At 47.5% G+C, this 72,089-nt stretch overlaps 1 long non-coding RNA gene across 1 annotated transcript; it reads left to right on the top strand.

The window, feature by feature from the left end:
- Positions 1-53,798: 53,798 nt before the first annotated feature.
- Positions 53,799-59,854, top strand: LOC121137152. The gene is made up of 2 exons (XR_005874385.1): positions 53,799-56,665; positions 58,674-59,854. It is a non-coding gene; the product is annotated as an uncharacterized LOC121137152 (long non-coding RNA).
- The last annotated feature ends 12,235 nt before the right edge of the window (positions 59,855-72,089 follow it).

Genomic DNA, 72,089 nt, shown 5'->3' with positions numbered 1-72,089 from the left:
CAGCTTCGGGACCCTCCAGCTGGGGGGGTCAATGCCAAACTCTTGGTGACAATATCCAGTCAGCCTTCCCTCCTTGATTCATGCAACAGCTGCTTTCTGAATACACACTGGGTGCGGACAGATGTTCCTGTCCCCAAGGAGCTCCAGTTTTAACGGATGGAGGCTGGAGGCCCATGGCCAGTAAATTCATGTGCAGATAGTATATTATGGGATGTAAGATGAGTTCCACTAGCCAAAGAGGTGAAGAATGTGGGCAGAGGGTTAGCTAAGGCTTTCATGGTAGGTTTGGGGGGGGGAGGGGATAGAGGGAGAATCAGAGGGAAGAAGAGAAGAGGAGAGGGGGGAGGGAGGGAGGGAGGGATTTCCTGCAAAAAGACAGTAAAATGAGCTGGAGAGTAATGGGAGAGAATGCTCTATGCAGAGAAACCTCTCCCCAAGGGACACAAGTCAAAGGAGCTGGATGCTCCCAGCAGCGGGAGGAGCAGTCTGGTGGGACCTGCAGCATCAGGTGTGCTGTCAGGAGTAGGCAGTACCCTTGCTGTCCGAGCAAAGGCGGGTGCAACCTTTTTTTGCATTTGTAAATTTGCAACACCTTTCTCCCACTTCAAACCATAGCTCTGTGCGCTATGTTAGGACACAGATGCAGGAGCCAGGGCAGGAGCAGAGGCCCGGGAACAGATGACAGGCAGTGTGTGGGGCAGCGGCGACTGTGACCGGCCCTGGTGAGAGGAGGGTGGAGGCGGTATCTGGATGTGCTTGGCATTTTCATTTCAGTGCTGAAGAGGGAACCCAGGCGTGGTGACTCTTGACTGTCAGTGTGGCAGGAGCAAGTCTCACCTAAGACACAAACCTCTTGACACATCCCCCATAGACTTTCAGTATCAAGCTGCCCTTTGGAAGGGCAAGCTGGCAGGATGTCCTCCTAGGATGTGGGAAAGGGAGAGAGGGTGAAGAACTTTTGGCCACCATGAGAAACAGGAAGTGTGGAGCTGTGTTGACAGGAGTGTCTGGACGTGCAGCGAGCACACTTTTGAATGGGGAGAGTCCACTCTGTCACGTTTGCAGCAGTCACTCTTGACAAATGGGATGATCTGGCAAAGCTGGCCCACCGTCTGCCTGGTTCTCATCAGTGGAACTTGCAGCTCATGTTGAGGTGGCAGGTGTGCTTCAGTTTCCTCAGAGAGAGCACCTGTCTGGCTCCAAGGACTGTGGGTAGGAAGCTAAGGGACCGTAAAGAGCAGCACATGGTTCTCAGACCAGGGTGCTGGTGGAAACTGCAGGCTCCTTCAAATAGCCTTGGATTCATCCTGAGGCCCGTGAGGGGAAGGGAGGGAGGTGTGGTTAAATCCTGGATTCTGTCATTCTTACAAGTTCCCAGGTGCCACTGCTACAGATGGCCCAAGAACCACACGTGACACACTCTGAAAGGGACACTCCTCAAGTGGTTGTAGTTCTCCATGACCAAGGAAGGCCATGTATATATTTTTCCCCCCTTCAGTACTGGGGATTGGCTCTAAGGCTTCCAGAGTCCTTGCCCACTTCAGTACTGGGGATTGACTCTAAGAATCCCTGGCAAGCTTAAGCTTGAAAGCATTGAATTTATGCCAAACCTTCTTTGTTTTTTATATTTACTTCTTTTACATGTGTGTGTGGGGGAGTGTGTGTGGGGGCATGTGCACAGGACTGCACACTTGTGTGTGGGGGGGCATGTACATACGACTGCACATGTGTGTGTGTGGGGCATGTGCACAGGACTGCACACTTGTGTGTGTGTGGGCATGTGCATACGACTGCACACGTGTGTGTGTGGGGCATGTGCACAGGACTGCACACTTGTGTGTGTGTGTGTGGCATGTGCACAGGACTGCACACGTGTGTGTGGGGAAGGGGGCATGTGCACAGGACTGCACACTTGGAGAGGTCAGAGGGTGACTTTTGGGGAGGTCACTTCTCTCCTTCTACCACGTGGAACCTGGGGACCATCCTCAGGTTGTCAGGCTTGACGGCAGGCACCTTTACTGCTGAGCTGTCTCACTAGCCTTGCTTTTTATTTTGACAGAGGGTCTCAGTAAATCACCCAGGCAGGCCCCCAAACTGCAATTCTCCTGTTTCACTGTTGTCAATCTACCCAAATAGCTGGCATGACAGGCCTGCATTTTGATCAGGATGGGGGAGCAGGAGGGGACTTCGGGGTTCCTAGGCCTTCAGGAAGACTGTTTGGCAGACACTGGCTGTCGTCGGTCAAGGTCATCAGCAGTTGGTGTCCAGTGCCCAGCAGAGAAGCGGGGAGGCTGTCTCTGGTAGCCCCTCCAAGGGAAAGAACTAATTACCTGCAGCCAGTTAAACGGTTTGCACAGGATTTCTTATTTATTTCAATTAAGCTCTGGGCTCATTACGCAGCCCCAGAGCTCCCTGCTTCCCCGGGAGGAGCAAAATCTCATTTCCATATGTCTCTCCAGCTTGCAGAGTCCCAGGGAGCAGCAGCGACCCCAGCAGAAGCTGGAGGAGAGAAGGGGGCCTTCTCCTCCTCTTCACACAGCCCCAGGTAAAGGCTGGGAACATTGACCGTGAGGAGCTTGTTTTCTCTCTTCCCTGACCAACAAAGTCTTTCTCTGTACATCTGGTTTGCATTTTCCTCTAGAATTCTGCCAGGAACAATCATGGAAACAATGCAGCCCCGCATGGCTGGAGTTATCCATGGCTCTGGAATTCTCCAGCTGTCCCGTAGGGCCTCATGTTAAGATGTAAGGAATTCCTTCAAGTGAAGTCACCAGGCTGTGAAAACACTCCAGGCATTGCTGCTGGGCCCTCAAGGGCACCATCTCACTTGCAGAGGTGTGCGGCAGGCCATGGTTCCCTGGGCTGCTTGGTCCAGTCTTAAATGCCACCATTCCCTCATTTCTATAGCAAAGATGGGCATCTTGGGTTGGGGATGGAGCAGCATAAACAGCTAGCACCATCACAAAGCTCACCCAATTAAGACAGGGTAGCTGGTGATGCTGCTGTAGGGCTCTGCTGCTCTCTGTCTGTGGGCAAGGATCTGCTACATCTTCATCCGCCGCAGAGACACAGTCCTGCTCAGGATGGTGTGTGTCCTTTGGGCAATACTGAGAAGGTCTCCTCACTGTGCAAGAGATAAGTTTCCCAGTCCCTCACTTGGATGGCATGTCATGCCAAAGAACTTGCTTGGAGTGGGGAGCAAGAGGGAGAAGCTGATAAGCTGGATTGGATGAAATGACGTGCAGGCTGTAAGGGCAGGATGGGGTGTGAAGGGATGAGTGGTGGGGGTGGCTGTCTGTGCTGTTTTTAGACGGCTGACTATCTGCACCTGGAGCGGACTCTGTGGACCGTGTTCTAGGGTAGAGGTTGGTGCTGATGGTGAAGGGAAGGGGTGTGTTGAGCACTGTTGACTGAGTAGGGTTTCTGTAGATAATGAACACACAGACATCATTTTATAACGTACATTCTTCATCCTCTGGTTCTGGAGCCTGGATGATGGGTTTGGCAGGACTGACTGAACCCTCAAGGCTTCCCTCGAGCCCTCTCAGGGAAGAGGCAGCTGGTGGCTTGCTGGCCACATCTGACATACTGTGACCTCTGTTGATTCACTTCCATCTCTCCCCTTCACACTCCCACGATATTGTCCCCATGTCTATGTCTGCATGGCCTCTTTTTATTCCATCTGTGTTGGAGAATGGCTCCCATAAGCTCATATGTTAGAATGCTTGGTCGCTAGTTAGTGGAATTGTTTGGGAAGGATTAGGAGGTGTGTCAGGAAGGTGGATTTGGAGGTTTCAAGAACCCATGCCAGGCCCAATCTTGTTCTCTGTGCCTCTCTGCCTGCTAATCAGGATGTCAGCTGTTAGCTACTTTTCTATCACCATTCCTGTCTGTCCCGATACTCCTGCCATAATGGTCATGGACTCGCCCTCTGAAACTGTGAGCAAGCCTCCAATTAAATGCCTTCCTTTATAAGTTGCCTTGGTTAGAATAGTTAAATAAGGCACCATCCAAACAGAACCTCAGCATTTTATGGGGGGGGGATGTTCTGAACCTACAACAAAGCCAGAGAGAGAGAAAGAGAGAGAGAGAGAGAGAGAGAGAGAGAGAGAGAGAGAGAGAGAGAGAGAGAGAGAGAGAGAGAGAGAGAGAAGTGGCTCACTCTGAGGTATCTGGAGCCAGAGGTGGGATGAACCCAAGAGGTATTCTGAAGCTGAGTTCAGCAGGATCAAAAGATTGTTTGGATGTTGGGAGTGAACGTTCAGGACATTTGATCGCACTGTTGCTCTGAGACTGTTAATAAAGTTAACCTTGAATCAGGGGGCAGAGGCAGCCATGAGCTGACTGAAATTAACCATAGAGAAGCCAGGAATAAGGATAGAGAGATGCACAGGAAAGAGAAGGGAGAGACTTGGATTTGTCCATGCTGGTTGCCCTTCTGTTGTTTTTTTGATCTATCAGATGAAGGAGATGAGTTACATGTCTCAAACTTTCTCACAGATCACCTGCAGATCTGTGGGTGTCAGAATGTGGGTGTCTTCCTAAGAAGTGGGGATTTGGGGACTGACCATTCCGAGGGCTCTTTCCTCACGGCTTGGATTCCTATCCTTATAAAAGCCTCCTGTGAGCATGTGCCTTTTGCAACATGTGGCGGCCACTTAGGTGAAGCAGAGTGTAACTCTTACCAGAATCCACTCATACTTCTGTCTGAGATTTGCTGGCTTCCAGAACGAGGGGCAAGAAACATCTGTGTTTATAAATTATCCAGTCAAAGGCGTTTTGTTTCAGTGGCAGAGCTTATTAAGACAGGAGTCTTGGTAAGCAATTACATGGTTTAGTGGGTCTGGGACCAGGCTGGGGAGTTTGTACCTCAGTTCCTAACCCATACAAGCCTGCTATTGGGCCAGGTGTGTCTGAGGAGTGACCAGGTCATAGAGGCCTTCTGTCTAGCAGGGTGGGCAGAGGTGTCACTCAAGATATTGCAGCTGTCTATCCCAAACCAAGATGGGCTGTGTGTGTGAAATACACACCCAGAGTGTGACAGTAGGAAAACAAATGGATTAATTTTTACTACTATTTTGAATTACACTGGGGCCAAATAAAACACACAGTTAAAAAATTCATCTATTCATTTAAGTCTTTTGAATGTGGCTACAGCAAGAAAATATAAAATTATACACGTGGCTCACATTACAGTTCAAATAACAATCTCTCAGACAGTGTTGGCTTCGTGTTAGTTTCTGGAGCCTTTATGTCAATACTTTCTCATTCTGGAAGCTTCTTGACCACTCCAGCTGAAGATAGTTTCCACAGGAATTTCATTTTTACAAATTAGTTTCATGTCACTTGAGGCTGCTTTGCTGTGTAGACATCTGGGTTTGCATCTGTCCACAGCTAGATTCCAAAATTGCTGACCTCCCACATTCCCTGACCAGAAGCCTGTTAGTCCCACAGGGCAGGCACCTTGACTAGAGTGACAATGTGAATTCTGGAGGCCTGAGAAGTCACCAAGGAGACTTGGGAAGGTTGCTGAACAGGGGCCAGAGTGAATAGTGGTGGCTCTTAGCTTAACAGAGTTAGGAATCTCAGACACTATGAAAACCCTGCTCCTCAACTGGAGAAGGGAAGCTGAACATCCCGTGGCCTCTGAAGGAGGGACTGCCTCTGAGGGAGGGACTGCCACAGGCCTCCACCCCGAGTTTCTTCCTCTTCAGCGCATGGTTCATTGTGTTAAAAGATCCCAAAACTGACAGTTTTTTTGTCTCTTGTTTCTCCCTTGCTCAGAGCTCTGAGGGCAGCATGCTGTTCCCCAAAGGTGTTCCAAGCCACTGTGCCTCAGCTGTATCCAGTGTCTCCCTTCTTCCTTGCAGCAGGTGGGTGTGGGGTCTGAGCTAGCCCGCTCCTCACAGGGGGTGTGCTGGAGCAGCAGCCTGGAACTCAGCTCAGGGTTGCGCTGGCTGTCACTGCTGGCTGTCACATCCCCTGTCCCCTGACATATCCCCTGACGGGCAAACCTGGAAAGGTGAGTTTGGCTTCAAAGCCGGTGGGTCTGCTAGAGCGGACTCAGGTGTAAGGTTTGGTGTGCCAGTCCCGTGAGAGGAGGGGGTGAAGTCAGGGTGCCATGAGGATCTCACAGATCTTCAGTGTCTGTCAGCCGTTGGGAACAGGGAGTGAGTATCACCCAGTAAGCAGTGTTGGTGATACAGCCTGGCCTTAACAGCCATACCTTGCTGGGTGACCACGTGTGACATGCCCTGAGAGGCATGACTTGCAGTCAGGCCTTTTCCAGCAAGGCTGACCCGAGGAAGGAGCTGAGAGCGAGGGCCAGTGTGGACCCTGCTCACTATACTTCCTTGAGACACAGGCACAGACGCTAAGGCTGAGGCTTACCGGGGAGGACCTCTAGTAGGAGGTGACTCTGAAGCACGATGAAGCAGGGGGACATTACTGCAGGGCGATGTGGACCCAGTCCCAGGGGAGACCTCTTCCCAGGCCACTCCACTGAGGGGCATACCCACCCACCCCACACTCACCTGCATCCTCCGGGGCTTCTGTTCTGCAGCAGAGATGTTTAGGAAGGTGAGGAGACCCAGTCAAGGCCTCTGGAACATCCAAGGTGAGGTTCTGTGGTAGCCCTGAGGGGATCCAGCTCTGAGGCTGAGGAAATGGTGTTTGTCCCTCAGCGGCTTCAGCCTTCACCTTCCCGCTGTCCTCAGTGCCTGAGGTGGTTATCTTTGTAGAGTGGGCCAGGGCAGAGAGCCAACAGCGTGGACAGGGGCAGGCATGTGGCTCCTCTGCCTGTGTCACCCTCTTAGAAACCTGCACCCTGGCTAGTGTTTTGACATCTGGGGGTGACTGAACCTCAATGATGGGCATCGAGTCTGTTTGCTTTGCATCTCTTCTTGTTCAATTTGTTACTATGAAGAATTCTGAAGAGCTGGGCCCAGTGGTTTAAGCTTGTCAAACCTGCTACTTAGGAGGCTGAGGCAGGAGGATGGGAAATTAAGGCCAACCTGGGCAACTTAGAGCCTATGAGAATAAAAAGAGTAAAAAGAGGGCAGGGGATATACCTCAGTGGTAGAATGCTCACCTAGTGTGTGCACATCCTGGATTCAGTCTCCAATATCATAAAAAGTAAAGCAAAACAAGGAAGAAAAATGAAAATTCCCAAGAAAAGCAAAGAGGAAGGGACAAAGGAGTAGCCTCTTCCTCCTGTTGCAGTGAGTTTATCTCTTTTTAGGATGCTCACTATAGAGGTTCTATTCCCTCTAAACCCTGTCACTCTGTGGTATCAGTACTCAGCCTCAGTGCCTGCACTTTAAAGAGGAACAGACTGAGACCTGGCAAGAAAGATGAGCTTCCCACCACTGAGCAGCCAGAAGACAGCGGAGGTGGGATCTGAACATGGATTTACCTGGTCACCCAGCCAGGCATCCACATAGCAGCAATGAAGCAGGAAGTGAGGAGGGGTGAGGGAGGTTGGAGAACAATGAGGGGCATCGCTCAGAGTCACAGGTTACCAGCATTTGTTCTACTTTCCTGACCAAGAGCTACCTCACCTCATCTAGAGATGCTAAGGCCATGGAGGGCCATGTTAGTCTGCGGCTGAGACTGAATTCCTTGTGGCCATGTTGCTGGTCAGAAAGACGAGAGTCCTGAGTCTGGCAGACACACATCTGCTCCCGGGTCTCGGAGACTTTCACCCTTGAGAGAGATGCGGGCCTTAGGCCCGCCTCAGCCCTCGGTTTGCCTGGAGAGGTAGCACAGTCAGTCATGTTTGTGACAGAAGTGCTAGAGGCCACACAAACGACCCTAGGAAGAGTAGAGATTGCATATTCCTCTCACTGTGCCTCCCTTCCTCCCCCTTTCCCTTCCTTTCTTTCTAGACAGGTCTTGTGTAGCCCACATTGGTTTGGAATTTGGTATTTAGCCAAGGATGACCTTGAACTTCTGATCCTCCTGTCTCCACCAAGTGCTTAAATTATAGGTATATGCAACCACACCTCTGTGTGTGTGTGTGTGTGTGTGTGTGTGTGTGTGTGTGTGTGTAAAAGCCAGAGGTCAACACTGAATGTCTTCCTCAATCACTCATCTATCTTTTTTTTTTTTTTTGAGTCAGGGTGTCTCACTGAACCTGGGACTTGATGATTTAGCTAGGCTGCCTGGCTAGGAAGGCCCAGAGATCTGCCCATGTCCTCCTTCAGCTCCTTAGCCCTGGGATTACAAATGCATGCCAACATGCCCAGTTTTTTCTATAAGTGCTGGGGACCTGAACTCAGCCCTCATTCTTGCATAGGGAACACTTGACTGAGCCATCTCTTCGGGCCTGATGTTTAGCAGGAATGTCTTAAGTAATTTCATGTCACACTGTGATATTCCTTTTACTTGTTTTGGACTACCGTGTCTTGCCAGGGTCCCCCGGGTCTTCTGATCTTACCTTCCAGCCCACAAAATCCAACCTGAGTTCACACTGCATTCCTCTGACAGTTCCACTGCTGTGTCTCAGAGAAGGTTTGGAGGCATCAACATGTGGGATGCCTTGTTTGGCTCTTCGCAGTAGATGGGGCTTGGACCAGAGAGACCCGACTGTGTTCTGGGCTGCTCCCACTAGAAGCCTGCTGGACACTTTGCCGGCCCCCAGTGCTGACCTGCCTATTCTCCTTGTGCAGGGCCAGGGAGTGAAGGGCTGAGGCTGGAGGAAAGCTTGACCTGCTCTACGGTGCCTCATGTATGCAAAGTAGCCGCAGGCAATGGGAAAAATGACCAGGCTCATGGATGTGTCCAGAAACCCAAGTTTACAGAGCAGGTGGTCAGCAGGCTGGGCTGCCAAAGATTATATTTGCTCAATCTGGTAGCTGAGATGAATGCGATTTGATTGGTCATAATTGGTAAACTTCTAATCCAGCAAGTTCTAGGGTACTGTTTTTGTTTTTGTTTTTCACTTTATACGTAGTCCTTAATTCCTCAAAAAATTCAGAGAAGATCTATTCGCATTTGACAAATGAGAACATGCTGAGGATCAAGAGAGGAAGTAGCCTGTCTATTGCTATAGCGATGGAAAGCAAGGGGCTGATTTGAATCCAGGTCTATAGCCTTAAGCCATGGCTTGTGCCCCAGAGGCTCTCATATAGGGGCCAGTGCTCCCAGGAACCTAAAGAAACTGAGGCACAGGGGCTGGAGGAATGGCTCAGCACTTGCTGCTCTAGAAGAAGGCTTGGACTTGATTCTCAGCACCCACATGATGGCCCGCAGTCACTTGCTGCTTTAGTCCTAGGGAACCGTGCTGACTTCAGCCTCCTCAGGTTTCTGCATGCATGCAGTAGTGTGAACTCGTTCACGTGGATAGACAAACATGCAGTGAAGGATAAATAAATCTAAATAAACAAACAAACAAACCCCCAAACAGGCACAATGGCAGGGCTCTCCCTGCTTGTCCCCCCAGGCTTCCACCTCTGCAACCTTCTGCTTTAAATCTCATTTTACCCGAAGAGCAGGAAGTAAGGTATGGAGTCATGATCATGGCATGCTTGGGTTGATGTGACCCCCATCCTGGGGACGACTCTGAGCTTTGATGGCTTTTCTTGAGCATCTGGCAGTAGCTACTCATTTCCCATCCAGGACTCTAGTGACCTAACCTGGCCTGGTCTAGTACATCTGATGTGGCACTATGAAGCAAGGGCAGTAGATCTCACCTGGCTGGATGGGATGTGGGAAGTCGTTTGGCAATGCCTGAAGACATCTTTGGTGGTTTCTTAGTTAGGATCTCTGGTGCACTGAAGAGACACCGTAGCCACGGCAACTCTTATAAAGGAATGCTTTCATTTGGGCTGGCTTACAGTTCGGAGATTTAGCTCGTTGCCACCAAGGTAGGAAAGCAGTGGCATGCAGACAGATGTGCTGCTGGAGAGGTAGCTGAGAGTTCTACATCTGGATTGGCAGACAGCAGGAAGGGAGAGTGCCACACTGGGCCTGGCTTGAGTATCTGAGACCTCAAATCCCTCCAGTGATCTACTTCCTTCAACAATGCTTTATCTACTCCAACAAGGCCACACCTCTTAATAGTGCCACTCCCTCTGAGTCTATGAGAACTATTTCTCTCAAACCACAACAGGTGGTGTCTCAGTTGTGTTGGGGAGTTCTGGAATCACATGGTCACATTCTATACAAGGCACAGGAGTGGCTCCCCACAGCAGGGAATAAACTCATAGAAATGTAGGGTGCAAATGTTCTGTTAGTCTGTCTATGTTCTAATAGCAAACCCCTGAGCCCAGGTTGTTTATAAATAAACATACTGCTTGTTCTGGGGGTGTCTACATTCAGACCAAGGCTCTGGAGGCTTCAGAGTTGGACAAGGGTGAGTCTTTGCTTCCAATGGCATATTGACTGCTTCTTCCTCTGGAGGGGTTAAATGTGGGCTCTCAGAGGATAGAAGGCATGGATTTTTTTTCTCCTCAGCTATTTATTTTTTGTGTGCATACATGTATATGCAGGTGTGTGTGTGTATGTGCGTGTGTGTGCACGTGTGTGCGTGTGTGCGTGTGTGTGTGTGTGTGTGTGTGTGTGTGTGTGTAGGTGTGTGTGTGTGTGTAGGTGCTAGAGGTCCACCTCAGATCCCTTAGGTGTGTCCACTGAGTTTGAAACAGATTCTCTGCCTGGTCTGGAGTTCTCTTAGTGGGTTGGGCTGTCTGGCTAGTGAGCCCTGGATATCTGTATGTCTCTACCTCCCCAGAACTGGCCTTAAAAGTGCCAGCCACCAAACTTTTTAAAAAACAAACAAACAAAAAACAAGCATCTGGGTGTAGTGGCTCATACCTTTAGTCCCAGCACTCAGGAGGCAGAGAAGGACAGATCTCTGTGATTTTGAAACCAGCCTGGTCAGCGGGGGTAAGTTCCAGGATAGCCAGAGATACATAGTGAGACCTTGCCACAAAACAGAACAAGAAACATCAAACAGAACAGGTAGGTTCTGAGTATTGAACTGAAGTCTTCTGCTTGCAAAGCAAGCACTCCACCAATTAAGCTGTCTGCCCAATCCCTAGCTTGTTCCTCCCTGACTCAATCACTTCTGAAAGGCTTCTCCTCCTAAGGTCATCACTCTGATGAGTCTGTTTAAACACAGCAGCTCGGGACACACATGTATACAGATGAGCTACCCTGTTGGCTCTACATTCTTACTGTCCTATCTCTCCCGATTTGTTTTGAAGCTGGGAGGCAGGGATTGATTAGGGAAAGTTCCTTGGTGCAGGGACCTCTTGGCTGTTCCTTCTGATCCCTTTCCTTCCCCCCCACAAGACCTTACTCCTATTTACCAGGCTCACCAGCCAATCAGGGCTTAAGCAGGAAGATGACAGATATTTAAATATTTGCAATAGAAGAAGTTGAATGTAGGGACAAGGGTGTTGTCTACAGCCAATCTTAGCTTCCATGGAGGAGGCAGGACTGCAGGATCCCAGGAACCAGGCTCACTTGGAAAGTGGGGTCATATGGGCTCTCGGTGGGACCTGGGCCATGGAGAATGGCTGCAGAGTGGACTAGAGGCATGAGGCTCGGTCCTCTTTGTACTCCAGTTCCCTGGCAGAGTCCTAGCTGGACACAAACAGCTGGAAGGCAGGAACCTGGAGATACAACCTGCAAAGGAGATCCCCTAGATCTGCAAAGCTGGGAGGGGAGCTGTGGCTATGAGAACAGTGAGCCCTGGGCTGTTCCTCTTTCTCCTCTTGCTAGGAGGAGGACATGCAGGGGACTCTGGCAGTGCAGAGGGACCCTGAGGTGCCCCCAGGGATTCCTGGGAGAGGAGACTTAGGTAAAGAACAAGGGTTCTTAAGGTTCTTATAGCGGCCATGATGGGTGAATCTTTTATATGACTCTGTTTAGGAGGAGCCTAGAATTGTAACTAGCATCAGTTCTTTTGTTGTTGTTGTTGTGCTATACATTTCCCCCTACTCCCCTTCCCTCCTCTCCTCTCCCCTTCCACCTTCGCCCCTTCCCTCCATTTTCCCAATTTACTCAGGAGATCTTGTCTTTTTCCCCTTCCTAGGTGGATCGATGTATGTCTCTGTTAGGGTCCTCTTTGTTACCTATGTTCTTTGGGGTTGTGGCTGATTGTCCTTTGCTTTATGTCTATTCACTTATGAGTGATTACATACTGTGTTTGTCTTTCTGTGTCTGGGTTACCTCAGTCAGGATGGTGCTTTCTAGTTCCGTCCATTTGCCTGCAGATTTCAAGATGTCATTGTTTTTCTTTTTTTTACTACGGAGTAGTACTCCATTTTGTAAATGGACCACATTTTCCTTATTTGTTCTTCGGTTGAGGAGCATCTAGGTTGCTTCCAGGTTCTGGCTATTATGAACAATGCTGTTATGAACATAGTGTAGCATCAATTCTTATGACAGCTTTCAACAGAGAGTGAAGTAGCAGATTGACTCTGTTGGAATCCTTGGGGACTGGCCGTCATTCCAATTCAAGGTCTGTAGCCATAGCTATAGAGTCAGACACTCTGGGGAAGAAGGGAGAAGGAGATGGGAAATCAGCAGTGTTTTAGAATTGATTCTTGAAAGGCCTTATTATGGGCTAGATCTATCTCCCCCACCAAATCCATATGTTGAACCCCCCTTAGCATGTTGTTTGATACAGGGCTTAGCTATGTAACTTTGGCTGGTGTGGAACTTGCTATGCTGACCAGGCTGGCTGGAAAGGTACCACAATCTTTTTCTGCTTCCTGAGTGCTGGGTTATAGATGTGCACCACCAAGCCTGACTATACCTGCTTCTTGGGACATTAGCTTTTATTTCCCTCTAGCAGTTTCTGTCCATCCTCTTATATGTTTCCCAGCACTGTTTGTTGAATCTATTTTTTTGTTCATTGCATGTTTTCATTATTGTTGCTTGAGGCAACACAAGGTCTCATATAGCCCAGGTGGTCTTGATTTCACTATGGAACTGAGGCTGGCCTTGAACTCCTGATCCTCCCGCCTCTTCCTCTTACACGCTGGGATTATAGGGCTGCCCTACCATGCCCGTTTTTTCATGTGGTGCTGGAGACTGAACACAGGACTTCATGTGCACTTGGCAAGCATCCTATGAACTGAACCACACCTCCAGGCCTGGAGTCTAAATTTTTAACAAAATCCATCAGTGGCTTTTTGCCCTCAGTAGCTGGAGATCCAGGCTTGGAAGACCTGCTCTCCTGTCAGGACTTTTCCTGTGTGGAGTTCCTGCATTAAAAAACTTCCTCATTACCATTCTGTTTCTAACAGTTTTCCTTCAAGTGTGGGAGGCTGTCCCATGGGTGTGTTGAATTGATAAACCAGAGTCTTTAAGGAAAGAGGAACATCAACTGTTGTGTTTGCCTTTCCGTGTGTGTGTGTGTGTGTGTGTGTTAGGGAGGGGATCATGTGTATTAGTCTGCTTCCTGTTACCAGTTCCAGACTGCAGGCTTTGTAAGTTATAAGGGAGGCTTTTTTGAGTTCATGGTTCTGGAGGTAAGAGAACAAGGGTGTGCATTGATGGTGACCTTTTAAAAATAATTATTTTAAGAATTTATTACTCTTTTCCAATTTCATAAGTGAATATAAGGTATTTTTGTCATCCCCTGCCACCCCCCACTAACCTGTCTTCATATTCTCCCTCTCCCACTCAACCCCTTCTCCTCCTCAAGAAGTCTTCCGCTGCTTTTATGTCTCTGGTTGTGTTTTGCTTTTCATGCCCCAGTGCACTTAATTAGGGTTGCCTGTGTGAGCATGGTTGGAGTGTTAACCGGAGCATGAACAACTCACGAGTGGCTACACCACTGAAGAAAGTGACACCCCCGTCCCCAGCAACCACTAACCCCCTCATAGATCCTCAGGGAGGGGTGGCTCAGGAGCTCCTCTGCCATCCATGATGGAATGGGGACAGGCCTCGCCTTGTGTAGGCAGGAGTTCTGAAGGTAACTGCAGCTGTTGTGAATTCATCGGAGCAACCGTGTCGTGTCCAGAAGGCAGAGTGGACGGCACTCCTCCCCATCCTCCAGCTCTTGCTTGCTCTGGACCTCGAAGGGAATGATGTACATGTTCTCATTTAGGGCTGAGAACTTAGCAGTCGCAGATTTTCTGTTCCTTGACCAGTTCAGAGTCTGTACGTGAATCGCAAAGAGGATCTTCCTAGACCTTCTGGCAGCATTCTGCAGTGGTCCAGGTCCAGGGTATCACAGATACAGAGAACATAGACACCATCCCCATCATGGACCCCTCTTCCTTATCTTAAATGCATCATCATCCAATTACTAGGGCCCTGTGCTAATGACCCTATCCAGTCCTAGCCCCCCCCCACTTCTAAACATTATAGCTGAATTGAGTTTCTGCCTTCTAAGGCTAGGTGTGGTGGTGCATGGCTTTAATTGCCCTGCACTCAAGAGGCAGAGATTGGCAGATCTTTGTGAGTTCAAGGCCAGCCTGGTCTACACAGCAAGTTCAAGGACAACCAGGGCAATATAGAGACCCTGTCTCAAAAAAAAAGTTTCTACTCTCCAAATACCTCACATTGGAGGAGGAATTTCATCACGTAAGGCCTCCAGGGTACACTCAGATGATATCTAAGCTCTCCCAAGAAGGTCGTTTCCCTGGTCAAGACATTGTAACTGGCTACCATGACTAAAGTATTCCCTTGTTTCTTGTTTTGAAACAGAGCCTCTCACTATGTAGCCCAGGCTGGCCTCAAATTAGACATCTTCCTCTTTCTCCTGAGTGCTGGGATTACAGGTGTGCACCACCACACCCAGCTTTGAAGTGTACTTGTTCCATTGGCTAAGGCTGTCTCTGAGCTCTGAGAATGATTGTCCAGTGCTCATGGCTACCAGACATTTTAGATGGGCAACAGCGCTTTCAGAAGCTCTCCAAGGTGGGCATCACTTCCATTCTATAGATGAGGGAGCAGAGACAAAGCTGAGAGATGGTTTGCTCAAGTAACAATAACCCTGGGTGCGGTGTGAGCTTTCAACTGGAGGCTCAAATAAATTCTCTTTTCTTGCTACTCTTCCAAAGGGAATATAAGTCAAATTAATATTTAAGCACCCAGCCGGCTTCTACTTCTGGTATAGCCACGTGAAGGCTTCTGCTGACCTGCCCTCAGTCAGACCCATGGGAAATGTTAAAAGCGGCTCTCCAGAAATGCTAAGGGCACAGCAAATGAAGAAACATTTGTTGAAGAAAATTTAGTCAGTAAGAAAAGCAAGAGTAGCCGGGCGTTGGTGGCGCACGCCTTTAATCCCAGCACTTGGGAGGCAGAGACAGGCGGATCACTGTGAGTTCGAGACCAGCCTGGTCTACCGAGTGAGTTCCAGGACAGGCTCCAAAACAATACAGAGAAACCCTGTCTCGAAAAAACAAAAAACAAAAAACAACAACAACAAAAAAAGCAAGAGTAGGTCTGTGACATTTGAACCAAGACAACCCACCCCACCCTACCCCACCTCACCCTACCCTACCCTACCCACTCTACCCCACCCTACCCACCCCACCCTGCCCCACCCTACCCACCCCACCCTACCCACTCTACCCTACCCTACCCACTCTACCCCACCCTACCCACCTTACCCCACTCCACCCCACCCTACCCCACCCTACCCACCCCACCCCACCCCACCCCCTGCTTATATGCTTTTCTTCTCGCAGCTCAGCACAGTAGTAGTAACTCCACCCCAGACAGATGTAGCCAAGAACACAAGGTCTCTCTCCTCCGACTCCTGGCCAGAGATGCTGTGCCTGGAAGGACAGTGTGTCAGTATTTCCCACCCTCTGCCAGCTGCCTACTGCCTCTGATGCTGGGTTTAGGGGTGGGGGTGAGGCTAAGCTGGAGGCTCCTCCATGGCTCCACTCTTGGCTAGGTGGCTTTCTGGGAGTGCAGCAGTGTGGCTTGTATTGTGGGAATGCCTCCAGTTACCTTTGGTCTCAACCCCAGCAACAGCCCTGATTCTAATGCTTCTGAAAGAGAAGAATTCAGACGGGACATGGGAGTAGGGCAGTTAAGAAGTTAATTAGAGCAAGCAAGGAAGCTCTTTAGACAGAGAATGCAGATCTGAGCAGTCTTGGCTCCTAATGCAGGTGTTGGCCTTATATCTTTTCTCTCTCTGTTACTTATGTCTTCTCCAGGAGGGCACTTCAAGGAGAAGGGTGTGCTTTTCTTGGAAGCTCATTTAATGCAGAATTGAGACTAATTAGATGTAAAGATGCAAGAATACAAATAGGGTCTCTACATTCTGTTTTGGGAGCTCTGAGCTGGCTTGGCTTCAGTTATCTTCCCCCCCCCCCCCCCATCCTTACATCTTAACTACAGGTAATCACCACTGTTATCTTTACAACCTATTCTGGGGCCCTGAGCTGGTCTAGCTGCAGAGACCACCACTACCCTTTGTTCTTTATGTCCTGTTTTGGAAGACCTGTTGATCAGTCTCCACCAGGAACTAACCTCCTGCCTAGCACTGAGACCCAGCATTCTAGGACCAGCTTATGGACAGGGCTTCTCTGCTGAGAAAGGAAAGATAACTCCAGGCTTCTGCCCCTCAGCCTGCTGCTAAGGTGGGAAGGCATGTGTATGTTCATCCCTGTTTCTGCAGCCAGAGTCAGTACAGCAATTTTCCTGGGGAGAAGTAGGTTACAGAGCGCAAGGTTCTGTCTTTAAAAAAGATCTTGATTTCAGGTGAAACTAAGAAAGGTGAAGACTGAGCCCGAGAATTCTCCCTAAATATGATAAATTGTAGTAAAAGACAATAGGTTAGAGGCACTGGCTACACTGTAGACTAGATGGTTTTCTAGAATGAGTCAGGAAAATAGGGAGTAGGACAGAAAAAACAACAAACCTTCAAATGCTGCTTCCAGTCACCATTGCTACAAAGGAAACGAAATTTGGAGCAGTCTGTGGAGTAATTTAAGCCCCATTGGTGAATATAGTACAGCAGTTAGTGGAGCTTGCAGCTCGTTATGGTCAAGAAAGAGCATCTGCCAAGCCCTGTGTCATGGATAGTGATGGACAATGCTGCATAGGCTGTGATCTTTGGGGAATCTAGTTACAAATTTTTCACACTGTTCGAAAAAAAATGGACTCCACTGAAAGAAGTCCAGTTAGTCACTGAACAAAGAGAAAAATACAAAAAGAAACAGAATGCAGAACCCATGAGTCAGGGTGAGTAAAAGGTCCTAAGAATGTCCTGAGAGTCAACCAGGTGCCAGTTCAACACAGACTTCATATTAGAATACATATACATACATATATATATATATATATGTTCATTCATTCAAGGGATTTAAGGAAACTATGATTTTTAAATCAGAGTGATATGGGAACAATATTGTGTCCAATAGATTGCCAGTAGAAATACAAATTCCAGATAAAAAGAAAAAAATTGAATTTCGGAATTTGCAAGTATATTGCTTAATGGGAAGTTCTGGAAGAGGGACTAAATTGACCAGAAGAAAGAAGGTGAGATCTCAAAGAGAACTTGTACAGACACTGAAGTCCAAGATGTTTAGGAAAGGATTGGGAAGAGTGACTAGAGCCTGAGGGAAATGTAGGACATTGCTCAGTATACCAACATACTCACAACCAGAGTATCAACAGAACAGGAAAGGGAAGAAGCAGAGATACTCAGGCGTTCAGAGAAATGATGTCTGAGAGCCTTGATTTACACACGCCTAAAGGTAAGCAAACTTTAAATAGTATAAATACAAGAGACCCCTACACACACACACACACACACACACACACACAGCGAAATGCTGAATGCTGGAACCAAGAAAATCTTGAAAGAAGCAAGAAAAACTTGATTCAATCAGCTACAAGGGAGCACAGTAAGGCTAACATGATTTTGTTCATCAGAAGCAATGGAAGATCCACTCAACAAGTTAAACAAATGGGTAAAACATTCTTATAGGTAGGTTATTTACTGGGCCGGAGAGATGGCAAGCAGTTAAGAGTGCTTGCTGATATTTTAGACAGCTAGAGTTTGGTTCCTAGCATCCATGTCAGACAGCTCACAGCACCTTTAACTGTAGCTCCAAGGGGCTTATGCCCTCTTATGGACTCCATGGGTACCTGCATACACATGTGCATACCCACATATGTGAAAAATAATATAAATCTTTTAAAAAATCCTGTATCAAAGTTATCCCTTAAAAACAAAGGCAAAATAAAGGCATCTTCAAATAGACAAAAATTGAATGTTTTGCTAACACGTCTACTTGATAACAAACACTAAAGGAAGTCATTCTGTTTAACCTGTTAGTTTGAATCTATGTTTTGTGCAAATCTAAGTATATGATTACAAAAAACAATATGAATGCACACTGCTCTTTTCCTAAGTGATTTAAAGAGCATTCGCACAGGGTGAAGTATGCAGAGTTTGGGTATACAGCGTGTTCAAATGTGGAACATCCATCACTAACTGTGAAAAGGACAGGCTGCAGAAAGGTACCCTGAACTAAGGAAATAACTTTTGATGGTCATTTGAGTCCACAGGGACAAACAGCAGGAAGTAGCAATAATAACAGGAAGGCAGATGTAACACAAGGCACAGATAGTACATGCTTTCCTTCCCTCCCCTTCTTTAAGGGGCATACAATTATAAAAAGCAATAACAACGTGCTGCTGGGTTTATAACATTTATGGATATAACATGTACAAAATAAGCCCTCAAATGGAATCGAGGTGTGTGAGTAATACTTCTGTGTCTCAATGGAATTAAGTTGATAGGAGTCTGAAGCCAGTTCTGATGAGTTAAGATGTATACAGTAAGCCCCAGGCAACCACTAAGGAAATAACTCAAAATATACAGTGGAAAAATATTAAAGAAATGAAAATGCACCCTATATCTATTTAGAGATTTATTGCAAGGACTTGGCTTATACAGTTGTGGGGGCTGGCAAGGTCTTGGTCACATCCTGTGGGGTGGGGTGTAGGGAGGACCGACTGCAACTTCCTAGCCAAAGCTGGCATGAGGTCTACAAAGTGGGATTTCTTGTTCCCATGAAGTCCTCAGTGTGCCTTCTACTGCCTTTCAGCTGATTGGATGAGGCCCACCAAGCCGATAGAAGACGATACCCTTTGCTTATAGTCAAATGATTGTGGTTCTTAATCACAGTTATAAAATGTAACAGCTGAAAGAATGTTTAATGACTGATTAAAAGGGATGTCCTCGTTAAGCTGTCACTTAAAACTGACAACCACACGGCCCCCATACACTCTTCCCTGTGCCTCCAGCTTAGCTTTAGGTCTAGTTTTTGGAGGTACTTAGATGACCCCCACCCCCTGTTCTTTGACTCAGCAGAGTCTGCAGGACCCTAACCCAAAATGGGAAAGTTCATATAGAGTGCAGACAATTCCCGAGTCAGCCCACGTTCCTGCCTACTGTGGATTCTTCGATTTTCTTGTCCAGAGCCTTACACATTTGGAGATGGTGTCCGCTCTCTCCTGGACGGTGCTTGCTCATGCAAGGCCAACTTTGACACATTATTTTGGCTGCCACAGCCCCCTGGATCCATAAGCCAGTGTTTTCTGTCATCACCTTTGCTAAGCGTCCCAGGATCCAAATAAATACAGAGTCCCCTGAGTGGTATTACAGCTGTCTTAAGGTATTCACAGAGAGATTCCTGTTTTTAACATTTTCCCCCTATTTCCCCTGAGCCCAACACGGAATATTTTTTACTACAAAGCCTGACTCAGGATAGAAAACCAGCAGATAAACATTGCCATATGTTTTAAACCCTCACAGGAGTATGTGTGTGTGCGTGAGACTGATACCACTTTATAAGTTCCATTCGAGGACCTCTTATCTTTTGGAGCTATTAGAAACAGAAGAGGGCATTTGGACTGGGGGCTGCCCTTCCTATTCCTTTAAAGACTTTTATAATTTCTATTGGAAAAGGCACAGCTGGGATCTGGAGAACCAAAGACGAACATGCAGGCCAGAGGCCAGAAAAACATAGTTATATTTATTTACAATAGCAAGCACGGACAGTCTTTATCACTGCAGCATGCTGGGTACCTGCTAAGCGCTTTGCAGGCTGAATCTCAAAACCACACTGTGGCAGTGGTATCATCTTTCTTATCCTAGCTTCGGGAGGAAGAAACAGAGGTACCGACAGCCCAGATGTCTTGGGGACAGCCTCAGAGGTGTGAGCGGTGAAGCTGAGGTTTGACCTTGTGCTTGTCAATTTCTAGAGCTCATGTGTATGGTTTCTGGCTGCACCAGGGATGTGGTATGTGACAAGTTTCTGATACTACCCATAGCACTGCTTTGAACCATTCATAATTTCCTCCTCATGGAGCTGCTGTCCTTGAATGCACTGGCTATGATGTGGCTTTGAAAGTCATCGCTTGTGCCTAAGCTCTAGTGGAAGAGAAAGATTCTGAGGGAATGGTGAAGATGACAACCTGCTCCCATAGGAAAATGCCCTTTCTGTTTCCTGATCCCTTGCAACATGTTGTCACAGAAAAGTAACCCCAGTAGCAGGGAAACCACATCACTTAAATGATTAATTTTCTTCGTATTAACTTAAAATGAGCCCGTTTAGAGGACTACTTTTTCCTTGAAAGCATTGCTCATTACGCTATCATTCTAAGTAATTAAATCAGAATAAATGGCTCTGTGAAGCTATTTTAATGTAACATCTAATTATATCTGACCCAGACTCTGAACTGTAATCATTAAGCACATGAACTGTGTAATGTTCTGCACATTCCTTAATAATTTATGTCTCAGGGTTCAGCTGCTTGGAGCTGCCACCATCTTCCAAGACACCTGTTCTCTGCCCAAGGCTGCAGAGGTAGCCTATCTGTCCTCTGATGTCCCAACTGTGCAGGGTTCCTGCGTAACACACTTCACACAAGACAAGCACATCAGGGCAGATGATAATTGGTCATTCTTGTTGTCTTAAATAGAGCTCACCAATGTCTGGGAGTGCTCAGCTCCCAGTGGAGGACAGACTGTGTTTGCTTCTATTTTTGAGGCACATTAATTATCTTGACAAGGAGCTAGCACCTCGGTGGGATGAATGGCTTTTACATGCTTCTGGCAGTTGGTGGTTTGGGGGCTTGAAGGACAGTGGCCCTGCTGGGGGAGGGAAACTCACTATTGGCTGGCTCAGTCTTAGCTCTCAAGGTGTCTAGACCATAGAGTGTCACTCCTGGAAGGGCTCCCTTGCAGTTTGCATTCTGAGGCATCTAATTTGGCCATGGAAAGTGTTCTTGGCTGGGGCTCAAGAATAGACCTCTCCAAAACCAGGAAGGATGTTTCAACCAAATGTGGAAAGATATGGCAGTAGGACAGGTTTTGTTTTTGGATTTGTGATCAAGGAATGAGAGAAAATCATAGCTGTTGCTAAAATTAGTTTCTAGTTTGGACCTTTTTATTTTCCATCTTCTTCCATAAGTATCACTTTTGCGTGATGATTCTTTTAAACATACAAATATGTCAGACTTTGGGAAATAATGATGCTTATTCCTAGGGAAGAGAAGAAAAGAAAAGGTTTAGATTTCCCAATGAAAGTACCCAAAATTTAAGAGAGAGAGAGAGAGAGAGAGAGAGAGAGAGAGAGAGAGAGAGAGAGAGAGAGAGAGAGAGGACAGATTTTGGGAGGAGATTCTTACCTTCCACCTTGTTGAGGCAGGCCTCTCTGGTTTCTGCCTATGAACTAATCCAGTCCAGTTGAGCCACCAGCTTCTGGCTGATTCTCCTGTCTCCACAGCCTCTGCCTCCCACCTTGCCCTAGGAGAGCTGGGAGGTCAGATGTTTACTACCACATCCAGTCTTTTTTGATGGGTTCTGGGGATCGGACTCAGCTCCCCAAGCTTGCATGGAAAGTGCTTTCAGCCCGCTGCACCATCTCCCCTACTCTGAAGATTTTTCCAAGATGGCGGGCGTAAGCGTGATTCTAGCTTTCTTGTCCTGTTGTTTGATGTAAAGGTCCGCCCTCCAACCTCGTCCATGAACCTGCTGTGCACTGCCCAGATGCTGGGTTAACTTGCTTGGCTAGTACACTTCTGTGAATATCATTTGCTCAATGCACAAGGGCTAATATCTTCAGTTACTGGTCACTGTCCTCACCCTGCTAGCCGCGTCTCTTAATACACTATTACTAAGCAAAGAGCGGGACATAGTGACCCATATCTGTAATCCCAGCACTCGGGAGGTAGAGGCAGGCAAATCTCTGTGGTCTACAGGTCAGGCAGGACTATATAATAAGACCTTGTCTCAAGGAGGGCAGGGTGGCTCAATGGTTAAGAACACTGACTGCTGTTTCAGAGAACTCAGGTTCAGTTCTAGAACCCACAGGGTAGCTTACAACTAAAATTCTAGTTCCAGGAAATCCACAGGCACCAGACATGCAATTTGTACATAGACATATAAGCAGGCAAAGCACCCATAGACATGAAATAAAATCTGGAAATTTCTGATTCCCTAAGTACTCCTGGGCCCCAGGGTTTTATAGCAGACTAGGGCTGAGAAACTATTGTTATGGCAATAAATCTCAATGTTATCTTTTCAGTCACTGGAGTCATGAATTTTATGCATTATCTCATTTAATAGATAGAAAACCTAAAGTTCAGAGAAGTTAAGTGACCTACCAAAGAACACACAGCAAATGTACTATATATCAACTGAATATTCTTTTGGACCTAAACAGTGCTATTATAACATTTGCTTTCTAGGATAGATATGTGAAATGTGAATCACAGAGGAGAGATCGATTCATCGACAGCCATTATTTGGACTTGATCTGGTGTCCTTTCCCATGTGTCATAAGAGTTGGCTCAGCCAGCACTCAGAGCCAGTGGTGAGGGAGTGATTACTGGCACCACCATGGCTGTGTGTCTTTGCTTATTGAGCCTCACACCTGAGGCAGTGGATAGTACCCCTTCCCTGTGCCCCTTTATGAATGAGGAAGGAGCCAGGACACCCACTGTCTCCCAGCCCAGGACTCTGGGAAGTGAGCGAGAGCCTTTCCTGCCTCAGCCAGAAAGCCGTTTTTAGCTCCAGAAATGTGTGTATTTCAATGGGCACGTTGTCTCCGTATCTCCCTAAATAATACAAACTCAGCTGTGGAGCTCTCCATGTCTGTTTTCCGTGTAATTTCTGTGTCATGCAATCAAGACTGCTGCCTGAGAGACTCCAGCAGATGAATTACTCTCTGCTCTACTTCTGCAAAAAATTAGACTCTTTGATGTGAAAATTACACATACTCAGAGATATGCTAATGCATAAACGACTTGAGCCATATGGGAGGGGACACTGGCTGGTAGATACACAGGCACTGGCGTCACTGGCACCTGCTGGGGGCTGCGGGTTCCTAAGTGTGGAAGAGCAATTCGAGTCTTACCACTTCAGAGACTTTCAGTTTGCAAGCCCTTGATTTCTTCAACCTGGTGGGTGTGAGTCTAATGCAAGATACGACCACTGGGAAATACAGTGTGCTGGGCCAGGTGAGTAGAGAAGAGGGGAGTTCTCGGAATACTGGGGACCTTCCATTTGCTCCTCCATGCTCTCATCTAACACCTATTTCTGGGACATTAGGCATTTGATGCACAGCAGAGCATGAAACTGATGCGGAGTTTGCCCACTTGGGGTTTCCAGGGCATAAGATGATGCCTGTTGGTGAAGAACAGGAAGAGTCCTTGATCGGGAAGGTTGCTTGTGATAAAGATGAGAGGTAAGGGCCACATGGCATCTTCAGGGAGGGGTCAGAGGTGCAGAGCTCAGGTTCCACTCCTTACACTTGGCAAATCTGAACAGGCCCCCCACCACCATCTTTGGGGATTCCTAGGGTTGCCATCCATGGATACTCACTGAAGGCATCTGAGGCCTGAGTACACCAAGATCGCCAATCAGAGTCCTGAGTCTGGGGTAGGTGCCTGCAGCAAGCGACTGACTTAGGGTTTTCCAGCTGGACATCTAGGGTGGGTACTGGGTCTTGACTTGTCCCCAGCCTCTCACTCAGTGGAAGCCAGGGGTGAATTGCCCAGATCACCTGGGAGACATTTGCCAAGGTGGGAAGAGAAGGAGAATGGACAGAGAGGAGAATACAGTTCTAGGGAGGGGCAGGCTCTGTTTCTTCTTTCTGTGTTTGTTTTTGCACATGTATGTTCACATGTGCATTTGTGTCTGTGTGTGCATGTGCTTGTGGAGGCCAGAGGTCAGCTATGGGCTGTTACTCTTCATGAGTAACCATAGTTGTCGGCAGCATCTCTCCTTTCCTGGTATTTGCTACACAGGCTAGGCTGACTGGTCAGCAAGGCTGCCTCTGTCTTCCCAACCCTGGGATTACAATCATGTACCACCATGTTGGGCTTTTCAGCTTGGGCTCCAGGGGTTGAATTTAGGTCTTCATGCTTGCATGGCAATTTCTTTTTCTTTTCTTTTTTTTTCTGTCCCTCTGGAAAGCTGGCCTCCTATGTGTTTCTGGTGAAATGTGGGCACTTCACAACTGCAGCCTTAGACTCTCCAGCCTGTTGGGAGATCTTCAGTGTCAGTGTCTATTTATTTATTTATTTATTTATTTATTTATTTATTTATTTTTAAGTTTAAATTTAGATTAGAAACAAGGTTGCTTCACAAGTCAGTTCCAGGTCCCTCTCCGTTTCCCTCCCCTCCTCCCGTGCCCTCCCCCCACCCCATCCCCAATATCCCCTCATTTCCCAGGGAGGGTGAGGCCCTCCTTGGGAGTGTCCACAGTCTGTCATTTCATCCAGGGCTGGGCCCAGACCCTCCCGCAAGAGTTCTGGGTGAGAGTACATCTCACATTGTTGGATGAGAGTCCAAAGACCATGTGTTATACTCAGGATGAATACTGATCTACTGCCCAAGGCTCAATAGATTATCTAGGCCTCCTCACTGATACCCCCACTCAGGGGGTCTTGATCAGTCCCCTGATGGATTCCCAGGCATCAGCCTGGGATTCAAGAGTTAACCCTTGTCAGGTCAGCTGTTTCTGGGGGTTAAACCAGCCCAGTCTTAATCCCTTTGGTCATCAGTCCTCCCTCTCTGTTACTGGCTTTCTTGAGTTCAGCTCAGTGCTTAGCCATGGGAGTCTGTCTCTTCTTCCATCAGCCACTGAATGAAGGTTCTATTTCCCATACTCTCTGGCCATGGGATTGTAGGCTGGCACTCACCAGATCTATATCTAAAATCCACATATGAGAGAGTACATGCCATGTTTCTCTTTTTGTGACTGTGTTACCTCACTCAGGATGGTTTCTTCTAGTGTCATCCATTTGCCTGCAAATCTCAGGATTCCATTGTTTTTTTTTTTTCTGCTGAATAGTACTCCATTGTGTAAATGTACCACATTTTCTTCATCCACTCTTCAGTTGAGGGGCATCTAGGTTGCTTCCAAGTTCTGGCTATTAAAAATAATGCTGCTATGAACATAGTGGAACAGACATCCTTGTATGAATGGGCATCTTTTGGATATATGCCTAAGAGTGGAGTTGCTGGGTCTTGTGGTAGGTTTATTCCCATTTTTCTGAGAAATCTCCATACTGATTTCCAGAGTGGCTGAACAAGTTGGCACTCCCTCCAGCAATGGAGGAGTGTTCCCCTTTTTACCACATCCTCTCCAGCATAAATTGTCATTGGTGTTTTTGATTTTAGCCATTCTGACAGGAGTGAGATGGTATCTCAGAGTTGTTTTGATTTGCATTTCCCGGATGGCTAAGGATGTTGAGCACTTTCTCAAGTGCCTCTCAGCCATTTTAGACTCCTCTATTGAAAATTCTCTATTTAGTTCTGCAGCCCACTTTTTAATTGGATCCTTTGGTGTTTTGGAGACTTGCTTCTTGAGTTCTTTGTAAATTTTGGAGATCAGCCCTCTGTCAGATGTGGGGTTAGTGAATACCTTTTCCCAATCTGTGGGCTGGCATGGCAATTTCTTTGCTGATCAAGCTATCTCACCAGTCCTTGCCACATTTTAATGTTGAAAACTTGCAAGAAAAAGACAAAGAATGCCCTTGTACTCTGCATCCTGACTTCCCAAATGGTAACTTTTTATCCCAGAACTTGCTGTCTATCCTAGCCTCATTCCATATACGCATTTTTTCCATAGGTGGATGTATTCACATGTGTGCACACCATATTAGTTACTTTTCTATGGCAACTTTTGGGAGGAAGGGTCCATTTGGGCTTAGATTTCAGAAGGTTAGGATCCATAATGGTGGGGAGACAGCAGGTGGCAGACACGTGGCTGAAGCTGGGGACCTGAGATCTCACTTCCCAAACCTCAGGCACAAACCAGAGAGCGAGCTGGGAATGGCATGTTTTGAGACAGAGTCTCTCGTTGACCTGGTGCTCGCAAACTGAGATACGTGCTCTGGCTGACCTGTGGGCCCCGGGATCCGCCCGTCTCCACCTCCCCAGCTTGGGGATTGCAAGCATGCAGCACTTAACTGGCCTTCTCTCCCAGACTCTGTGGCTTAGCCTCAGGTCCTCGCTCTTGCACAGCAAGCACTTTACTGACTGAGCCCTCTCCACAGCCCCTCAATGTTTTTCAAAACAAATGTAATTTATGGACATCCATGAATATCCATGACATTTCAACTTAGTTCTCAGAGAAATAGCAACTCTCAGTATGGTTTCTGGTCTTGAAGTGAGTCCTCACCACCATTGCTGCCTCTCTTTAACTGAGAGCTATGCTAGTGGGATGGATTCTTGAACTCTTATGGAGACAGAAGAGGTATTCAACAGACAAGTAAGGTCTGTTGAATAATCACTATGTGTTTTCTCAACCCCAGAGCCTTCCCTAGGGTGGAAGTGTTTTATTCAAGACTGATCTTGTCCCCAAAGGATTTCTGGCAATGTCTGGAGACATTTTTTTTGGTGATCATATCTGGGTCAGGGAGGGACTGTCACAGGCATCTGGCAGACAAGTCAGGGACACTGCTTACAACACACAAGACAGCCCACAGCCAAGAATTATCCAGTCCCAAATGTGAGCAGTGTCCAAGTGGCAGGACAGAAGCATAAAGCTCATACCCAGGAATGGACAGATGTCACAGGAAGATGTAGCAGCTCGTGGCTCGACCCTGGGGTTTATAGTACATCTAAATATAATAAAGGCCCAAGAACATCAGTTCTCAGCCTATGGGTGGCAATCACTTTAAGGATGAACAGTCTTTTCATAGGGAGTTCCTAAGACTATCAGGAAACAGATATTTACATTACAATTCACAACAGTAGCAAAATTACAGTTAGGAAATAGCAATGAAAATAATGTTATGGTTGGGGGTTGCCAAGCTTGAGGAGAACTGAGTTAAAGGGTGGCAGCATTAGGAAGGCTGAGACTCACTGATCTTGAAGGTCTGCAGTGAAACAGTGAAAATGAGTAGTTGCATGCCGTTTTGGTTTTTGCTTGTTTTTGTTTTCCCTGGATGGACATGGCTATTCTTGGGGGAACCACTGACATAGAAGGAGCCATGAATCTGCCTTCCATGGACATCGGCCAATATGACCGATGGCAGTGACAATCAGGGGTCCCAAGTCTGAATTCTTTAAGGGTAAGTCCAGCAGGCTGGCTGTCTTCAAGGCTACAAACACCAGCACAGATCCCTCACCTTCTCAGTTAGCTCACTGACAAGTAAATACCAGTGACTGGTGGTATAACTGGTACCTCGTTTCATAAGTCAGGGGGTCATCTACTATAAGGTTAAACCCACAGAGACATGTGCCACTCTGCATGTGTGATTAGACATGTGCCACTCTGCATATGTGGTTCCTTTTTTTTTTTTTTTTTTTTTGATGATTTAGTGGTAATTGCCAACCTGACAGAATCTCGAATCTTCTGAGAGAGGAGCCCCTGGCTGTGCCTCCAGGGGGTTATTTTGATTATGTTAACTGATGAGAGAAGGCCCATCTTAATTGTGGGTGGGACCATTCCCTGGACTTGGGATCTCGGGCTGTGTAAATGGAGAGAGTGAACTGTGCCCAGGGATCTAACCTCTCTGTCTCTCTATTATGGATGGCCTTACCTGCAGCAGTAGACTGTAGCCATCAACTACAAACTCCCTTAAACCTCTCACTTTCATGGGGGCGGTGCCTTAGTCAACTGGATTTTCCCCCCATGCCTCATGCTGCAAAACTCAGGCTGGGGAATGAGTGAGTCCCTAGAGGAAGAGTGTGCCTGCTCACCAGCACATCTACTTCTTAGCTGACAAGGTGGTAGGAGCTTGCTAGAATGAACTCTCCCTTAAGTTGCTTTTGTTGGAGCATTCTGTCATACCAGCGAGGAAAGAAATGAAGACAATTTTCTTTCACATTTGTGCTTTAGCTCTAGGCTCTGTCTAGTGGGATTTAAAATAGGAGCCTAGAAGCTTCACTGGATCCTCCAGTGGCAGCCAGTCTCTATCTAGATTGTTCTCTGCACACTTTCCACACTGTGACAGAGGCTCCTGGCTGCTGCCCATGGCCCACTCTCCCCTCCCTAGCAGAACCACAAGTTTATCTGAACTAGCAGTACATCTAACAAAAAGACAACAAACGTCCCTGCTTGACTTAGAGCCAGACCTGTGTGTGACTGCAGACACGTAGGACTTTTGAGAAGACTGTGAATAATGTTGGTACATGTAGAAGGTTCCCACTTACTTTTCTTCCCTATATCTATTGGAATGTGCCTGGAATATACATGTGATACCTTGGGCTCCTGCAGCCATCTTGGGCCATAAGGTGATGGGGAAAATAGAAAACACTCTCTCTGTGTTAGTGGAGCAAAAAGAGGAACCTGTGTATCCAGAGACACCGTGACTCTATCATGCCACCATTAGACTACTCGCTTCTAGAGTTTTCTTTTATATGTCTAAGAAAGAGGTTCCAACTTGTTTAAACTGTAATTTGAGATGTGTGTAACATTTCAGTTTTTAGTAAATATACTTAGTGGTTTTCTAAACTTGGCATTTAGTGTGTACATGTATGGCGTGCACATATGATTTTTTGCATGGAGCTATCTTCCCCATTAGAAGCATGTGTTAACTGTGATTTCATGTTTTCATGGGCAGCATTTGGCCTGTGCAGAGGGAATGAGTTCTTTAGAGAATGGCCCATGTTTTATTCTGCTTATTGCCTATATCTCCAGCTCAACAGTGCTCCATTGTTTTGTGCATGCCTAGCATGCCCCCTCCCTGAATCAGGCATAAAGGACATAGTGACCTTCTTACCCAAGCATTCAATTGGGCTCCTTTGCTTTCTGGCTGGTTGACAGCATCCAGGACCCACCTAACTAGGCAGAGGGAGCCTTGAGCTTCATCAGTGCAGAGGGACAGAAGCCAACTCCTTAGTTTATACTGAAGCTGAGAGAGCTCTGGAGTGCTGTCAGAAAGGATCATGCAGGAGGAAGGTGTGACAGGCCCCCAGACCATAGCTGACGCCATGATGGAAGTACCATTCAGGTCTTAGAATTCAGCATGTAGACAGGTACATGCCAAAACGAGACCTAAGGCCTAACCCATCAAAGCCCCTAAATGTGCTGACCTTGCTTTTTGGCTTCTGTAATTCTACTTCTGAGTAGCTGTTCTTGATAACCAAGGTGTGTCAGCCCAAGATGTGTTGTTGTGCTTAAAAGCTCACCCTGAGTATACTTGGGTCTTAAACACCCAGTACAGTTGCTGACCGGCTAATAACAAGGACTTTCTATTGGCTTGAACCCATGACCAAGTGGTTTTTCTGTGGTGGATACCTTACATTTCTGGAGACCCACAAAGATTCCCAGGGGCCTCTTGTCTCGAGACACTGGGACTCTTGGAGTCCTTTGGAGTGGGGAAGATGTTCCAGTGCTTTAGGACTCTGCCACAGCAAAAGGGAACACAATTGGACGTCACCTGGCCTATCACCTCCAGAGATAAGTCTGGCTAAGGCACCTTCTATTTAGGACACAGAGGAGAGGCCCAGTGTGGCTATGGATCCAGTGTTGGGGATCCAGCAGGGATGTCACTGGACTCCCCTGCTCAGTTCACGTACATGTGTGGTGTCTACCCCTGACTGTCTTTACTGTGTATCACTGTCAGTTCTGTTGATTGGTGAAACAGATCCAAAATGGAAGGGTGAGTGATCCTACCAGGGACCAATGTGGTCGGTGCCCCTACCCCCACCCCGCATGCTTCCCAGGACAGTGCATGCTTTCCTGCCAGGTCACAGGCTGTGCTTGGCTGCCTACTTATGCCATAACCCACTTATACCGTTTGCCCTCTTCCCGAGACTGTAGCTGCATCAGCATCAGTGGCTAATATGGCCACACCAGTAGTAACAGAGGGGTAGCTCTGCCCTTGACCCAAGTGGTATTGGGCCAGGATGGATATAGTGTCTCCCGACCTTCTGAGAAGTCGATTGACCTTTTGGAGTTGGGTGGCCCAGTGACAGTTCAGGTTGTCCAGAACAGGGTGACTAGGAGACCCCACCCACCCTGTCCTGTTTCCCTTTATTGACCAGTGGCTTTCTCTGGTCTGAGGATACCCCCCTTTTATCCCTGTAAAACCTGTGCTCCCTTGTTGGGGACATAAATCCTTTTAACTTGACCAGGTCACCCAGAGAAACCTCAAACCTCTGCCCGTTCTCTCAGCCCAAAGGAAATTGATCTTCCCCTCTTGCCCCTGGAGTGCAAAGCTCACAGCTCTGAGCGCTTCATTGTTTGAGGTCTCTTGCCCTTGTTCTGCTCCCTGAAATGGCCTGCTCTGCTCCAGGAGCATCTCTCTGGTCCCAAGACCAGAAGCGTTACTGTTCTTTCTCTCCTTGTCTCGTAGCTTCTTTCTCTTCACCACCATTCACGGTCTGGTCCATTCTTTCGTGGAGGAGGGGAGGGACCTGGCTTCTTGCTGTGGTGGGGTGGGAGTGGTGTCCTGTCTTCTGCTATATGCTTGAGAGTAGAGTGCACACAGGGAAACTATTCCTCCTCCCTGTGTACTCCACTCTCAAGCATGTGGAGGAAATAGTTCCCTGTGCTCTCTGGAAAGGGGAAGCAGCGCAGCCCAGATAGAGTGGATTTTCCTTCCTCTCTGATCTGACTGGTATCCCAACACTGACCAAGGTAAGAAAGCTTTGGACAAATTTTTTGTCAGACCTTTTTTTTTAGGATTGAAGGCAGCTGCTAGAAAAATACTGCTCTAGTTATGGAGTTGGTCTAGATTTTAGAAAAGAAACTTCAGAGGTTATAAGCGTTTGACAGTATGTATAGTTACATAATAGATATTATATAACCTCCAGTTATTGAGGGTTGCTCCAAAGGTTTACAATTACTGTGACTCTAGGAGAAAAGCAAAACAAAAAATAGAGACCCTAGAGGGGTAATCCCAGAGACGGTACGAAAGGAAGGGGAGAGAAGGAAGCCCCATCCTATGTCAGTGACGGCAGGTATCAACCATGTAAGAGGCCAGCGGCCTGTCTCTCCAAAAGACTCAATACGTTTCTGCCCACTGACCAGTTTATTTGTGGACAGTTGCCACTACAGCCATGCTAACGTATAATCAAACAGCTGACTTTGGACCAGGACTGTTCCTAACCATCCCTCACTCTGTAGAAGCCCTCCTATGGGGGACCCAGAGAAGCAGATGTACAGTACCTAAATCACACATTATCAGGGACTCTGGGCCAGCCCCACATGGGATTCTGCACAGTTTCAGCCATCAGCTCAGCCAGTCTGCTTTGAGTTGCTAACCCAGCAGAGCCTCTCCAAGCAGCAGCCAAGTTAGGCTCATCACATTCCCCTGACCAGATGAGGGGTACATCACATCCATGATGGTACACAGGATGCAAACAGGGCCCCCAGCACTTACCCGGCGCCTCCAGCTCCAGCCAGCAGGAGCTCCAGCTCAGCTTGTCCAGGGAGGTGCTCACATGTGAATGTGCCATGGCCTCTGTGAAAGATGGACTGAGTGGCTTCAGTTCCTACCTCAGGAAGGGCCCTGGCTCTGGCTGCTCCTGACCCCATAGCCTGACTGCTGCAATCTCCATTTCTCTTGCTCTGTGGTTGGTGCTGGTGGGCTAGGAACCTCTGATCTTCGAACCAAGTTCTTTGCACCAAGTTCTCCTGCTGCTGCTGCTGTCCACACTTTCTGAAAGTAACTGATGCAGTCTAATACATCAGATTTGAAGAAGGGTTGTATGGAGATAGTTTTGTTCAGATAGAATCAGGCATGCTTAGGTCACAGCTGTCACCTAGGAGAAGACAGTGTGGGCTTATTCCCTCAGCTGAGGGACTTCAGCACAAAGGGTTGCAGATACTTCACTGGGGGAAAGGGTAAAACTATGACTGTTATAGACAGTCAGTATGCATTTTCCATGGCCCATGTCCATGGGACCCTCTATAAAGAGAGAAGTGGATCTCCACCTCATCTAGAAAGGAAACCAAAAGCAAAAAAGAAGTTCTATCCCACTAGAGGCTGCCAAGAGAGTTAGTCATTGTCCACACAAAGGCCATTAAAAGGGGGAATTCCCAGAGGTCCAAGGAAACAGTAGCAGACTTGGCCCCCTGGAAGGCGGTGACCTAGAACCAATGGGGCCTCTCCAGATTTGGGCTACTCTGCCTGAACCTGAATTGCTCCAGAGTCCAACCTGCACACAAAGAAACCACATGGGTGAAAAGGGAAGACGCCAAACAGAAGATACATGAGTGATGGTTTTTGCTGGATAGGAGACCCATACTCCCTGCCATCATCAGAACACAGATGGTCACCAAACTCCGCCAGGCCACACATCTGGGGTCAACTAAAACTGCTGAGTCACTCAGACCCAGAAATTCCAGGCCGAAAAAAATCCCTAGATTTGGGTTGCCTCTCCCTGGAGTCCTACAATGGCCTGGTTTTCACAGCCAAAGTTTCCCTAAATCTGGCAAAGGTCCTAAACGTTGATTGGAAACTGCAGTGCGCCCTGAGGCCGCAAAGCTCAAGACAGGAAAACTAAAGATGTCCTCAAAACCAGAGGACATTGGGCCAGCTACCAACCTTTTGCCCTCCTAAGGGCATGATACAGCCCATATCAACAATTTCATAGGGCAGAAATTACCAACCATTCCCTCCCAACATCTTTGCAGGCCACGCACTGACCCAGAAGGCTATTCATTAGATGGTTCTAGAAGTTATGCCCTTGCCAGTGCCTAAGCCTGCCCATAACTTCCAGCCTGGTAGCCACGTGTGGATAAGGAAGATCCCCACCCAGAAACTGGAGGTCTGTGGAAAGGTCCATATCCCATGATCCTCAGCATCCTGGCAGCAGTGACATTCACCACTGTCATGGACCCACCTCACCACACTGGAGGAGATCACAGAAGATGCTGACAGATTGGCTGTCACCAGGTCCTCTGACCCCCTAAATAGAAGACTGTCACAGACCTTATAGATGTCCTATTTTGTATTTTTGTGGCCCTTCTGGAAAGGTCACAACCCTCTTAGCCAGGACCTGGCTATGAGAAATAAGAAAAACCAGAACTGGGTTGCTCATAGCCAATCTATCCACTGAGACTCAATCCATCTTCCGGGTAGATCTTGTAAAATATTACAACCAGAGGGTACTGGGGAATGGTTTGTTCACTCCTGAGGAGGAGTACATCCTGGGGCTGTGGGTCTACAGGTGGGAGGAGGGGGCTCTAATCTGTCCAGCACTATGCTTGTCTGGCTGATGCCCTCCCCATCCCCAGAGCTGCCAAAAGCCAGGTGAGTTCTCCTTAGGGTACACTGATCCCTTCATAATTCTAGAAAGGAAACAATCATCACCTACCTGTGGTTACAGGCAATGAAATCCCATATCCATAAAGGTTAGGGCCTGGCAGGAAGCTGAAGATCATTATTGGGAAACTGGTAGAACCTGGGGAGTCAAGCTATACATGAATGGTCCAGACCCAGGCAGCAAATTTACTATCCAAAAGAAATCTGTGGCAAGAGTAATCCAACCCATTGACCCAAACTGACCCATCTTGATACTTCCAGAAGATGAGTCCTGTAAAGGTTCAAGCTCCCAAACTCCAATTTCCCCAGGAATTCCTTTGTTAACTTCAGACAAAGTCCAAAAGTCAGTGGAAGCCAGCCCCTCAGTGTTTGGGATGCTAGAAAAAGTATACCAGTTCCTTCACTCTCAACAGGACATTAGTCAGGACTGCTGGCTATGCCTGGGCTCCAAGCCTCCTTATTATGTTGGGATTGGAACTAATCAAATCAAGTTCCATTTGCAACCCCAAAAACTATAAATGGGACCAACCTAAGCTCACCCTGGGGAACCTCCAAGGGAAGGGTGTTTAATGTCCTCAAGATACTCCCTAGATAGTTCCACCATATATATTTCTGCAGCTATACATGCAGGTTAGTTCCGGGAGTGGCAGTTGAGTGTATTTCCAGGCTTTGGAGACTACCTGGTTTGCTTGCAGTAAAGTCTTAATCAAGGATGCATCTTCTGAATTGTCCACACTGGGAGAGACCACCCTCATTTGTGTCCTTGTGCATATTATACCAAAGGTGTTTATCAATAATGGAACTGAGGATCCACCTAAATCTAGATTCTGGACTTCCCCATGTACAGGGAGCTGTCCCCATCTCATTCCCCTGTTGGTGGTGGTAGGCCTCTCGGGCTTCACTGTAGCTGTAACTTCAACCCTAGTTATGAGGGATAAATCTTTAAGGAACTTGGTGCTCAAGCAGATATAGACTTGGACCATCTAGGAAATTCTGCTTCCTGTGTGGAAGCACAGTTTGACTCCTTCGTCAATGTGGTTCTTCAGAATCACAAAGGATAGGGCCTTCCCTTTATGAGACAATGAGGTATCTGTTTGACACTGGGAGAAGCTTGTTATTACTATGACAACCAGTCAGAGAAAGTTTAGCCATTTAGCCGTGGTCAGAAATTACTTTCAGGAGAGAGGAGACACCAAGAATCTAACAACTAGTATCAACCTTTGTTCTCTTGGTCCCCTGGCTAACTATTCTACTTACAACCATAGCTGGGTCATTAATCTTTTTGCTCCTAGCTTTCACTCTAGGAAGAGATGATATTAGGCACTGCCCTCAGATGAGTCCATGATTTGACTTATGCGTAAGGAACCAATAACGAATGTAGCAGGCCCCCAGATCTTAGTAGGCCTCCAGACCTTAGCACAACTGACACCATAATGGAAATTCCACTTAGGCCTCAGAACCCAGTGTGTAGGCAGCAATACCTGCCAAAACAAGAACAAAGACTTAATCCCTCAGAGTCCACAGTTCTGGGAAAGCCACGAAACGTGCCAATCTTGGTTTTTGGCTTCTGTAGTTCTACTCCTGGCTAACTGTGGCTAATTCAGGTGTGTCAACCTAAGATGTGGTTTCTGTGCTTAAAAGTTCACTCTGAGAAAGGCTTAAAAGTTCATTCTGAACACCCAGTGTAGTCAGCTATTAAAGACTTACTATAGGCTTGAACCCAGGTCTGAGTGGTCGTCTCCGGTGGATACCCCACAACAAATGGGCTTGGCAGCTAAGAAAGATCATCTTGAGGTCCTCCAGGATGCGATCCTGACACTACAGAGATGCTGAGAGTGTTAGTAAGCTTTCCGTAGCTCTGGCCTCCTTTGCCTCATCTCCCTCCTTCTTGCCTCCCTCTCATCCTTGCTCTGGGGAGTAGAAGCAATGGTTAGCTTATAGTGTACACCTATCACATGACAGTTCATGCTCCTCCCAGTGTCCTATTCCTGTATTGTCCCTATGTCTTATTGTCATTCCCAGTATCTGGAAGGATAAACTGAGGTGTAGCAATGCTATGTAAAATGACTTGCTTCCAGATAAGGTCATCATCTAAGGTCCTGGGAGGGCATGGTGTCTGCTGAGTACACTATTCAATCCACTTACAACACCCAAACATTTAACCACGGGGCATACTCAGTCTTAGGCAAAAGCCATTCGATGCAATGCTGAGTTCTGAGTGTATGTTCCCTGGGGAGGAATTCCATGCCAGATGGCCTGTGTGTGTCTCAAAGCCCAAGGTGCATCCTAAGATGGATTTCCCTCTATAGGCTTGCAGACAAGCCCTGCCCATTTGACTTTTTACTGGGTGTCACCGTTCCATGGATCAGGCACACCCGAGTTCAGAAAGCTGTTTTCCTGCATTTTTTATGGCTGCTGGAGACTCCATTAAAGGTGATTCAGTCAGTGCTTGACAGTGACAGAGCCCAGTCACTCACCAGCCCGCTCTAGAAATTTATAGCGATCGTAAAAGCCTAGCAGGGAATCCTGTAGCCCCAGCCGTGGGGTTGCAAAGTGGCTCCTTTTGAAGGCAGTGTGCCACTGGGGACCGTTTAGTCTACTGGATCTTCCGCCCTGGCTTCATGCCACAAAAACCCAGGCTGGGGAATGATGGAGCCCAGAGAGGAAAGGAAACAGTGCCTGCTCATCCGTGTGTCCTTCTTACCTTTCCAGGGCCTGAGAGCTTCCAATGGAGGGCTGACTTAGCCATGGTTTGCCATCTGAACTTCTGCTCTGTTGAAATAACTGGAGTTGTGGGATTGGCCACATACCCTCCCTAACTCCCAACCTCCATACTGCACCTGAAGCGGCATGTGGCTGACCTCTGGGGCTGGCCAGTCTGAGGTCATGCTGGAGAAGACTACCCCAGTGACTCTGGGGTCCTCCTAATTAGTGCCCCATACTGCTACCTCTCTCTGTCCCCCTCTGGCCTCCCACCTGTACAAGTGGTTTCAGCACTCACAACGGGGCAACCAGACCCCTTATAGGTCACTAGCTGGCACCATTAAATGGCTCACATTCTATAGGGATTGCGTGATTTGGGGCCTGTGGCCCTCAGCCCTGTCCTCTGCTTCCTTCCTCTTCCTTTGTATCCCAAGGGGCTGGTTCTGCAGGCTGCAATGCACAGGCATCCTTGTCAGCTGCTGTCCAGTTGCATCGGGCCTGTTGAAAGGCACGGGGGACTGGAGGACAAGGGAAGGAGAAGCCAGACAAGGGTTCCTCTGCTTCCTTCCTGTCTCAGCTCCTCTCTGGCTCCAGCTTCTGCCAGGTGTCCCCAGCTTCTTTGTTTATCCACCTGGCTGTTCTTTGTCTCTGCTGTAAGGGCAGCTGCAACCTTCCAGTTGCTAAGCATCTCTAGACTGCTTACTGTCCCCAAGTCATTTCCTCAACACTGTCCCCACCTGTCATCAGCTCAAGCATCCCAGTTTTCAGTGGAGATACCCAGGGTGGTTTGTTTTCATGAGCGATACACAAGAAAACCACCTGGAGCTGCATGCAGCAGAGAATGAGGGAGACTTACAGGAAAGCAGCACCGAGAAAGAGAAAAAGGAGTCCTCAGCGTGGCTGGACTCCTGGATACAGCTATGCCTGAAGCCCTGAGGTGTTCTCCTTATAGCAGCAAACTTCCCTGCTTTATTGTTTTTATTTGTTTATATTTTTCTCTTGTTCACTTCACTAAAACTCAAGAGTCCTGTCAGAAATACTGAATGCAGTGAGAAGCCAGTGAAAGACTTTTCGTTTGCTTTTGTTCTCAGCGGGATTGGAAGGTTTTCCATCAGTGGCAATAAATTTCCTCAGGGAAGAAGTAATTGTGGAGAAAATTCATCAAAGAATCTTTAGTTAGGCCAATTTGGGGTGTTATAACTCTAGCGTTCTGGGAAGAGCCTAAGGAAAAACTAGTTCTTGGTTATGCATTGATTTTGATTCTAAAAATTTGTACCCAATTCTGATTAATATAAAGTTTCTGTATTTGTATGGGTGTATGCATATGTTAAAATTGATCAAATTACCTGCTCTATGTGCAGTTTAGAGCATATCAATCATATTTTATGGAATGCTAAAAGGCAAAATATAAAAACCAAATGGGAATGCCATTCAGGCATAAAAAGAAACGAACTGTTGTCACCTGGATGCTGTTTGGCCCTGCAGATGAATCTCAGATTCACCATAGTGAGAAGGAGTCCAGACACAAGCAGAGTTGTGGTATTATTCCACATGTGAGCAATTCTAGAAAACAGTGAAGAGTACTTTGGGAAGCTCTTCAATAGGAAATCCCATTGCAACCCAAAAGCCCACTAGAGACTCTGTCTCAGGAGGGAGAGATGGCTTGCTGCTCTTGCTAAAGACCAGAGTTTGGTTCTTGGTACCCACAACAGACAGCTCACAACCCCTTGTAAGTTAAACTCCAAGAGATGTCACAGAATTTTCTGATCTCCTTAGGCACCAGCACGTCCAAACTCCTTGCAGGTGGGTGGTGAGGCACCCGAGAGACAGCTGGCCACATTGTTATGATCGGTAAATCTGCTGCCCCTCTGCCAAGAGACCTGGAAATTCTTGAGAACTGAATTAATGACAACAAAATGTCTCTATATTCAGAGTGGCTTTGAAGTGCTCTGACCTCACTAGAGGTCTCTGACCTCTGGCATCATAATTACAAAAGTGTTTCGACATGAGTCTCTAAGGATGGATGACCCAGAATATTGGTGACATTGTGACTGGTGACATTGAGACATCATTGGAACCTAAGGCTTACTCAGGCACTGAAGCAGGGTAAGGAAGAGACCAGAGTGTGTGCTCAAGGAAGTCAAGGTGACCCCAACAGAGGACCTGTCTGTACTTTCTCTCCCTCCCTCCTTTTCTCCTTTGTCCCTTCTTTCTTGTTGACAGAACCTGGCCACCTACTTCCATGTGCCACAGGACCCCAGGTTCAGCAACTTCAAAACACAGTCACATGCTCTGCCCTTGAGGGTCTTTGAGGACTGGGAACCTGGCCATGGCTTGGCTGGGCCCTCCACCCTGAGTCTCACATAACTTAGTTAAGGTGTCTATCTGGGGTCTTTGGTTTCATCTACTAGTGTGTGACTGGGACAGGATCACCTTCAATTACTCAGTAGCTTTGGTGAGGTCATCTTTGCACTATTGGGCTGGGCATCTTGGCTCTTCCGGCTGTTGCCAGAGGCTGCCGTCACTTCCTTGCTACATGGTACTGTCAAATGGGGGAAGCAGGCAAGCACTGAGAAAAGGAGGAAAAGAGAAGAGGGGAGAGGAGGCAGGGAGAAGGGGGAAAGGTTAAGAGTGAACCAGCAAGAAGTCACTAACATGTGCACTCAATCTTGCTGTGTTTTGTCTGTCAGAAGCAAGCCCCAGTCTGGGAAGATGGCTCAGTTGGTGAAAAATGCAGACTGCTCTTTCTGAGGACCTGAGTTTGGTTCTCAGCACACATGTCAGGTTGCTCATAACTTCCTGCAACTCCAGCTCCATGGAGATCCAACACCTCTGGTCTCCTTAAGTGACTGGACTTATGTGCACATACCCACACACAAATAGACACATAATTAAAAATAAATCTAAACAGAATACAAGTGTTTTGGTATGTGCTTACAATTCCAGTACTGGGGAAATAGATACAGGCAAATCCCTAGGGGCAGCCAACCTAGCCTACTTGGAGAGTGCCAGGCCAGTGAGAAACCCTGTCCTCAAGAAAAGTTGGGTGGTGCACACCTGAGAGTATTCTCATGAGCACACACATGCACAAACACTCATAACACTCATAGTTGCGTGCGCACACGCACGCACACGCACACACACACACACACACACACACACACCCCTCCCACACACATAAAGAACCAAGCTCCCAAGTCTACATTTGACTGATGCATAAGGACATAAACACCAGGAGGCAGAAGCAGCAGGAACCTCTGTGAATGACTGCCAGCCATGACAACGATCATTTATGGCCCCTGCACTGTGCCAGGTTCTAATTCAAATGTCAAAAACTCTTTATTCCAAAATGAACAGGAGGGGTTCTGGTCACAGAGGTGTTCCAGTCTGGGTGGGGAACACATAAAATGGGAAGCACAGCCATGGGCACAGGTTTTACTGCAGCAGAGCACAATGAGGAGAACTCCGCTTTAGGAACTAAGTGCCTTTTCACATTAGGCTGTTGGCCATGTGCCATAGCTGGAATTTCTTTTTGTTCCCCCCTGAACTTGTTCACCAGTGCTACGGTGTTGGGAGGTGGTGGAATATTTGAGAGGTAATTGGAGCACAGGGCTACCCCCAACAGTTATAGAAGGATGAGTGATGAGTTCCCATAGGAGTGGATCCATCATGCAACTGGCCTTCTACATAGGCTCTGGGGCTTGAACTCAGGTTCTCAGGCTTGCTGGTCAAGTACCTCTACCCTCTTAGCCATCTTCCGGGCTCTACATGTACATTTTACTATGCTGGCAGAAACAAGGTAGCTATTACCATGCTTTGAGAGCATAAAGCTATCCAGAGAAGGTTCCAGGCTTTTCATATGCCTGAACTCATTTTGACTTGCACGTAATATCTATTAATTTTCAGAGGAGCTTTATAAAATAGGTAGTGATGCCAAGTCACTTACAGATGAGAAAACCGAGGTTCAGACAGATAAGTGATCTGTCCAGGTTTGCAAATGTCAGAAAAGCCAGGAACCTGGCTCAGGCAGCAGTACTGGAGTTCCTCAGCACAGGGACCAGAATTCTTCTGGGCTCAGGTTTAATCAATGCTGTTTCTCGTGAGCTTGAAGCATAGCTCCTGGGAAATGACAGGCCTGCCAGAACCAAATAGGAAGAGGATGGAGGCACTGTGTCATGGTCCAGGAACACACACACGCGCACACACACACACACACACACACACACACACACACACACACACGGGGGGGAGGGGGAGGGGAGAGGGAGAGGCAGAGGGAGAGAGGGAGGGAGGGAGGGAGGGAGGGAGGGAGGGAGGGAGGGAGGGAGGGAGGGAGGGAGGGAGGGAGAGGTGATTATGCACTTTGGTCTAGCCCCAGCTTCAGCCTACCTATATGTTTGTTGTAGGGTGTGTGGATCCGCCCCCAGGATAAAGGTCTTTCATCCTGTCACAGTGAGAAGACAGTGATTAGGCTATGGCTTCTATTCAGCCCATGTGTGTGACTAGATGAACTTTCATGGGAATGGTTTGATTATCATTGGATCAGGTTGCTATAACTTTCTTGGCTATTTCTTGCCTCTTCTCTCACCGCACAAGAATTATGTCTGTGTCTTCTCATGTAAGAAAGGTTGCTTTCTTCCCTCGTGGAAAGTGCTTGGCTAAAGGACTGAGCCCCACTCATGTGTGTCTGCTGTGCAGTGCCACCTTGCCTGGAAGGCATATGGCAGCTGCCGGTGCGATTTGTTCTGCTTCCTCCTGATAGGTGGGTGGAGCACAACGGAGAGCATCCTAAGGGAAGAGGAGCGCTCAGGAGAAGGTAGGGGAAAGGGAGGCCCTGTGGCTGGCCTGTTTGATTGACAGCACAACCTCCCACTCCTTCCAAGCAGGGGCTTCCCTTTCTGCAGCTCATGTTACATTCCCTCAAGCCACAAGAGTGGGCTGGAAAAGGCATCTCAGTCGATTAGCTTCTTGTCCTTCAACATGGTATTTGGCAGCCAGTGGATTCCTTTAAAGAAGAAGAACGGAATGCAGCCACATTTAATGATTTGGGAGGTGTATCTGAAGGCATGATATTGCAAGGACAACATAGAGGAGGAGGGTCAGGTTTTGAGCTAGGCAGTTTGCCTGTGAGTCCTGCCTTTGTTGTGTGGTAGCCTGGGGGCTTGGGGATGTTTTTATAACAGCAGGGGGGATACATATGAGAAATTCATTGTTAGGTATCGTGTGTGTGTGTGTGTGTGTGTGTGTGTGTGTGTGTGTGTGTGTGTGTGTGAGAGAGAGAGAGAGAGAGTGTGTCCATGTTTGTGTGCATGTGTCTGTTTGCTTGTAGAAGCCACAGGCCAATCCTGGGTGCCCTCCCTTACAACTCTCCATCTTGTTTCTTAAGACATGATCTCTTGCTGAAACCCTCAGTGTACATGGGATCTGCCATTGAACCGTCATTTTTTTGATTACACAGTGTGTGACTAGTTTTGTTTTGGCTATGTATTGACTGTTCTGGAAACAAATAAATTCCCTTCCCTGGCTACCAATGACATAAGCCAGCAGGGACAGAAGATACTCTCATGATGTAGATATTCTACTATAAAAGATCCGTTTTGGCTGTTCATCTGACCAGTCTTGCTATTGAAATTATACGGTTGGCAATGGGAGCCACATGATTAATCCCGTCCTATGAAAAGGTTCAAACAATCTAGCTGCAGCATGGAGATGGTTGAAATGGTATCATTTTATCAACCAAATTAGCTGTGCATGAGTTACTTGTAGATACCAAGAGTGAGAAAAGATTTTTATTCATGCCAGAGAGACTGGCGAAAGAAACATTAGAAATGTCTCTAAATGTTGAACAGAGCTCCATTGTGTATGGGGAATAAGCCTTCTCCAAATCTCATAAAAACAATAAAGCTAACTGGCAGAAATACCAAAGTGGTCATTCATTCACAATTAAATATACGGCTGTCTTAAACATCCTGGTACGTGCTCTTCAGTTGATTCACAACCGCTCACGTAAGACAGGGATCCCTGCTTGGGAAGATTTAATGTCCTGTGCACCTGTCACTGCCTTGTTAACGGCTGGAGAAGTGGCTGAGTCTGGGTTACCTGGCTTTGCTAACACCCCGTTTAGTTAGTGGGCTGACTAAGGGGGTCAGGAATGGTACAAGAGTGGCCTCCACACTTAGTGTGTTTCACTCCTTCTCCCAAGCAAACCTACTTGAGATAGTGAAGAAACAGGTCAGGAAACAGTGTGTAAAGAGTGCAGAAATAACACTGTGCAGAGAGGTCTCAAGCCTGGTGGTGTGGCTTGCTGAATTAGAATGTCCATGCCTTATTGGTGCCCATGCTGTGGATTCTAGGAAGCTCTTGGAAACTCAGGCCTGGTGTCTTGGTTACTCCTTGTCTTTCTGGTTGTTTGTCCAGAGAGTTTGCTAAATACATTTGGACTTCTGTGATTGACTGATGTGTGGCTGGTGGCCTGTGTAGCAGGCAAAGGCTTCTGCTGTTGTGTCTGGGCTTAGTGGAGAAGAGAATGGTGATTGATTAGTAATGCCTGCCATAGGTGTGGGACTGAGGAGATACGAGGTATGTGTCACCCATTTGCGATGTGCTTCAAGTGTGAAAGGAGAGTGTGGCACATCCTACCAGGCAGCTGCTAGCATTTTGTTGTTGTTGTTCCGCAGTGCCAGGTACAGATGTACATGGTGGCCAAGGAATTCAGAACATCCCCCTCTTCCTTGGCTACTAAGGTGCCATCCTGTTCTCACAACCAAGTTCCCAGCTCTGGTGCTGTGAAATCTCAAGCTTGGGTCCCTACCTTGTTTCTGTGGCAAATCTCTTTGGTATACTAACACCAGTAGGAGGAGTATAACCAGGTCAATTTTGATGATTTAAGGGGATCCTGATGGAGGAGGGAAGCAGAGATATGGATAGTCCCTTTGGAGGACACTGTGAGTTTACCATCATCAACCTCATAGTCCAGGCACAAAAATATGAGCGGTAATTGATTAGTGATGTCTGCCAAAAGTACGAGGCTGGGAAGAAACGAGGCACGTCTCACTTATTTGCAATCTGGGCAATGGGGTAATCTGACAAGGCATTTCTGGTATGAAAGGGAAGATTGTACCAGGACATGGGCTAGTAGGATGTACTGGCGCTGGGAGTCAAATCTAAGTCTGCCTGGCCCGTGTGTGCTTCATCTGCGAAGGCTCTTGAGTTACCCACCATGGCAGCAGCCTTCAGGGTGCCCATCTTTAAGAGAGAGCCAAGAAAAGCCACAGCAGTCAGTGGCAGCAGCATAGAGGGATTTCCAGGGGACCGCACTGGAGCAGTGTTATGCAGAAGACTGGATTTGAGAGCTCTGATGAATGGCTTTCACTTCTTTAGCTCAGTGGGGACTGAGTGACTCCACCCATACCCACTGCCTTGCTGAGTGGGGGACAGGCTGAGCAGAGGGAGAGCCAGGAAAGGAGAGGGTCCTTCTAAAGAGGCCTTGGGGGTTAAATGAGTCCCTTCTGAGATCTTCCATCAGACGAAGGATAGAATTTCATCTTTTTGTTCCTGGAGCCAGCAGTACATGTCAGGCTGGGCATCTTCCTTCTGCTCCCTATGGAGGGGGAGGAAAGAAAAAAAGGCTTGTGCTTCATGTCCCCAGGACAGGCCTCTCTGTGCTCTTGCCTGTCCTCTGGGCTTGACACAGAACTTTCTGACTAAGGCACCATGATTCCCAGTACGCTCTTCTTGGGGCTGGGAATGGTCCAATCTTCTGCCCACCCCTTACCCTACTCCCCATCCTTTATCCTACTCTACCACTTATTTGTTAAGAGAGTCTCTGTTAGAGTGGATGAGCCAGACTCCAGCAGCTGGAGTAACAGAGTCTTCTCTTTCCTCCAGGGCCAGCCCTGCTCTGCCTGGTAGAATAGAGTGGGCACCGGCTCAGCTTTGGCCTTAGACCCCGCCTCATTTTACCTTGCAGTTCGTTCTTCCTTTACAGCCTCACTGCCCTTCCCAGGACTGCCTCGCAGATGAGGGGAAACGTGTGAAGGGCCACGTGGGGGATGGCAAGCCCAGAAAGGGTGTCCTTCGTGGCTGCTCTCATCCCATTGGTCATGGTCCTCTGGCACATGGTCTCATCTGACTGCCTGGGACACTGGGAGATGGTATTGCTGAGTTCTCAGGAAGAAAAAAGGATGGGAATGGGTGAACTTGTGACATCACTCTGTCTCAATTTCTATCTAACATAGTCTAGACTATGGGCATGATGGCACTTGCTCATAATCCTAGCTCTTCAGAGACAGAGGCAGAATGATCAGAAGTTCAAGGCCATTGTCCTCGGTTATATAGTAATTTAGAGGCCAGCCCAAGCCACATGAGAGCCTGTTGCAAACCAAGGTCCGACTTTATATCATGAAGGCAAATAGGTCAATAACAATAGGAATAACAAAACAGGTGGCACCAGATCATGCTTAACTGTTCATTCTTGAAAATGACAAAATTTCTAGACTTCACAATCAAGAATCTTGAACAGTATACTGTCTCCTGAAGGCATATGATGGGTGATGAATATCACATTAACATAGGACAGTATGTACTTATATCAGTTTTACCTGAAGTCTTAAGAAAATTAGAGATGATGAATTTTTACTTTTTAAAAATGCATAGGAACTTGTATGCCCAGGAGATGTCGGGGATTGTCATCTTCCTCAGGTTGATTGTGTTATTGTAACAAGGAGCCCACCAGAGATGACCACTCTGACATGGTTTATAGCCAACTGAAATTCTTTATTCCAGCTGGCTGGGACTATACTAAGGTATTTGGGACCTAAATATAGCCCTGAGCCTTTAGAGCAAGAGGCTTTTAAAGGCAAAACTCACATGCTGGTATTTTCCTCCACATCTGTGGGGGAGGTTTGCACAAGCAAGCAGTTTAACAGAAGCTAAGCCTAAGCTAAGCCTTTATCTGGAGGGGCTTCTGCATAAGCAGGAAGGAGTTTAACAAAGCTAAGTTAGGCTAACTGGAGTTAGGGAATTTACCATGGGATTCTCTTTCAAGGAGATCAAATTTGAGTTAAACTTGAAATGACTTCAGCAAGAATACAAGATGGAGGAACCTCCGCACTTTCTTACCCTGTCATATTACATGTGTTCAGGTCCCCTTACAGACACCAGGGGAAAGGGTCTTCCTTTCCTTTGCCTTTTATTCAGGAGTATGTAAAGAAACCGTGAAGTACTTGACTGAAGTTGTGCCTTTTCTCAGTTCTGAGTCATAGGAGCTCCCAAAAGACTGGGCATTTACCCAAGATCACAAAATAACACCCCCTAAACCAGTGAGGAGTCAGGTATAACGCTACAGGCTCGTATGGGTTTGGTTACCTATTACTGACCAGGAGATCATCTTAACATTTAGCTGTTAGAGAAGCTGTTGGATTATATTATGGTTTTGTGTACCAGCCATTGAGGTCACCTCAGCAGGGTGATTCTTATGTTCCTCAAGGTATCCCCAGCTGGCTCATCTGATGCTTTACCCAGACATCTGTCACTTTGGCACAGACAGCTGGAAGATTGTGATTGGTGTTTTTGTCTTGCTCTCGCAGCAGCTCAGGGATTCTAAGAGGGCTAACGCTTCAAGAATGTAGATTATATGGCTGCTCAAATCCTAACATATTTCTATCACACTCTAGTGAACAAGTGGGCCGCTCAAGTCATCCTAGGCTCAAGGGAAAGGGAATTCCCATTTATAAGGGGGAAAGTGAAAGACTTTTTAGTCATGTTGTTTATCTTAACAACAGCCCTGGGAGGAAGACACTTCTTATTTCCATTTTATAGTTGAATAAACTTCATGTGCTTGACAACTGATTCCCAGTACCACACAGCCCACACTACCCAGAGTTAGTGTGTTCAAAGGCTTAATCTAAACAACTCTAGCATAAAAGGTCCACTTATAAAAGGTCCCTTCTCCTGACAAGTAACTCAGAGATGATATTAATATTTATGATAGCTAATTTTTCATAGAGTGTTCTCTGTACCCTTAATCTTCACAGCAATCATGCTTGTGCGGCAGAGTGAATTGTTTTTCAAGACATTAACTCCACCTTCATGTGAATGGAATCGACTCTCCAGCATGTAACGTTGACCATAACCAGGTGACTCGTTTTTGGCTATGAAGCTTGAGTGGCAGTGATATGTGCCACTTTCAAGCAGTAGATTTCACAGCATCATGTGATTCTGCTGGAATCATTTCTTCTACAACAAGACTGGCAGTATCCCCCAAACAGGCTTATCTACCAATCTCCATCCCTGAATCAAGAGTGCTTGGATACTTGACTTGAGTCAGCTATAGACTTCAGTTGTTGCTAGCCTCTGATGTTCAGGGCAAGTTAATGACTGGGGCCTGGCCTGACCTAAGTTGACACCATCACTTTCCCAACTTGGTAGAAGTAAATGAGTATGGATGGGACAGTGAAATGACTTTCCATACTATAACCCTAGACTGTGATTTGAAAGCCCTTACTCATATCCTCTCGCCGTCTGTGTACCCAAGGAAATAAAGTCCTGCAAGGTGAACCATGGTTGAGCAGTGTCACCTGTGCACAGATTATCTGACCTTTAGGTCACCATCAACAGTTCATGTGCCTGAGGCACTCTTGAGTTTTGTGACAAAGCTACTGCGCTGTGTTCTGGCCTGTAGCTACAGCTGAGCAGCTTTTTTTTTTTTTTATCACAAGAGGGACAAAACTACATAAATATCTCTTGAGCCTCCTGCAGTATTTCATGATATTTATGAGGGAGGCGTTGTTAGGGATGATTTAGCCTTCCCTGGCCTGACAAGCTTCGCTGCGACTTTCTTTGTAAGTAACAGGAAAAGTGGGAGAGGGTAAAACAGACGCACCAGCTGCTCATGAATTATCAGGCTTCAGGGCATTATCTGGATGACTAGGAAGGCCATGGTGGCCAGGGAAGAGACAGCATTCAGACTCGTGGTGTTGAGTGCTTAGAGACAACACTGATCTAGGGGAAGCTTCTGCCTTCTTGTGGCCTAGTTTCCTTTGTGTGTGTGTGTGTGTGTGTGTGTGTGTGTGTGTGTGTGTGTGTGTGTGTGTGTCTTGCATCATTTAAAATGATTGAAGCTGCAAGTGATGCAAAACACATCTGGAAGAGACTCTGTGACAAGGAATATGTGTTGGCTGGTGTGACAAGATGTCCAGAGGCTGGGGAGTTCTGGAGATGGTTCATTGAGTGGCTTGGAGACACCATGGAAGACCCAGTTTCTTTCTGTGGTTTTGCTTCTCCACCCTCAGAGTCCAATGTGGTTTCTTTGTGGGTGAGTGTTGGGGGACACTTGTACGTGTAGGGGCACACATGTGCAGCTGTGTATGTAGCCAGAGGTCAATTATGAGGGTTGCAGAAGCTGTCCATCTTAGTTTTTCTGATAGAGGCTTTTGTTGAGATGGTGGTCTCCCTCTGTTTAGGCCCAGCTGGTCAGTGAATCCCAGGGATCCTCCTGTCTCCCCCTCCCAGCTGTTTTCTACCACACCCAGGGTCTTATGGGTTCTGAGGCTCAAACTTTGTCCTTATGTTTGCAAGGCAAGTGCTTTGCCAACTGAAATAAATCCCAAGCCACCTCCAAAGCCCTCCCATGTGGTTTTTTTAGACTGATTTCTTTTGTCAACCCAAGATGGCAGCTATATCGCATGTATTGAAGGTGGTGTCTGCTGCAGAGCAGGGGACTCTTTTTGATTGTATTGTCCTGTACTGGGTCCTAGAATTGCAGATTTGTATACAGAAAGGTTACTGGAGAAGGCTCCTTGGAACAGCAACTTTCAGAAGGTAAGGAGGCAGGAATGGCCAGAGGGAGGAGTTGAGGGGAGAACCTCCAACGGTACCCTGAGCTCTGATGGATTTTCAAAACTGAGACAAGAGGCCAAACTTCTGCTCCTCCATGCAGACCAGGCAGTGATGCAAACTGACTTTGCATAGGGGGCATAAATATCAGTTGCCTTTCTCATTGCTGTGACTCAACACCTGATTTGAAGCAAGTTTGTTTTGGCTCAGTTTGAGGATACAGTCCGTCAGGGCAGGGAAAGGATGGCAACCAAAACCCAAGCAGCGGGTCACATTGCATCTGCAGTGAGGAAACGGACATGAATGCCGGTGCTCAGCTGGCTTTCTCTCTTTCATGCTGTCCAGGAGCCTATGGGATGGTGTCACTCATATTTACAGTAGACCCTCCCTCCTCAGTTAGTCATTGGAAGGACTCTCCGAAGCATGTGGTTTCATGATAATTCTAAATCCAGTCAAGTTGGCATTAAAGATGAACCATTACAGTAATCTCAGGCAAGGTGTTTCTGGCAGATAGAGGGACAAGTGCTTCTGTCCCACAGGGTGAAGAAGCATTTCCCATAGTTCTCCCTGTGTACTTTTAGGCTAGCATGGCAGGGTAGAACCATTTCAAAGCCAACAGAACCAGGTCCCCACAGAGACAGGGGAGTTGCTGTGGTTGGCTTAGGCCAAGAAGATTTACACTCTGGGGAATAGGCTGGGATTCTCCTCAGGGCACAGTTCCTCAGAAGAAGGCAGGCACAGAAATAAAGGAATATGAGTGAGGATTGTGGTGTGGCATGGATAGGCACTTAGTGGCAGTGGGGTTTGATCCACAAAGGAACTGTGTAGTTCTAACCTATAGATGCTAAGCAGAGAAGAGGGGACCCCAGTTGAAAAGGTCTAGAAATGTCTGCATCTCGAAATGCTTACAGATAGATAGAGCACCAGGGAATGGGTAAAGGGCTACCTCCCATGACAAGCACTGAGTTTGAATGGCAGTTTCCATCTGGGAGGCTATGAAAGAGGAAACACCTAAGTGATGTTCTCCAGGACCTCAGTCACAGGGCAATGCCCCAGGATTAGGAGCTGTTAGAAGCCATCTTTGAAGTCCATAGGTTTGGCTGTGATCTGGGTCCTTCTTTGAGTGTGGATACTCTACTTAACTACTTGACCCCTTCTTGTCAGGAAGATGTGCCCTAAGGGTGTGGGGCCCCACTAGGTGGTTCTGAGGATTAAAAGACAAAGAAACATGTGACTAGGGCTGGGGAAATGGCTCAGTTAGTAAAGTGTTTATCTTTGTGAGCATAGTGACCTGAGTTTGATCCCCAGAACCTATGTAGCAGGAAAAGCTGGCCATGGTGCTACATGTTTATAATCCGGGTACTGGGAGGCAGAGGCTGGTAGATCTGTGGAACTCAGCAGCTAGCCAATAGGGCTTCTGAGAGCTCCAAGCCAGTGAGACCCCTAGCTCCAAAATAAGGGTAGAGAGTGCATCTATGGTTATCCTCCAGGCTCCATGCGCACATGCGCATCCATGAATATGCTCCCACACACATACATGAACATGCCCCTCCCCTCCAAAAGAAGCACCTGATCATGACTATATCAGCATATAAAGCTTGGAATTGTGCATTACTTTGCCATCTTCCTGCTTGTGGTCTTGAGCAGTATCATATTTTAGCATCCGTTTCCTTATCTGTAAAATGCAGAAGATACTAAGGAACACTTTGATAGTGGAAAAACCTGGGTAAGCAGAATCCTCATCACACGGTTTAGAGTGGTGTGCACACACCATTTCTGCTTATCCATCACTGGTGCAGCAAGCCGGACTTCAGTGGAACCCTTTCTCCAGTCAGTCATCCATACCCCGTCAGGGACGCAGAGAGGTTTGTTGATGTCTCCTGGGGAAGTGCAGAGGACACCAGGGAAGAAAACAGTGTGACCAACCGGCCATCTTCATCCACTCTGCTTCCGACAGTTTAGGATTTGAACACGTTTCACTAACAGAACTAAGACAGGTGTATGCATTTGATTGGCTCCCACGTTTCACAACTAGAAGATGTTACATTTGTAGACTTGGTCATGGACAGCTGGGGGCTTTGACAACTGCATTCGCCAGCCAGGCATCTGGAGTCAGGCTGGTATGAGCCCTCCTGCCCTGGTCTTTCCCACATAACAGAGCTGCCATCTAGGAAGGACATCTGAAGGTCATTCCTCCACTCTCACCTCCGTGAGGGAAGAGGAAACACAACCTGTCCTGTTCCTGATATGTGGTCCCCCGAGACACTTCATCTGCTGCCCCTCAGCGAGATGAATAAGGTGGGTGGCCACCAGGCACACAGGGCACTTTGAAGTTGGCATCTGTCACACATCTCAGCTTTCACCATTTGCATCTGTGGAGAAGAAAACCCCGGTAATCCGTTTCGTTTTAGTTTTTTTTTTTGTAGATCCTTTGCCATGTAATATGATTTATTATTTTTATTTATTTTTTATGGTTTGTCTAAATTAACCAAAGCTGACTCTGATTATTTTTTTTTTGAGACTTCAAACAGTGCAGAGCAAGAGTCAAGTGAGGAGCGAGGCTTTTCTTGTTTCCCACCAAACCCCACAGCTCAGAAAGAACTTTCAACAGTCCAGCAGATTCTTCTAGATCTCTCTGTGTTCAACACAACATGGGAAAAATGCTTATGCAGGAGTTTACAAATCTGTCAGTATTCTTTATGTGCATGGTTTATGGCATGTGTGCACATGGTTTATGGCATGTGCTTGTGCACATGTGTGGGTGTGCGCATGTGCACGCATGGAGGCTAGAGGCTGATGTTAGGTGTCTCCCTTAACCACACTCTACCTTAATGTTTTCTAAATTTATTAATTTAGTTTTTACATTCCAATCCCAGATCCCCCTCACTCCTCTCCTTCTGCTCCCTCCACTCCCCTCCCACCCCACTTCCATCTGCTCCTCAGAGAGGGTAAGGCCTCCCCAGGAAGTCTACCAAGTCTGTCCCATCATCTCATGACACAGGACCATGGTACCTCCCCACCCCCACACCCTTGTGTCTAACGCTACCTTATTTTTTGAGGCAGAGCCTGGAGCTTATGGACTGGACTAGGATGGATGGCCAATGAGCTTCAGGGATCTGCCTGTGTCTGTCTCTCCAGGGCTGGGATTATAGATGTTCTCTCCTTCATCAGCTTGTTGTATGTGGGTGCTGGGAGCCAGGCTCAGGTCCGCATATTTGTGTGGCAAGTGCGCAGACTTAGTCACCTCCATAGACCATCAGGTTGTTTTGTTTTTTATGTCAGGGCTTGAATGGGAAGCACCCACTCTTAGGTCCATAGTAATGCAAAGGTGATATACGAGGTTTTTGTTTGTTTGTTTTGTGTTGTCAACTGGATGTAAACCTGGCTCCTCCAGGAAGAGGGAACCTCCGCTGAAGAATGGCATCTATCAGATGCGCCCACAGGCCAGTCTTTTTTTGGGGCATTTTCTTGATTGATGCCTGATGTGGGAGGACACAGATCCCTGTGGGTTGTATCACCCCTGGGCTGGTAGCCTACAAGAAAGGAGGTTGAGCTGAGCACGGTGACACATGCCTTTCATCTCAGTCCTCAGTAGGAAGAGGCAGATGGATCTCTGTGAGGTCAATGCCAGCCTGGACTACATATCCTGCTCCTGATGAGCTAGGACTACATAGTGAGACCCTGTTGAGTGGGGGGAGGGAGGAAGACAGGGAGAGGGAGAGAGGCGGAGGGAGGGAGAGAGGGAGGGAGGGAGGGAGAACGAAAGCAGACAGAGCAAGCCATGAGGAGCGAGCCAGTGAGTAGTACTCCTCCATGACCCCTGCTTGAATTCCTGCTTTCAGGTTCTGCCTTGGCTTCATCAGTGGACTATGACCTGGGATATGTAAGCCAAATAAACCCTTTCCTCCCCCACTTGCTTTTGGTTACCCCCTTTATCACAGCAGTGGAAACCAAGCAAAGACAATTGCCATTTGTACAACCCTGAGAGTGAGTGTATTCTTGTACTTTTTTTTTTTTTTTTGAGATAAGGTTTCTTTGTGTAGCCCTTGCTATCCTGGAAGTAATTCTGTAGACTAGGCTGGCCTCGAACTCACAAAGGTATGCCCACCTCTGCCTCCCAAGTGCTGGGATTAAAGGCATGCACCACCATTGTCCAGTTAGTGAGTGCACCCTTAAATTCTCAAAGAGAATCTCTCTGAGGAGTTCAACCTGCCTTATCTTATCCTTACGTCTTTGCTTGGTTATCCTAGATGTCTGCCCCATTTCAAAGAACTCTTCTTGTGATTGTTATAAAATAATTTGTGCTTAAAAGATAACTTTTGGTGCCATAGATTTGGCTCAGTGCTTAAGAGCACTGACTACTCTTGCAGAGGACCGGGGTTCAGTTCCAAGCACCCGAGTAGCAGCTTAGGGCAATCTAACTCTACTTGCAGAGGACCTGATATTTCTACTGGTCTCCACGGGCATTGCATGTATGTGGTTCCCAGACATATAAGCAGAAAAACTCATATACATACAAATTTTTAAAAATATTTTTAAAAGGTAACTATTTTCTCAACTTCATTCCTATTTAGTGTGTGTCAGCAACAAAACAGAGTATTTATTGAGTCTACTTAGTCCATTTTCTTAGTTTCTCACGTAACAGATACCTAAGACTGGATACTAGGTAAGTAAAAAACATTTACTTCCAGATGGTCTGCATGTTGGCAGTTCAAGGTCAAGCTGTGATGGCCTCTCTGCTTCTTAGTGCCTTGGACCCTGTGGAGGGTTCATGGCTCTCTCCTGCTAGGAAGGTTAAAAGGGAAAGTTACGTTTATGATGAGTTAACACCAACCATAAGGTACAGCCCTCAGGAACTGGTCTCCTTCTTCTGGTCCCATCTCTAATACAGTCACAATGGTGTTCAGTTTTGACATATGAGTTTTGTGGAGGACATATTCTAACAACAATGTAGCTTCGGGGGCTGCTGTTCCTGGAAGGTCTGTGTTGGCCTTTCTGGGTTCTGGAGCCCCTTTGTTGAGCTGTCCATGTTCATGGGTGGAGAGGTGAAGATGATAAGCTGAGAGGCTAGGTAAATGTGAATCGAGCTAGACTCAGAGCTTTTTTGGGAAAAAAAGACTGTGGTTGTTTGAATGATAATGGACCCCAAAGGCTCATACTTGAAATGCTTGGTCCCTAGTTGGTAGGATGTTTTGGGAAGGATTAGGAGGTGTGGTCCTGTTGGAGAAGGTGTGTCACTAGGGGTTGGGTTTAGAGCTTTCAAAAACCCAGGTAAGGTCCAGTCTCTCTCCCTCTGCGTCCAACTTATGGATAAGGTGCACGCTCTCAGCTGCTGCTCCAGAGCTGTGCCTACCTGTTTGTGGCCTTGCTCCTGCCTGGTGGTCACAGACTCACCTTCTGACACTGTAAACCAGCCCCCGGTTAAATATTTATCATAAGTGGCCTTGATCATAGCGCCTCTTCAGAGCAGCAGAACCGTAACTGGGGCAGATTGCAAGAGGCTGGAGAAAGGGACAAGAGGAGGTCTTTGGAAAGTGGCAGAGGACAGAGAGTGGGGAGCAGCTGCCTCTGCAGGTGGGAAGTTTTGAGAGGTGGGCACAGAGGGCAGGCGGGTCTGCCTTTCCCACCAGCCCCAGTCTGTCTGGAGGGGCCCGCCCTGCTCCTCAGGGCGTACTGGAGCCAGTCTGGGAAATGGAGTATACCACAAGCACATTGCTTTGCTTCTGCTGTGACAATAATGCCCGACAAAAGCAACTTAAGTTAGGGTTTATTTCGGCTCGTAGTTCTGAGGTACCATCCACCATGAGGGTAGGGCATGAGCGAGGTCAGGTGAGAGGCATGGGTGCTGGAATTCATTGCGTTTGCTTCTTTTTGTTCAGATTTGGATTGGTCTTCTCTCACAACATCCTCACAGATACTCAGAGGTGTGTCTCCTAAGTGATCACAGTTCCGTCAAGTTGACACTGTCAATTAGCCAATACTGTGGCTTAGCACCCAGATCCAAGGCTAGGCAGCCAGAACTGTGTTACCCATGTCTATTTGAAAAACTCTACGTAAGATCCTTGGAGAAGAGGAGGGTGACTCGTTTTTAAACCACCAGGAGTCTTTTTCTTTTTTAAGACAAAGTTTTCTCTGTATTCCCAGCTAACATAGAATTCACTATGTAGACGACCCTGTCTTTGAACTCACAGGGATCCAGCCTCCTGAGTGCTGGGATTAAAAGTGTGTGCCACTGTACCCAGCTGCAAGTCTTAGTGACAGGGTGTTCTTGTGGTGTGGGGTCAGAGAGCATTTGGTGTGTTTCCAAAGGGCAGCGCAGTTGAGAAAGCACACGCACTATTTTGCCAGCAGTTTGAACCGCAGTGTGGGATCCTGGCCAGCTCAGCCCTGCTTCATCCCAGGCCTGCAGATCCCACTGGACATGGGCCAAACCTGGGAGGATCACAGTCTCTTAAGTGCCTCCCGGAGTCAGACGCGAACTCGAAACCCTTATTTAAGAGTCCCAGTCACTCCTGCTAGACAACAGGGAGAATCCTGGAGAATGTGATAGATGGTTCTGGCATACATGACACACAGTGGGAGCTTGTCTCTGAAATCCTCAGGGAGACTGTTAGTGCAATGATTTGTGTGCCTCGCTGGGCGTGCCCAGAAGCGTTCTGTGTTCCCGAGCTATCCAGGATGGGGAGGGGCTAGAAGGCTTTGAGTTCCTGGGAGGAATGCTTGGGGAGACAGGAGGCTTGGAGACTGGAGCCTTGGAGCATACTGAGACTAGCCCCTACAAGTTAGGCAGCTCAGCAGGCTTTTCGCCTTGTTCCAGACTAGCTGACAGCAACTAGGAAAAGATGTAGGTATGTCTGTGGGGAAACTGGAGCCTCCCTGGGGTTCCAGAACCGTGGCCCACAGCCTCATTCCTGTCTTCTACACTGCAGCAGTATCTCAGAGATTAGGGAAGAGACCACACAGGCTTGCTGAAGTATGGTTCCCTCTCCTCTTCCTCTCTTTTCATTTTTATTTTTCTCTTCCTCTCCTTGTCATCCTCACCATCCTCCTTTTATCAAGGTCATTTCTTGCTATTTATTTTGGCTGGCCTCAGACTACCTTTGTAGTCCAGGCTAGTCTTGAACTCACTCTGTAGTCCAAGGCTGGTCTTGAACTCTCAATCTTCCTTTGTCAGCTTGCCACATGCTGGGGTTACTGGTTTGTGCACCCACATCTAACTTCATCCTGTCTTCACAGGGGAGCAGAGGGAAACTTTCTCTTTCTGAAGCTGAGCTTGGAAGATGGCAAGATCATATTGGGGTATCTTAATGCGGTGTCCTTAGAAGTAAGCTGGGGACCTAGGCTGTTGTCCTGTGTGGAGTTAGACATTCAGAAAGAACCAGGACGGGAGACAAGGAGGGGAAGGTTGCTTCCAGCAGTGTGCTGTTGAGCAAGGCATCTCTGGGAACAACTGAAGATCATCCCATTGGGGATCCTGAGAGTTCAACACCATGCCTACTGCAGTTCACCCGTAGGCTAGGAAGTTACACATCATAGAGGTGGGGCTGGGCTTGTGGCCCTGCTATGTGTGGGGGTCCAGTGGTTAGAAGAAGCCCACAGGCAAAGAGGCAAATAGAGGCAGCTGCTGGCACCTGGAGTCCCGGCCTGTGTGTTAAAACAGTAAGGACACAAAAGACTCACGGGCCACAGAGCATCTGTGCTACCTGGAGGACCAGCTATCTCTGTAAGGAGCTGAGCCCTTTCCCTTTCTCTTCAATTGGTTGCTGGCCAGGCCCTGGAAGGGTAATTCATAGGAGCACCAGGAAGAAGTACGCTGGGAGAGTGATTGGGTGTCTCAGAAGCTGGAGGTGAACTTAAACTTGTGCTTGCTTCTGTCAAGGGATGCCCTGGTGAGTGGAGTTTGGAAGGCTGGGGGTCAAATGGTTATTAGGCATAGGACAGGGCAATTCCAAGAGAAGCCTCACTTTCCACTGCAGTTGGAAGGTTCAGACCAGTGCCTGTAAGCCTCACATGAAGAAGCCGTGGGCCTGGTGGAGAAGCTGTGGGCCTGGTGGAGAAGCTGTGGGCTGGTGGAGAAGCTGTGGAATTGGCTTGGGTCAGCACAGAGAACTCAGCATGGGAAAGTGCTGTGAGCCGTTGGGAGACAAGACTTCCCTCTGAGAGAAATCCCTCCGGTCAGACTGCTTCGGGACAAGTTCTGTTCAGCTACTTGTGCGGTACTGACTGTGACTATCTGGACTGTCAGTATCCATGAAGCCCCCGGGAACCAATGACACTAGAACTCTGTGACCTGTCAGGTAAAGAAGCCACTGCCCCTAGCTCTGAGGAAGCCCATCTGAGGAGTCAGGGAGCAGGGCTTCTAAAAGAGGTCACTCTGATCTTAACTCCAAGGAGCTGAGCCCCACAGCACTGCCTTGCCTCTCTGAACTCAACTAGTGGCTCAACTCTGCACTCTAATCTTTAGGTAAGCTTTATTTGTCATAGCATAAACAAAATAACACTGCATCTTAGTTTTGGGGTGAGTTTGATTGGTGAGTGACACTGGCAGAAAGATTTGGAATCAGGCCAGGATGTCACCAGGGGAGCCATCAGCCAAAGGCAAGTGGGAACTCAGTCAAGCAGAGCTGGGATAGAAATCCAGACCGTGGATCCAGACACAACAAATGGCCTGTCACTTCCGCAACAACTGCAAGGATCCACACCGCGGCTGGCCAGATAGCTTAGTAAAGTACGTGTCAGGCAAGCATGAGGACCGCTCAGTCCCCAAAACACACTTCAAAAGTCGGCTGTGCTCATAACTCTAGAGTTGAGGGGGAGACATACAGGTCCCTGTGACTTGCTCGCCAGTCAACTGGGCGTCCTGGGTGAGTCGGAAGCCAAGGAGGAGACTGTGTCTCAAAAACAAGATGGTTACAACTAAGGAATAACACCTACGGTTCTCCTCTGACCTCTACATGGACCTACACATATTTACAGACAGATGCATCTGCATACATTCACAAGTAGACACACATAAACAGAGACATAGACACACAGACACACACACCAATCCTGAGAACGACAACCAACAGGAAGAAGTTAATTTTGAGATCAGTCTCCAGTCCTAGACCCTAAACTATGATTTCTGGGAAAATCTGGCATGACTGTTACGTGACAGTTTCTCAGGGATAATTCTTTGAGAAAGGATTCCTAATGCAGGGATGTTTCACCAGTAACTCTCTTGTCTCCAGAAGCTGGAGACAACCTGTGGGAAACCTGGCAGGTTCTGGTAATCACACAGTCCTGCACACATGAGGGATCATTGGTTTCTTCAGATCTCCATGGAACATTGTGACTCACCATGGTAAAATCGAGATTAAGTCAGATAAAGAACACATTGGGGGATCTGCGATGGGTGTGTTACTATGGAACAAGCCATACACTGTGTGCAGGAAGCACACCACAAGCCTGAGAGACAGATGTTATATGAGTTGAGATACGTGGTGTCTGAGACACAAGGTTTTATCCAAAGTGTGCTAGGGCATGGGTAGGGTAACAGGTAACATCAGCAAGAACTGCATCAAAGGCCGGCAGCTGAGATTTTCAGGACTGTATTTGTCAGCTGTCGTATTCTGTGAGGTGAGTAGTACCCACCCTGTCGCATGTGGAAGATGATGAACTCCTGAGCTTTTAGGAGCATCCATCATGGTTAAGCAGCTAACTGATGCCTTGGTTTGCCTGCATATAAATACATTAATTTTTATTTGATTTTTGAGACAGAGTCTCTCTGTGTAGCCCTGGTTAGCCTGTAACTATCTATGTAGATTAGGATGGCCCTAAATTTATAGAAATCTGCTTATCTCTGTCTTTTGAGAGCTAGAATTAAAGGCATGCACCATGACACCTGGCCTCATGGTTAATTCTTATTTTTTTAGATGGAGGTAAAATTTACCTACAGAAATGTATAAGCATGTTAAATATAAGACATTGTTACATACAGGTACAACGCTACAGTCCATGTCCAGATAAAATGGTGAAACACATCCACCATTCTAGAAGGTTCCCTTATGCCTCTTCCTGTCACTCTCACCCCCAAAGTATCATTAGTATTATAGATTAGTTTTGTCTCTGACTCCTATCCAGCTTCTTTTATTCAATATATAACTCATGTAGCTTTCACTACTGAGTAATGGTCCATTGCACAAATATACTGTACCTGGTTGGTTTGTCTTGTTGATAGAGTTTGGGCTTTCTGTTTTTCAGGCCAAGAGCTTTTAAGGGTGAATCTTCCACTGCAGATTGACAAAGGAGGTTCACTCAGCTGAGCAAAGATGATGTGGAGGAACTTGAAGTAGTGGGGTGGGGGAACTTATCTGAAAAAAGAGCGGGTCTCAGAGGCCACAGCTGTAAGCAGTGAAACTAGGAAGGCACAGAAGTTGCAGAACCCTCTTACCATTGGGTTCTGCACAACTCTTCCCCCATCCTTCTTTCAGGATTTTGCCTGCTTGGCACATCTTAATCCAAATGGTGCCTCCGGACAGATGGAACGATAGCTCAAGTGCAGACAGCAAGATCCAGATGGAAGGAAGCTATTCCTATGACCTAGACTATCCAACCAAAACCGTGAGAAGCCAAAGGAAACAGGCAGCAAACAGAATGGGGCCCTGGAAGAATGAGTGGCTCATTCAAATCTCATTGAGAACAGAGCTCACGCCAATGAGCAGATGAGATGCATGCACACTGGTGCGCCGGAGGACCGTGAAGCATTCCATCACTTGTCACTTGACGGAGATGCTGGGTGACATTTTTGTCAGAGATTAAGTGGTACCCCTCTGCTTTACATCCTTCGTCTCACGTAGGGCAGGAGACATTCTTTCTACCTCCTCCTTGACTCATGGCTGAGGTCTCCAGAGGGCAGACAGATGGACAGGACAAAGATGTGCAGACGGATGTGACCTAGATCTCATGTGACCTGGGAACCTTCGGAACATAAAGAAACAGGAAGCTTGTGTTTTTGTTGTATATTCAATGACTTATGGCCAGTCACAAAGACGCTGCTGAGGTCGGGTCCAATGGTAATGAACTTGGGGACTAGAGGGGGCCTGTCTGTTCAGGTGCTTCTTTGAGAGACGAGTGTTCCTTCCCTCTAGGTACAGGAAAGAGACTTCTCACAGGAGGGGTTTGTGACCTGTTTCAGGGAAAGTCATCACGTGTTTCTATGACCTGCTTTAGAGAAGCTGGAAGGGCAGAGGGCCCTGTCTGATTCTATGGTTTCCTCACATGGCCATGGACCCTAATCCTGAACCCTATTCCCTGCCTAATGTCACCCACACTTATCTCCCCCCAGACTTGAACGGTGTGTACATGTGCATGTGTGTACATGTGTGTAAATGTGTGTATGGAGACCAGGGGACGACCTTGGGTGTCACCTTCAGGAATGCTTTCTACCCCCTTTGAGACAGGATCTCTCATGACCCTGGAGCTCACTGAAAAGGTCAGACTGGCTGTTCAGTGAGCCTCGCAGATCCACTGTCTCAGCCTTCCCAGAACTGGGACCACCTTGAATTTTTTTGCATGGGTTTTGGGAATTGAATTCAGCTTCTCAGGCTTGCAACGCAAGGACTTGACTACTGACCCCCCTCTGACTTCTTAAATAAAAGCTTTGTGAAGTAAAGCCATTTGTCTTATTCCCAGCAGGTCATTCCTGCCCCTTACCCTATACCTGACCTGAGGAAGGCACTTGGTAAATATCAGCTGAACCAATTCATGAAGTGTTCGAGTGAGGTCTCCCTGTAAGCATGGTGTCAAAGACCTGAGACACAGCAGGGAATGCTCTGGGGACGCGGTTTCTGAGATTGCATGGCCTCGCAGTTACAAAAGGCTACACACAAGGCAGATTTGTTAGGGCCATTTATGAAATCTTGCCTGTGCTTGATCAGAGGCAGACGAAAGCCACCCTCTGGGGAGGAGTTCTGCCTGATCTTGCACCACTGGCAACCAGGCAGTGGGCTTGTTTGGCACTCAGCCACTGGAAGCCACAGGGAGCTTATGCCAGGGCCCTGGGGGCATGGCCTGTAGCATTGGAGGACACACTCTGGTGTTATTTAACAAAGCCATCGTGTGTAACATGATTCAATAAAAACACAGAGGCAGATATTGTGGTTAAAGCTTCAAACGGAAGATCAGAGAAGCAAAGCGGCCAGCCACAAGCTCTTACCTCTACCTCAGGCTGAAAGGGCTGTCCTCTCCTCGGCGTGGCTGGAGAGTAAATCTCTAAGACTGACTTTCCTTCTTCCTTCTATACCTCTCAAATCTTGGGATTAAAGACATGCCGTGATTCCAAGTGCTGAGATCACCTTTGTGTGAGTTGTTTCTCTTTTGGACTGCATCAATTTCTTGTAACTTAGCGTGGCCTTGAACTAACAGAGATCCATCAGCTTGTCTCTTGAGTCCTGGGATTAAAGGTATGTGCCACCAATACCTGGCTCTATGGCTAGCTAGTATGGCTGCTGGGATTAAAGATGTGAATCACCACTGCCTGGCTCTGTGGCTTGTGGCTAGTTTTGCTTTCTCTACCCTCAGGCAAGCTTTAATAAATCATAAATAATATGTCACCATAATCATGGGCACATTCCTAACCTTTTGAATGTCCTGTAAAAGGTCATCAACCATATATACACCTACCTGCCTGGATTTTGGGAAAAGCTTTACAAGGGCACTAGGCCTGAGAAGTTGCTTTTCATAAACTCCCACTTGCCCCATCCCTATCCCAGATCACTCTGGAAAGAGCCTTCTGAGTCTAGTCTCTTTGGGAATCTATGCTCAGCTGGTATACTTTAAACACAGAGGGAAGATCCAAGAGTCCTGCTAAAACAGCCTGAACACCCCTTTACAGGAATGTATACACACACGTCCAACCTATAGAGACTGCAAAGTGACATTGCAGGTGTCATGCTCAAGAACTGTGTCATTGAGTAGCAAAATTAATCTTTTAATGTGTTGGCTAAGTGCATGGCTTTATGTTGGTGTCAGCTGTCAACCTGACATAAACCTAGAGTTATCTAGGAACAGGGAACCTCAATTGAGAAGGTGCCTTCATCAGATTGGCCTGTGGGTATGTCTTCGAGGCATTTTCTTAATTGCTAATTGGTGTAGGAGAACCCAGCCACTGTGGATGTCACCATCCCTAGGCAGGTGGGTCTGAGATATACAGAAAAGGTAAATGAGCAAGTTAGAAAGCAATGTTTTTCTGTTGGTTTCTCCTTCAAGCTCCTGCTTTTGAGTTCCTACTTTGGCTTCTCTCGTGATGAACTGTATGTAGCCTATAATCCAAATAAACACTCTTCTCTCAGTGTTAACTTTGGTCAGCATTGGCCACAGCAACAGAAAAGCAAGCTAAAATGGTTGAGCTGCATCTACAACCACCCTGGGCACATGTGACCTTCTGCCACAGGATAGACATGCCTGGTAGGAGCGAGCTGTTTGGGATTTCCTTTTGAATATTTGTGTTTTCATGAGATGGGAATCCAAGTCTATTTGTGAAATTCATTTGTGTTTCACCTTCATGTTATGCATGGAGCCAGGAGGTAATCTGTGGTAATTCTACAGCATTCTGTGTGCTGACGCTTTCACTGGGGCCTACCGTGAGGTGTGAAGTGGAATTTTGCACATGTGTTCTTGCCAATGTTCAGAACATTTTGGTCTTGGAGTATCATTTTTGGTTTTGGGATGTTGGGGGGGGGCAGGTGGTTTAGCTTGTATTCAAAAAAATGCCTTAGAGGACAGGGCCTACATCTCAGTTGGGAGAGTGCTTGACTAACTTGTGAAAACACAGGGCTCCAACCCCAGGACCTCATAAACTGGGTGCAGTGGCAAATACCCATAACCCCGGCACTGAGAAAATAGAGGCAGATGTTCAGGGTCTTCTTTAATGATCTGGTGAGTTGGGGGCCAGACTGGGTTGCAGGAGACCCTGTCTCAATAAGCACGCAAACACAACAGCAACAACAAAAACCCACCTTAGAAAGTTCTCTGGCATGACTGTCACAGGAGACAGCCATGCCTCCATACATGCAGACAGACAGTATTTACCCAATGCCTACTGACCCTAGATGAAGTAGGGCATGAAGCTTCAACCCTGTATAGGGAATGCTGTTTTGAAAGGAGGTTGGGGTAAATTTGTATTGGCTATAGTGCCCTTGGCATGGCATCTGGGATTTGGACAGAGGTCACCTGACCCAGAACCAGGTTCTGGATCACCCTGCCATGTGACTTCCAGGGAAGAGCTTCAGGTATCTCCATTCAACCTGCATGGAGAGAATCAAAATGGAGAGAAATGTTAATGCAGAAATGACAGAGCTGAAGGCAAAGGGGTCCGTGTGGACTCCAGTGACATCAAGGGTTCCTGGTCCCCAGGACCTGGGCCAGCCAGCTTTGGCTACAAATTGGCTCCATGTTCATCCTTGGGTCCAGCTTCTCACACATTTTTGTCTGGTCTGTCTTTGCTTTGCTGTCTTAGTTGTAGGTATGTAGTAAGACTCTGGCTTAGTAAAAAGGGCAGAGTTATTCCTGACCTTAAGATCACTGGGGACCTGTTGTATCCTGGGAACTTGCTCTGATTGTCTACACATCTCCCAATGCCTCAAAATACCATGCAGGACTCCAGGCTTCCCTCCAGATGCTAACCATTTCTCTTCCCTTTACCCCATAAGATATTTAAGACTTCTGGAATGTTCTATGAATTTTTAAAGACTGCAACACTCACAGTTTCTACTTTGACTATTAGGTCTGAGAAACCTGGAGTGAAATAATAACTATCCATGGCTCTGAGCACAGTTAGAGGCCCTTCTAGACCAGCGGTTTTCAATCTGTGGGTCAAGACCACTTCGGGGTATTCAATGACCCTTTCACAGGGGTCTCATATCAGATATTTATATCATGATTCATAACACTAGCAAAATAACAGTTGTGAAGTAGCAACAAAAATAATTTTATGATTGGGGGTCACCACAACATAAGGAACTGCATTAGGAAAGTTGAGATCCATTGCTCTAGACTTTTCCAGGTGTGGATGAATCATCACTCACAAGAAAGATCTTCTCTCTTTCTCTCCCAAGACCTGGCTTCTTTGTCCATGGCCCTGTCAGGCCCTATGTCCTCTAGAGCAGAGACCTAGGGACTTTGGTTCATTCTTTCCACAGAGCTATGCAGGATAGGGTCCTCTCACTCCAGCACAGGCTAATCTAAGGCATTCACCTGTCTTTTTTTAGAGCTTCTCTGGCTTCTCAACTTGCTTAGACCTGATAGAAGCTAGAGACATCCCAGGGTGTTGGTGTATAACCAGCATTCTTCCTGCCAGCCTGGTCCCAGAGCCACATCAACCCCAAATAACACACAGAGCCTATTAGTTACAATGTTGTTGGCCAGTGTCCAGGCTTCTCATTGATTAGTTCTGTCTTAAGTATTAACCCATAACTACAAATATGTATATTTCTATAAGTTCTTATCTTACCAAGAATGCCAGCCTCATGCATCCTCTCTTCCCGAGATCACATGGTGACTTTCCACTCTTGACTACATTTCCCAGACTCCTCCCTGACATCTAGGCTAATCTATCTTGCTTCCCTATTTGCCAACAGTGCTTTATTTATCAACCAATAAGACAAACATATACACAGAAGGACTTTCCCTATCACTGGTCCCCTCTGAAGTCCCTAGGGGCCAGCCTTTCACCATTTGAGGATGATGGGCTTGGTGGAATTCCAGGAAGGAATTAAGTGGGTTGAGAAGACAGGAGGAGGTCACAGTAAAGGGAAACAGAGAAGCAAGCTAGTGGGACCCTCTCAGAGTGTTCACAGCCAGACTTCTACAATCAGAGAAGTCACAAAGGGCAGGGCTGGGCATGGTGTGCAGGCATCAGGAGGGCAGCCAGCCTGGCCTGGGGAGTAGTTCAGGCTTCCCTGAGGAAGTAAGAGGGAAAAAATCTAAAGAACAAGGATGGTAGAGGACCAGGGAGGGAAAGAGACTCTTAGGCAGTGAGGGAACAGCATGAGCAAAGGTTCCCAAGGCAACATGTTCCCTGATGGCCTCAGGATGGTTGAGTGGGAAATTAGCAGTGATAGCCTTAAGATTAAGCTGGTGAGATAGTATGACTCATTCAGTTTATTTGTGTGTGGAGGTTGGAGAGGGAGGGAGAGAGTAGACCAGAGGTCAACCTTGGGTTTTTTTTCTCTGAGGTAGTGGATCATATTTTTTGACACAGTCTCCCATTGGCTCGGAACTCGCCTAGAATGCTCAGGTAGCTGGCAAATGAGTCCCAGGAATCCTCTCAGCTCCACATCTTCGATGCTGAGATTACAAGTATGCACTGTGACACCCAGATTTTTCACATAGGTTCTGGGGATTGAACTCAGCTTCTTTATGCTTACAAGGCAAGCACTTTAGGACTGAGCCACCTTCCAAATCCCCCAAGCTATTTAGTGTCTTTTCTCCCCTTTTGTGGTAGTGGTGATTTTTGCAATGGCAGGGATCAAACTCAGGGCTTCATAACTGCTAGACAAGTGCTCTACCACTGAGCTACACATCCCTAGCTCATTACATCACTGTTCAGCAAATACCTACTCTCTCTTCCCTTTTACAGAACAGGCTTCATCCTGACTCTGCTCACTTGAGGTTTGTCTTTGTGATGGATGCCAGGATCTGAGCAACTATGCCCGAGCAGAGCCCTTGCACATGTTGGAGCCACTGAACTCGGCTTCCAGAGTTTCTGCCCTTCACCATCAATTGAACAAGTCCTGGTTAGCAGGTGTCAGGAGCAGGCAGGCACTCAGTCCTCAGCCTGAAGTTCAATTCTCCAGTCAGTACCACATGACAGCGTTTTTCTCACCTTCTCAAGCTTGCTACACAGCATTTTTCTGCTCACAGCTGACTAACAGAAGTGGGTCAAGCTGAGGGTGATGGCACAAACCCATGGCCCCAGCACTTGGGAGTCTGGGGCAGGAGGATCATGAGTTTGAGGCTGGTCTGGCCTATATCACCAGACCCTGTATCAAGATAGTGTTGCCAAGAATACAAGTGGTCAGGGCATGGATTGTGGACAGGTTGTGAATGAAAGACACCACTAGCGTCTCTGAGAAGAGGTGGCACGTGCTCAGGTTGACCAATGTGGGCCTCTCCTAGGCAGGTAGGTATTCGACTGATCTGTAGAGATAATGGCTGAGGGTTAACGTGAACCTCAAAGATGTCTGTTGTCTGTTTGAGCAGGGAGGTAGGTTGCTGACACATACTGCTGAGGGTCCTACGCTGTCCTTGCTTTTCATCCTCTAGAGAGCCCTGGTCAGGATGGAATGCTAAGCCAGAACCTCCTTTTTCAGGGACTCTGGGAACCAAGACTTTAGGATGCCAGGAGTGGAAGTAAATTTGCTGACACTTGATACAGAGAGAGGAAAGCAGGCGAGCGTAGGTGATGGCACAGGGGAGAGCGCCCCTGACTGCCCAGTCACTGCAGGAGTGGACACATCTGCCCCCCAGTCCCGCCCTGGCCTCTGAGCACGACCTCATGGGCACAAGATCCTCACAGGAGGGTAGCTTGAGGACGGGAGCAAGCGTTCTCCAAGGGAATCACTGGACTGGACAGGACTCATATGGGGAAAAGAGGCTTGCTTGGGGCTGGTCTAGAATATGTAGTGTAAGACCAAGGCAGCCAAAACAGGCTGTGAGAACAGTTGGGGAATGCTAGTTGAAAAGCGCCATTTCTTTTGTCATTTAGAGAAATGTTTACACAGTGTACTGACAGCCATTGATATACTAGAAGCTTGTGCAGCCCTAAGCCATGGCTGACTCATGAAGCTTAGGGATGCTGGGAAGTGATGCTTGACTTTTTTCACAGGAGTGAGAATGGGGACGCAGTGGAGGGAATGAGGGGGAAGGAAGGAAGGAAGGGAATGAGGAGAGAAGGGATGGGGGAAGAAGGAAGAAGGGAGTGCTAGCCCAGGAGGGAGAGGGAGGAGAGACCAGGAAGGCGAGTGAGGGGGAAGAGAAAAGGAGATAACGGGAGGAAGAGGAGAGGAAAGGGTCAGGGAAAAGAAGAGAGGACCGTAAGAGAGACAGGAAGAGAAGGGAGACAGGTGACTTATAGCTTGTGGTCTATTTGTTGCTGGCATGATTTATTACCACACATGGGACTCTCCCCTCCCCAGCCTGGGTCCCGGCAGCTCTGCCTTCTCGTCATAGGTGCTCTTGTCAGGATTGAGAGACAGGAGGGTGAGGCCCAGGTGCTCAGTGACTCTGGGCCATCTGGACAATTTATAGTCTCGGGTCCTCAGTGGAGAGCTTCTAGGCATTCAGCAGTCCCTCCTCCTCTTAGCCAAGTAACACTTTCCTATTGGTCACCTACTGTTTTCCTTTCACTGGAGTCACAGCGATGGGTAGAACTACACTTCCCAGCTCTTCCGGTGCCGTAGCACTGACTAAAAGCCATTTTATGTGATACGACTCAGGAGGGATGCTGTACCAGTGTGGTCTCTACCTTGTGATGGCTGATATTGGTGGTTACAGCCACAGGCTGTCTGGCTACTAGCTGGCCAAAGCCTATAAAGTAAGCATGCGATAATGAACATCCTGTGGGTGGTCACAGCTGATCGGGGTCATTATAGCCGTCAGACTCGGGGGCCAGTGTCTCACGATGCAATGAACAGAGGGAAAGGTCTCTATTAATTGGATGTCTCAAGAGGCCGAGTTAAGAGTAATAGCTACTGGGCCCTGAGCCTGACTTCCCCTTAGGGGAAAAAGAGGAGGACACAGTGACTTCTGGTCCCTCGTTTCCATGGAGGGAGCTCTTTAAGGTACACTCCCAGTTGTAACGGGCTGGTGGATATATAGGGTGGGCATACACTCTGGCGTACCTACCCTTGGCCATCAGTTAGCAGTGTCTGTGAAACGTGTGTCCTCCTTCTGAATTCATAGGCAGTGAGGCAGTCCAGAACCCAGAAGCACAACTTTCCACCTGGATATGCAGAGCTACCTGTGGCATTTGGCTGGAGAACATGGATGTAGTTACGACATTCTATAAAACTATCCGTTTTGACCCCTCCCCCCCAAAGACTGAACTTTTGGGAGTCCTCGCGGCAAAGTTAACACACCTTGAAAACGCTTAAGAAAGTGTACTTAGCCTGCTGTCCTACTGTGTGTTCACCAGGTTTAAGTTCCACCTGCCTTTAAGAGACCAACATAAGACTGGGCAGTGGTGATGCACGCCTTTAATCCCAGCACTCAGGAGGCAGGAGGCAGAGGCAGGTGGATCTCAGTGAGTTCAAGGCCAACCTGGTCTACAAAGCAAGTTCCAGGACAGCCAGGACTGTTACACAGAAAAACAGTCTCAAAAAAAAAAAAAAACAGAGAAATCTCAAGTTATGCTCCCTTCTATACCCCTGACCCAGAGTAATATATGTTTGCAAGTGTATGCAGTGATGAAAACAGCCAAGAGGTTGGCATCAACATTACACAACAAACATCCACCATAAATGGTGAAAGCAACCTGATAGAGCTTGCTAATGTGTGTTTGTAGTACTGAGTGCTTCCGGAGCCGCTGGAGTCTGTAGAGTTACCCTTTCCCTTGTAAAACTCTGCTAAAGATTTCCATAAAGAAAGCCACACCCCTTCCCCATGCCCCATTTTCTGTGCTGTTTAATAAATACAGAGAAAGCCCTTTGCTAGGGACAGGCAGACATGGGGACAATCAGACATTAGACAGCTTTCAGGCAGGCGCAGGCCCAGGCCCAGACTGCAGATAGGCCAGTAGCCACAGACAACAGATAGAATACAGAGAGGTGAAGAATTCAAATTTGGACTCATTTGCAGTCAAATTAATCCAAGAGGAAGCCTATATTTTCATCCCTTAATGTGACTCTGATGCACTTTGGTGCCTCTGAGATATCTTTAATGTAAAAGGAAGGACGTGGTAGGTCTGGCAGGGTCCCCCCTCCCCCACCATGCCCTGGTGGGCTGATGACACATCTCCCAATATATCCTTTGTGGTAAAGGAGGCAGAGCCATTGACATGGACATCTCCACCATACTTTGACATGGAATGAGAGTGACCGAGAAGATGAAAGTAGAGCCAGGTTACATGTTCCTTGTGTGTGTGAGCACCACACGCAGGATCACAAGCCCAGGAGGAGAGAGACAAGCAAGGCGGTTGCTTCAGGGGCAGATCTCAATGAGTGCAAAAGCCTTAATCACCAGGTAATGGTTTCAATGAGAGCGGCCCCCAGATGCTCAGGTGTTTGGGCACTTGGTCACTGGTGGTACTGTTTGGGTCGGTTTAGAAGGTGTGGCCTCCTGGGGGAAGTGTGTCACTGGAAGTGAGTAGTGAGGTCTCAAAGACTTGTCATTTGCTCTCTGCTTCCTGCTTGCAGTGAGAATATATCTTGGCTGGTCCAGCTGCCACGCTTTCCTGTTATGTTGATGGACTCGTCCCTCTGGAACCATAGTACCAAACAAATCCTTCCTTTCTGGAAGTTGCTTGGTCGGGGAGTTTTACCACAGCAATCGAAGCCCTAACTAACACACATGGCTGGGGATGTTGGTCAGTGGTAGAGCATTTGTCTAGCATGCACAGGCCCTGGACTCCATCCCCAGAACTATAAAACAATGTCAGAAACCTCAGTCATCAAGTCTATTGTTATCTCAAAGTAGTCCTTAAATACACACACACACACACACACACACACACACACACACAGAGGTGGGGGGACGGAGAGAGGGAGAGCCTTAAACACAGAGAGAGAGAGAGAGAGAGGGAGGGAGAGAGAGAGAGAGAGAGAGGGAGAGAGAAAGAGAAAAGGAGAGAGAGAGTCTACGAGTTGGTTCAGCAAGAGAAGGGACCTGCCTCCTACCTTGATGACCTCAGTTCTATCCCTGAGACCACATGGTTAAAGGGAGAACCATCTTCCACAGCTATCCTCTGACCTTCATATGTGCTGTGGCATGTATGTATACACCCACACCCACACACAAAATAAATCAACATAGAGGAGAAACTTCTCCAGAAGGAAATAGGAAAATTTGAAATAACATCAGTCTGACCTTATATATACACAGTTGATCCTGTATGTGTGTGTGTGTGAGAAAGATCAGGTACGTGTGTGTGTGTGTGTGTGTGTGTGTGTGTGTGTGTGTGTGTGTGTGAATCATGTTTATGTATGTGCATGGGTATGGAGGCTCAGCCGCCACTCATCAGGCATGTCCCCTTGCTTCTGAGGCAGGGCTTTTCATTGGTCTGGGCCTCACTAAATAGGTTAGTGACCTATTAATGTGTGGCCAGCCAGCCCCAGGGATCTGTATGTTTCCAACTCCCATCTCCATGTTTCCATGATGGCCTCTTTATATGTGGGATCAAATTCAGACTCACACTTCACCAACAGATCAATCTTCTCAGCCCTTCCTCAAATGTTTGACCAGTCAAGGGAGATAGACAGACAAACTGACTGATGGTGTTTTGCTTTTTCTGGGGCTCCAGTCTCCATCTAGTCTCTCCCTTGGCCATTTCCAGACACCCTTGACCTTGGAGCCTGAGAAATCCAACCTACAAGCCCCTCCTCTCCTCTCCTGCCCCTCCTCTTCTCACCCCCTCCCCATTTCCATCACCCGTCCTCATCTTCCCCTCCTGGAGGGGCAGAGACCTCCCTCAGGAATCCCATAGCCATTTGTAGGCTCCATGAATGGGTTCCAGAACAAGCCAGTCAAAGCTCTTAGCAGCTGAGACTCTGGCTTCCCAGCCCAGATCAACAGTGGCCAGCCAACTCATGTCATTTCACAGGCCTCTGGGGTCAGGTTGACCTGACCAGGCTCCAAGAGCACAGAGCCAATCACCAAGAAATCCAAGCCAGCTCATTGAAATCCAGCCATGGTGACCCCTGTCTCTCAGACATTGGGGCCCCTGCCAAGCACTGTCCTCAGTGGAGTGTGCATGTTGCAGGTCTGGCAACTGGGCCCTTCCCCAGCAGGCTGCCTCGAAGCTCATCAGGGATCAAGTGCCAGGTAGGGGGTGCGAGTTGTAGCTCAATGTTGGGGTGTGTTGCTGACCTACATCACATCTTTGCTTGGCAGTGAGCAGACCCCAAAGTGGCTTGGGGAGACAGAGCTTCCATCAAACCAAAGAATGAGATTCCCTTTCATTCAAAGATACCATGGATGCCCAGTGGTGTTTTCTTGGGGACATGCTGGCCCACACTAGCCTGAACAAAGTGTTTCCAATATGACTGAGTCATTGGCCACAGTGTGAATTCCATGGCCAGCATTTCAATGTCTGTACCTTTGTGTTTCTTCCACAAAACACTAAGTCACAGAGATGTGTTCTCTAGGCCCAGGGGATTGACACGGGGAGCTGGTATGGTGGGAGCTTTCTTTGTCTTCTGTGTCATAGTGGCCTCTTGTCCCTTCTCCCTGATGAACAGCAAGAAATCACCAATGCAGAAGGGTAGAAAGCAGGAGGGGAATTCTTAAACATTCCTGAGGGAGCACCAGCATTTCTCCAGAAACAGAACAAGCCAGAGGACTGCCCGGTGGCTTGGATGGAATGGTCCATGGGCATGTTAGGCAAGAGGCTTTGGTCCATTGACCTTTACAGTGCGGAGGTCTGGCACAATGATGATGGGTAGATGGCTTTCTGAGCTCTTAACTGAGCTGGTGGCATTAAGACAAGTGGTCTAACCTATTTGAGACCCAGTTTCTTCAGTCATGGGATGAAATGGAATAGTGGGTACTACACACCCTTGCTGTGGCAGCCGAATGAGACTGTCTCCTGGTGTCACAGCACCTGACAAAGAGTAAGTGCTTAATAAAAGCCATCTTTCATGATTACTAATGGAAAATCCGGCCTGGAAACTCCACAGTAAATGTCTTTTCTGTTTTCCCGAGGGCTTCTTCAGCAAGCCCATAACTCTGGGTCCTGGTGAAACACCTGCAGTAAACGTTTACAAGTGTGATGTATGGACTGCATTCTGAACCCATGGAGGATGGTGGGGGAGCCGAAGATGAATGGCTCCTCACCCCAAATCCCAGCCCGATTTGCCATTCTCGGCTCAGCTTACCTCCCTTCTCCGCGCTGGCCGTGCCCTGGCTCCTGCACAAACCTACTTCCCAGAGGAAGGCACATAGCAAGTGTTGAACAATTGCCATCCATTGTTCATGGATGGGAAGGCTTAATGTGGTAGGCTGCTATAGTCTGCTTTGGGCTGAGTATCTCCCCCAGAGGTTCATGTGCTGGGGTTCCAAGATCCTCAGGTGGGATCTTGTGGTGAGGTCATCAGATACCATCTTTGGCAGGGATTAATGTTGGTCTCATATAGCAAAGTGACTTTACCTGCATACGTAGTTCCACAGACAATGGTTCCCTTTCTCCTTCTCTGCCATTTTTGGAGCAGTCTAGGGGGCCAGCACCATACTATAGATGCTATCCAGTCACCTTGCAAATCTGATGGGGGATGTCCTTCTGTATGCTGTGAATATATGTTTCTCTTATTGGTTGGTGAATAAATGCTGATCGGCCAGTAGCCAGGCAGGGAGTATAGGCGGGGCTACCAGGCTAGGAGTTCTGGGAAGAGGAACAGAGAGAGAGAAAGAGAGAGAGAGAGAGAGAGAGAGAGAGAGAGAGAGAGAGAGAGAGAGAGAGAGAGAGAGAGAGAGAGTAGCCGCCAAAGGAGTAACATGCTGGAGTATTATGGGTAAGCCACAGCCTTGTGACAATACATAGTTTAAAACAAATGTGTTAATAATTAAAGAGAAAGCTAGCCAATGAGAAGCCTGAACCATCGGTCAAACAGTTTATAATTAATATAAGCCTCAATGTGTTTACTTGGGAGTAAATGGCTGTGGGACTGGGCAGGACAGAAACTCCATCTGCACAAATC

The sequence above is a fragment of the Mesocricetus auratus genome, unplaced genomic scaffold (assembly GCF_017639785.1).
Source record: "Mesocricetus auratus isolate SY011 unplaced genomic scaffold, BCM_Maur_2.0 Super-Scaffold_100676, whole genome shotgun sequence".
Lineage (NCBI taxonomy): Eukaryota > Metazoa > Chordata > Mammalia > Rodentia > Cricetidae > Mesocricetus > Mesocricetus auratus.
Note: the sequence above shows the minus strand (reverse complement) of the source record. Positions and strands in the feature narration are given on the sequence as shown.